The following is a 60,948-nucleotide window of genomic DNA, read 5'->3' as shown; positions in this document are numbered from 1 at the left end:
TTCCATAACTAGCTAGCAATACGTCTTTTGGAGAGTCTCTGTGTGTGTGTGTGTGTTTGCCAGAGTGTGTACAGATGTACAGATGGGTGCAAATAACCTGACTGAGTGCATGATGGACAGAAACCTGAAGCTGCTATTGGTTCCAGTCGATGAGTATTTGCGTATCAGAATGCAGACTACTGGGATCATCCTCTGAAGTCTAAGGTATGAGCTACACCAGGCGCGTAACTGAAGCGTTCCGTTCGCGACGCGTAAAATCCGTTTTAGATTAATGGTCTATTTTTGCCAAACCTGTTTTGACGCCACACCATGACTGGTCTGATGCAGAGATGGATCCCTGTTTTTTTTAACCAATGGCAGACATCTGTCTCTAGCCAGACACAAATATCTTGCCTGATGCCTGAGATGATGGTGGACTTAACATGTTGACTAAATGGGATTTCACAATTTGAGCATTGTTTCACACTGGACTTAAACCTGCAACTCATGCAATTAAGACAGAGGTGCTACTAAGTATGACACAATTCCAAAATATTCCAAATATTTCAAAATATATGTAAATGTATGTTAAGAATGCAACATATTCATGTTTTGGTATTTTAATTGATCCTTGTCATGTGGACATGTGGATCCTTGACATGTGGATCCTTGTCATGTGGACAACAGTCTGATAGTGGTTTCATTATAATCGTTAAGTATCTGTGCTACACTGTAGTTTGGACTTGAATATCACACATGTCCTTTTACACCAGCTGACCAATGACAGGCCAGCATGGACGATGACATTAGTTTGATCTGGGGCATATTTGCAATTGCATATTTTACATTTAGTCTTTAGCACTTTTTACAGAGTGACTTAAAGCAATACCCTTCAATATTGTTAATATTACTGGAGGATAAGATTGTACATGAGTAATGACGTCATCCATAGCAACGAAGACTCACTCTTAGTTTAGGAGTTGTCATTTTTCCTTACTAAGATTGTACATAACTTAAGCATGTGTTTCAGATCTATATCTTGAGAGATAGCTTTTCTTCTCTTCTATGGCCTCGTCCTGACCCCCCCATCCTTTCTTTTGTCGTTTGTTTTGAATTCTTTACATATAATGAATTCTTGGTTTATCCTGTTGGGAGGGGTGTGTCACTGTACAGATGACTGCAAATAACCTGATGGACAGAATGCTGCTAAACATTAAATAGACAGATGACATCAGAGCAGACGTGAGAATCTGCGATCAGGAACATTTATCTTTGCAGAGGGAGTTGTTCTGTTCGTCACTGTTGGCTTGATATTCGTTAGTGCTGGCTGTTCAGGTGGACATTTTCTGTGGATAATTCAGATTACAGAGGGGGACTAAAATCATATAAAGGTAATAAAACATTTATTCACTTTTTTCTTCTTTTCTTTTTGTTTTTCTGTTTTGCTTCTGTGTGAGTCAATATGTTGGCTTTTATTCCTTGACAGTCACAAATGATTGCTGCAGATATTTAGATATGGACCTACTGTAAGCCTTAAGTAGATTTCTTCATCATGCAAAAGAAGTCAGAGTAAATAGGCTCCATGTCCACCAATAGGCTATTATTTTGGATTGCTAAATCAGTAACCTATAATTTAGTTGGACTGGACTGGAATAGCTCAATGCTCCCGGACACAGTAGCTTTAGGTTATTCATCAGACACTTTGCTTGTTGTTTGACTTTACACTTTGCCAGTCATGACACGGAACAGGTAGGCTTTAGGTTCTTCACTTTACACTTTGCCAGTCATGACACGGAACAGGCAGGCTTTAGGTGATTCACTTTACACTTTGCCAGTCATGACACGGAACAGGTAGGCTTTAGGTTCTTCACTTTACACTTTGCCAGTCATGACACGGAACAGGCAGGCTTTAGGTGATTCACTTTACACTTTGCCAGTCATGACACGGAACAGGTAGGCTTTAGGTTCTTCACTTTACACTTTGCCAGTCATGACACGGAACAGGTAGGCTTTAGGTTCTTCACTTTACACTTTGCCAGTCATGACACGGAACAGGTAGGCTTTAGGTTCTTCACTTTACACTTTGCCAGTCATGACACGGAACAGGTAGGCTTTAGGTTCTTCATCAGACACTTTGCCAGTCATGACACGGAACAGGTAGGCTTTAGGTTCTTCACTTTACACTTTGCCAGTCATGACACGGAACAGGTAGGCTTTAGGTTCTTCACTTTACACTTTGCCAGTCATGACACGGAACAGGTAGGCTTTAGGTTCTTCATCAGACACTTTGCCAGTCATGACACGGAACAGGTAGGCTTTAGGTTCTTCACTTTACACTTTGCCAGTCATGACACGGAACAGGTAGGCTTTAGGTTCTTCATCAGACACTTTGCCAGTCATGACACGGAACAGGTAGGCTTTAGGTGATTCACTTTACACTTTGCCAGTCATGACACGGAACAGGTAGGCTTTAGGTTCTTCATCAGACACTTTGCCTTAGTACTCTTTCCGCCCATCCTTTCTGCTGCTATCACCCAGCTATTGTATATGCATTGCTACAGTATTAGAGTTGACATCTAATAGAGAACACACCTATCTTGCCTAGAGTTGGCATCTAATAGAGAACACACCAATCTTGACTAGAGTTGGCATCTAATAGAGAACACACCAATCTTGACTAGAGTTGACATCTAATAGAGAACACACCAATCTATTGTATATTCATTGCTACAGTGCTAGAGTTGGCATCTAATAGAAAACACACCAATCTTGACTAGAGTTGGCATCTAATAGAGAACACACCAATCTATTGTATATGCATTGCTACAGTACTAGAGTTGACATCTAATAGAGAACACTCCAATCTTGACTAGAGTTGACATCTAATAGAGAACACACCAATCTTGACTAGAGTTGTGCGCTTTGTTTTGCTTTGTTTTTTCTTGTTCAGGTGTCCAAGAGCGGAGGCCCCCCCTCTTTGATGTTTTCCTAAAAAAACAGAGCTGGATGCAGATGAGAGTTGGTCAGAGGAGGAGAAGCGGTCCAGTTGCTGAGAAGGGCCTGCGCCAAATCCTGTTCTTGTGTGTCTTGTTCTTGGTCGGTCATTCCATTTGGGGTTTCGCCAGTTGTAGACGTTGTAGATTCAACACTATTGTCATTGTGCAGAGTACAAGTACAAAGACAACTAAATGCAGTTTGTGTCTAACTATTGCTAACACAAAAAAGCAGAAAAGTGCAAAGTAGAGAGAGGTGGTGCATAGACAGGACAGGAAATGTAGACAGTAGTATAGACCCTTTCAAGAGAGTTCCATTATCAGCATCATAGTTGGCCCCACAAGACTTCCTTTTTAACATTCCATATGTTATCTTAATGCAGAGGAAGTAGTTTGGGGCCCAAATAGAATGTTCAAGCATTGTTTTTGTTTACCTTGTTGAAAGGGTCCATACAGTTAGTTTACGCACTGCAAAAAATGAATTCTAACCAAGTGTTATTGATCTTATATTAAGATTAAAAAATCTATTTGGTATTGTTTTTAGTATGAAAAGACTTACCTAGCGCCCTCTCAAAAGATAATTTTGACTTAATTTATGAAGACTTTAACTTATTTTAAGGAGTCTTATCAAGAAAAATCAGACACACACTGGCAGACTATTTGCTTGTTTTTAAGATGAGATGTCTTAAAATAAGTCTTTTTTTTAAAAATTAAGTCAAATGATTTCACAAGAAAGCGCTAAGTCTCTTTATACTGAAAACAATACCAACTAGTTTTTATCTTGATATAAGATTAACACTTGGTTAGATTTTGTTAGATAAGCAGTTTTTGCAGTGCAGAAGATGGTGTACAGTAATATAAATTAAATATAAATATGTGCAGTGTCTTAGCAGTTATCTTAAATACTGGTACTTAATCGGATCAGCTGGATGGACAATGAGGTGGGCATTCTAAACTCACCTCCCCTTCTTCCTACTGGCTTTAAAATGAATGTATACCTTGTTGCAATATGGCAATTCCCAAAACAGTAAAAGTTGGGATGTTGTGTAAAATGTGAATAAAAAAAAAATGTTATAATCTGCAAATCTCATAAACTCATGTTTAGTTGCCAAAAGAACACAGACAACATATCAAATGTTGAAAATGATTTTAGGCTATCATGAGCTAAAACAATTTATTAACAATGTGATTTGAAACAGGTGATGTCAACAGGGGATTGTAGTCATGATTTGGTATAAAACCAGCACCCAGGAAAGGCCTTGTCCTTTAGCAGCGAAGATGGGCTGGGGATCACCAGTTTGCCCATAAAGAAGTGAGAGAATTATGGATTTGAATATTTCATCCTCTACAGCAGTGGTTCAGGGCAGCCGTGGCCTACTGGTTAGCACTTTAGGACCTGTAACTGGAGGGTTCGAACCCCGACCAGTAGGCACAGCTGAAGTGCCCTTGAGCAAGGCACCTAACCCCTCACTGCTCCCCGAGTGCCGCTGTTGTTGCAGGCAGCTCACTGCGCCGGGATTAGTGTGTGCTTCACCTCACTGTGTGTTCACTGTGTGCTGAGTGTGCTTCACTAATTCACGGATTGGGATAAATGCAAAGACCAAATTTCCCTCACGGGATCAAAAGAGTAGATATACTTATACTTACTTACAACCCCAGTATGTTAAATACACTGTTAATGAAATGTGGTTGCCTACTATTTTGAATTACCCAATAATAGTTTCTGATAGGGAAATCCTTAGGGCTCCATCTAGTGGTGAACTCAAGGAATGACCAGAACATGGTCATCCTGCATTCTCATGCGAAACATGCACATCTGGGGGACATACCTGAGTCCTTTCACCCGGTTAATACATGAGCAACAATCATTGTTGTTGGTTCTATTGTCAACACCAAATCATTTCTACCAATCCCAATCATTACCCAACAACAGTGTGAGTGATGATGAAAAACATATATTAATACATTTCTGTAAATTCATGTGCAATAGCAATAGCCCTTTGTCCCAGATTACTCAGTTAACAAATACAAACAACAAACAATAAACCGTGGGTGACGAAAGAACTAAAGGACCTACTAAATGAGAAAAAGAGTGTCTTCGCTTCAGGAAGCTTACAGAACAGAAAAGACACGCAAAGGAAGGTCAATAAAGAGATTTATAAGGCCAGGTGGGAATTCAAGAGCTGCATGGATTGGTATAGAGTTGATGGCAAATGCCCCCTTCAAGACAGGAAAAAAATGACTTCATGGATGACATAGCAGCCCTTGCCCTGGCCAACAACTTAAATGAACATTTTACCCGATTTGAAATAAATGACAGGGACGACATCTCTGCCAACAAACAGATTGTGAGGGACGATGCTGATATGGAGAGCACTTTGATAATAAAGGAGGAGATGGTCCAGCGAGTGTTTTTTTTAATTTTATTTTTTTTAATATATTTTTTGGGGCTTTTTATGCCTTTAATTGGATAGCACAGTGAGTGAGTGGGAGAAAGAGTCGGGGTGGGATCCGGAGAGGACCACAGGGCGGGAATTGAACCTGGGTCACCGGCGTACGGTGCAGGTGCCCCAGCCAGTTGCGCCACGGCATGGGCCAGTCCAGCGAGTGTTTGAGAGGATTGACGTACGGAAGAGCCCGGGGCCGGATAACATTGGAGGCAGAGTGCTGAAGCACTGTGCGGTCCAATTAAGAGGAATTTTCTGTTCCCTCTTCCAACGCTCAATGGACACCCAGGTGGTTCCGCTGCTTTGGAAAACAGCAGTTGTGACCCCCCTTCCCAAAGTCTCCCATCCATCCTCATCCAAGGATTATAGGCCCATCGCCCTCACCTCTCTTTTAGTTATATCACTTGAGTGGATCATTAAATCCCACATCATTAACTCCTGTAGACATGCCTGCAGATTTGGGAGGGACGGACGATGCCATTGTAGTGCTTTTAAATGATCTGTATACACACCTGGAGGGTTGTAAAACACATGCTCGCGTTTTATTTGCAGACATTTCATCAGCATTCAATACAATTCACCCACACATTTTAGCAAACAGACTTAGAGAGAACTTCCAACTAAACTCAACACTAATTAAATTGATCTTGGACTTCTTGAGTGGGCGGCCACAAAGAGTAGGGTGGGGAACACATTATCTGGAGTAGTGGTAGTGTCTTGTCACCAATATTGTTCACTGACTGTTGTCACAGTAGTTACCCTGGACGTCATATAATCAAATTTGCAGATGATACTGCTGTGATTAGTTTACTGGAGCGAGATGAAACTGAACATGGTCCAGTGTTGCAGGAATTTGCTGACTGGTGTGAATGTAATGCAACTGAGCGGAAGTTACCATTAACCAATGTGGGTGTGGCCAAAGAAGCAGAGGCAGTAGTTGAAGATGGACAGAAATGTATTATTCGGTTTGGATCGAACGACTAAGCAGATGAGTCCATAGAAAAATGTACAGAGAAAAAGGTTAACAATAATAATCTTCCAAAATTGCGATATTGAACCAGTATGAAAATTCTGCGTTTAGCCTCTAATCAAAATGCATGGGAGCTGTAACAGAGTCATAGCACTCACAGTACACATCAAGTAGACATCATACTTGACATATACCAGCACCATTTAACATAGACAGGTAAACACTAAACAATCAATTACAGTTTTTTTCAACTGCTTACACACTAAATCTTTGCTTGTCACACAATTTTCTAAACATGTTTTCCAAACATCATAACCCCACACCAAATCTGCAAAACCATACACTAATTCTCAGTGTTTGACTCAGTTTTCAATTTACTGAAACACATTTTGCAAAACACCACACACAATTTTCTACCTAACACAAAAAGTTGACTTTATGTAAAATTTGTCTTTTTATTCTATTTTGTTTGTCCTCATGTTGCAGTACCATTAGCTCAATACATTTTTTTGTGCCTCCAGAAATGCCTTAGGAACGCTTAGGAGTGTTTGTTTCTGCAGTTGAAAGGGTCTATAGGCCTATGAATACATACTGTACACGACCCCCCCCCCCACACACACACACACTTTGGAAAAAGCAAAGCAATTTGATAGTATAGTCAGCCATTTCCGTCTTAGGCAAAATCAGTGTTTTCAAAACTCCATGTACATCTGGGGGTCACTGTATTCTGCTATGCTTTTTTTCCTGTTAGCAGTAAAATATTGTATTCGCAACAGCAAATTATTTGGGAAAAATCACTATTTTTGGTTTCAATATTGCTTGAATTTTTGCTGTATTTCAACTTCTCTTTGTTGATACAGTGACTTTCACTCTTGTATGGAAATACATATAGAAAGCCTAAGACAGAAGAGCTTTAGGTTTTGAGAAACAGTGTGTACATGATGTATCCAAAATGTCAAAAGTGTTTGTAATGTGAGGCGAATGTTTGGTTTGAAGATGTGTTTGCGACATTTTGATTGTTGTGTGTCATTTTGCAGGGGATTTGAGGCATTTTGCATTTTGTGTGAGCAATTGTGGGTTTTGTGTGTGTGTAACTTGCGTTGTGTTTGACTGGTGATACACTCGGAAACGATGATGGTGGATGAAGCAGTTTTATTTGTCTGCATGGGTTAGGAAATACAAAAGTGAGGGAAGACAGAGAGATCTGGTCCGCCTGCAGCAGTTAACTTCCCTTCTGCTCTCAGACACAATCCTATTGCTACACTAAGTATCTAAGCATATGGTTATTTCCTTCTGCTCTCAGACACAATCCTATTACTACACTAAGTATCTAAGCATATGGTTATTTCATTTCAGGTCCAGTATGAGGTGAGGTGTGTCAATAAAATAATACAAAATAAATTCCAAAAGGGAATAATGTGGCATAAAATCATGAGTGTGAATTTGTAAATGTATGTAACTGTATAAGTAAACTACTTATATATCTAATCTGTTGAAATCTGTTATATTTCTAATTAGATCTAATTATATTATTACATGGGGTGATCATCCAGTATGATAAAATAAATATAAACAGTAGAATATGCAAACATTCAATCGAGAGTGAATTCGATGTACCACATAGAAATACAAACACTATTTCATCTATTTTCATTAGTAAACGCGCAAAACAGTGCTCATAAAAAGGTAAACACTCCACTCTTGTGGTGATACAGCGGTACTGCATTTAGAACGCAACCAAGACTTTGATGGCTAGTCATTCTAGCTCGCGAATGCTAGCCATGCTACGAGTGAAACATAAAACATTCACGAAACATAAAATCAAAACAACAAATACAATTGGTTACCTGCATGGGTCAGGAAATACAAAAGTGAGGGAAGATAGAGAGATCCGGTCCGCCTGAACAAAATAAATGTGATATTAAAATTTGCGCTAAAGCCATACTATTGTGCTCAAGGTCAAACGAAAATACAAAACCAAATAAAAGTTACAAGACAATATAAAACATCGCTGAAACGTGAGTTATGTGGATGAACATACATAATGATTTTAACAATAGATATAGGACATATATAATACAATTTATAACACTTTTAATGACTTTTAATGCGGACCCTCATTTGCCCAGCTTACCTGCAGCAGTTAACTTCCCTTCTGCTGCAGGACACCCACAATGCAACTACTGTACAGAATAATTCCAAAATAAAAGTCTTGACCCATTTAGCAGGATTTAACATTAACTATGTGGAGCACTTTATTAACACTGTTACATGTGGAGTTTTGAAAAATAGACACAGAGTTTTGAAAATGTGTGTAAACAGTTGTAAAAAACTGTAACACACAATAGACAAGACAGACCCTGGGCCACAAGCATAAATATATTACATATGTCACTAGCAAAATACATTGTTATAACAGACTCGGTTACATGTGGAAAGACTAATCATGCGGCTTGATCAGGACCGTCTCGAAGCTTCAAGCTTATACGTCTAATTCAGACAAACAATAAACGTGCCACCATAGCTAATAGCTACGTCTTGTGTCGTTTCTTACATATCTTAAAAGTGCTGGCCACATAGCAATGGCCCATGTATGAGTGTAACCTATGTGTTGTGTGTGTGTGCGCAAATAACAGCTGATGCGTAGAGGACGAGTGCCGACCGGTCACCAGTCATGTGCGGTCGTAGCTAGACCGTCACAGTGAAGTCTCCCAGTTGCATTTGAATATGTCCAAGATAATTCGAGCACTGAATCTAAGTCTAATGTAAGTCCTAACTATCTGATCATGTGTGTTAGGATCATGGCAATACATTGACCTGTAAACTCTTGTTCATTCATGGGTTAATGAAATATCAACATATCCCATGTTGCTCCATGTATTCAACCATTAGCCCAATCAGTGGGAAATCAAAGTCAAAGTCAAAGTCTGCTTTATTGTCAATTTCTTCACATGTTCAAGACATACAAAGAGATCGAAATTACGTTTCCCACTATCCCACGGTGGAGACAAGACATTTTACCAATTAGGTCCACAGACAAAAACATAACATTCAAGTAAACAATATAAAAAGTAAAGAGTAAATAAGAAGGCACATACAGTGAAGAAATAAGAGCAGCAAAAAAATAGGTTGAAAAATTGTGCAATTGTGCATACAGTAGACAGTCAATATAATAGTGCAGAAGTCAGGCCAATAAATGGCTGAGGTAGTTATGTTTGACCTAAGTATGCATAGTGGTGCAAGTTATATAAGAGCAGCAGAAGTGTGTTCAGAAGTGTTTTCAGGACACAGGACAACAACAACAAGTTGCAAAGTGTGCAAGTGTACAAGTGGAGTAGTGCAAGTGGAGTACAGGGGCGTCACTAGACCTTATTCACTGGGGCACGTGCCTTAGTAAAAGTCTCTGCAGAGTTCGCAGGTGCTAGGCTAGCGCAAGTCAACGGTATGTGCTAGCCTGCCACTAAAGACAGTCTTACCCACTCCAAAGTACACCCGAGGCAAATTCCAGACAATCGATGTAAATGTCTGTGTTGGTAGAATAGTGTGAGAAATACAACTACCCTCGCATCGCGTTGCAATAGCTATACTTTGGTCCCTGAAGTTGGTAGTAGTCATTTTGCATCTCAGCCGCGGCCTGATATTACCAAGGCTACTACTAGGCATCCCCATTGGAGTGCGCTTTACTGTTTACTTTTCGGCGCAGTACTACTAACCGGAGCAAGTATAATTCCGCCGCTGCTAAGAAACTAGTCCCTCAAAATGTAATGCGATCGTTGAAATGCAAGGATAGAATAACGTTAGAAATAACACTATCAAAACAGACATTTACATCGATAGTCTGGCGTTATAATTTATTTGCCTCGGGTGTACTTTGGAGTGGGTAAGACTGTTTTTAGTGGCAGGCTAGCACATACCGTTGACTTGCGCTAGCCTAGCACCTGCGAACTCTGCAATTAGAAGGACTGGATGAAACGTGTTGAAAACGGTCTCCACTGATAAATATCACACTTGCTTACTTGGAAATGAGGTCCTATGTCCAAAATCCTGAACCACCCCTTTAACATTTATGCTGGTAATAGCCAGTGCTGTGATTTAATCAATGGTTTAATGGCAAACTTAAATAAGTTTGCTGCATTTGCAAATGTAGCCTATAATAATCTACACAGAATCAGAGTAGCCTATAGGTTTATAGATTATTAAAGGCTGCATTTGCAAATTATCACCAAAAGTCAGTATGAAGGCTTTAGTAGGCTACAAAGAACTGCAGCATTGCCAGGATGACTATAGGACCCTTGCCTGGGAGGGAAGTATATCTCTATATGCCTAATTTATCAGTTTATCCATTTATTAATTTCAACAGCAAATAGCCTACATTGGCCTGTAGGCTAGGGCCCATTGGTAATGCTCATAGGTCTTCAAAGCCTCCCAGAACATAGGCTAGAACACGTAGGCCTACTCATAAGTGTCAGGACGCAGCAATGTCTCCCTTTGCATCTAAGGTTCTGATCTCGAGCTGACATTATCAATCGCTTGGCACCTTGATGCAAGCTGAACAGTGTTTGATAGCCCTCTATCTCTACATCCACTGATAAAATGCGATTACCAACACCGCGCGCCAATATGTATCAAAGCACTGCAAAGCGTTACACGGACCAAGTAGGCCTATCATAACCTTAAAATCTAAGAGCTCCCACATAGCAAGAAGCTGATTTGCTACGATCAAATATCGCTTCGGGGAGGGGCTGGTTAAAAGCAAAAGTAAATAGTCCAACTTCGTGGCGTCTGTAACTTTGCCTTGCATCGAGGACACACAATTTGTAGCCTAAGGTAAGAAACCCACTATTTAATATGTTCCTGTTGTCATTCACTTTGAGATTTTGGTATGTGGAATATTTTGAATAAACAAATTAGAATTTCGTTGCATGAAAGAACGTCGTTGTTTAAGAAACGTTGTCGACGGAGATGTCCTACAGAGAGGCTACAGTTAGTAAATGCGGGCATTCTAACATTTAGTAGCCTATAAGCCTAGGCTACTGAATAAGTCATATTTCTTAATTTAACTCCATTGTAACGTAATATAGGGCCTATCGTGTTGGCCTGCTCCTTTGACAAGGTCAGATTATGGAATCAAGCTTAGTCGTCTAGCTAACTTCACCGCGCTACCGGGTAGCTGGATACGGGCGCTAGCCTACAGTATGATCAGCAAGGGCATATTTTTGCATGGATCATAGGTAGGCCTACATGTCCATACCAATAGTTTTGGGAATGGGATATGACAATAGTGTCTTAAACGACATTTTAGCGAAGTCATTGGTATTGTTGTTGTTTTTCTGTGTATCGTTGTGAAGTCGTATTCATTCTGATGTATCATAAGTGTAGTTGTAAATCTCCAGTAGGCTGCAACCAGGGGGTCAAGAGCTTGCAGTTTAGCTTCGGCATGTTCGCATACGCCATTTTCAAGTAAGGCGACGCATGGAGCATTTGGAACCAGCTCTGTGCACGAAAGTCCGTGTTGGGCACGAGCTCTCATGAGCGTACATGTTGGTGGGCGGGTAGGGGAGAGTGGGGTGATTGTTGCCAGTGGGGAAGTTGTGCCACCCCCTATTTCTAGGAAACCATGGAAGAAATTGGTCATGTGACCACACATTTTTGAAGACTCAGCAATTTCAATCATCCTGCAGAGAAGAGAGCCTCATTGCATGAGAGGTAAGCACATTTAAGTTAAAAGAACTGTTTTTTGCCTTTCAAAGTAAAATTTCTATGATCATGTTTTTTTTTATTGTTGTGTCAAAACAGTCCCATACAAAAATGTCATATATGGCAATATATGTAAATCACATATATTATGTATATGTCAATGTATGCCTCACACATAAGTCACATATATACACATACATGTCAAATATATTTCAAAATATAGCAAAACTGGCCGTTTTTATATATGTCACATATATTTTCCCAGATATACACATATATTACAAATATATGTTAATATATGATAAGTTATGTATTTGTACGCATACTAGGGATACCAATATATTGCAAATATATGTTAATGGACATATATTTGCACTCATATTAGGTAAATATATTGCAAAATATATGTAATGTTCTGCTATGTCACATTTATAGAAATATGTCACAATATATGTATATTTCAGAAATATAACATTGTTGATGTTCCAAAGAAAACACACAAAATATTTGTTTAACCTTTTATTAAAGTTTATTTTTTCCACACAAACAGTGAGTAAACCAGGTAGAAACTTTTTTTCTCTGTATGGAAGTGGCACACATTGATTTGGCAGAATGCACTCAGTGTTCTCAGGGCAGCAGTCCTCACAAATCACCACCTGCAAACAGGGAACAGAGAAGATTAATATGCTGTAAAACACACAGAACATGAAAAGACCATCACTAAAGCACTACTACTTTCACATGCATCTTTAATAAACACACGCCTTGGCACAAGTAAGCTTAAATAAGGGCTATGAGATGAAGAACATGTAGCCTAATGATCCATACATAAGAATACTTTGACAAGATTTGGGAAAGATTCTTGAAAGATTGGAGTCTTTTAACTAATGCCCCCCATTCAAGCTTTACTCAAAAGACTTTAAAGAATCTTCCCCAAATCTTGTCAACACTACCCTTCACAAACTAAAGATCCATTTAAGCCTACTACTAGTGTTCACGTTAGCCTGCATGGTTATTAGCAGCCACTTTAAATGTAGCCTAAGTTAAAGCTACCTGATATTTCATTCAAACTAAAACTTATATTCATAACGACATCTCAGACAGGCTTGTTGTTGGATATGATGTTAACTATCATTCTAGATATTCTACATAATGGTAAAGTTAGTTAATGGAAAAGTTAACATTAATAGCTAACATCGCTAACGTTAGCAATATTAGCTCGCTAACGTTATCGATAGCTAATTGATAACATTAACGTTAGCTAATTCTAACATGATGGTTAGACTGTTAACAAACGGATTTGGTTAACATTACACACATTATAAAAACAATAATTTTCTAACTAATTCCCATTTACTAAAGGCCTTCTTACCTTGGATATGATGACAGCAGAGTTTGCACAGCTTACAAAGTCAGATGCATGACAGGACAGAAAAGTGACGGTTGAAGTCACCGTGGTTGGTGTTCAAAAGTCAGTCAAGGGTGGGGGATGGGTATTGCTGTGTGCGCATGCGCATATCAAGATACTACAAGCATCCGTTATATTTAAAGTAGCTTTGGCCTCACACATTTTTGTATGCACATGGTGCAACGCAAACACTCCACACAAAACATTGACACATAAGGCAAAAGATGCCGAGCAGCATAGTCGACACCATACCTGTGACGCCAAGACATAAACAAATATATTCACACTAAGTTCTCCATTTGGAAAATAAGTAGGCTAATGGAATCTAGTGTATGGATATGTATGCCACCATATATGGAGACTACAAATATGTCTGCCACATATTCACACATAAAGTTCTCCATATATTTAGAAAATAAGTAGTGGAATCTAGTGTATGGATATGTATGCCACCATATATGGAGACTACATATAAGTCACATATTCACACATAAACTTCTCCATATATTTGGAAAACAAATAATTGGATCTAGTATATGAAGATAAATAGCATCTTATATGGGAAATTAAAATATTTTGTATGCATGTATGGACATATAGCTTTGAATATATGTTTGACTTAAATATTTGAATCGCATATGTCCATATAAGTAAAATTATAAGTCCCTGTTATTTGACATATATGTTCATATATTGCCATATATCACATTTTTGTATGGGGTTATAGACAAGTTTGAAACATTTCACACATGTTTTAGTGCTTTGGTAAGCTACATTATGAGTATATAGGCCTACAGCTAGCATGATGTTAGCTCAAATCTGATGGATGATGCATTTTTTCCAAAATGGTGGGGTTGGGGTGATTTGTGCCAAAGGGCCTGGGTTAAGTTGTGCCAGTGGCCCCACTTATAAATAATGTTTTAAACATATTATCTTTTGTAATTGTGCATTTTATTCTTACATTTTATCACTAAAACTATGTGACATTCTTAATTTTAGACCAAAAATAGAAATATACCATCATGCCACAGAGTTATAAGAAGAAGACAGGCAGGGCATACTGTATGGAGAAGGAGCTGGCAGAACATATAAAGGCACTAGGAGTAATGTTCCACAGTCTAAGTCCCATTAAATGCTGTGAACTTCACACACACACACACACACACACACACACACACACACACACACACACACACACTGACCAGGAAGCCTGGGAAGGAGAGGGGGAACATCATCAGGTAGCAGTGGCAGAGTTGACATCTACACAACCACATCCAACCACCTAAATCTGCTGTAAACTTCTCTGATCAACAAAACTTTAATCTCATTTCAGGTATGACTTCCCTCCACACAAGATCTACAACATGGATGAAACTGGTGTGACAATGGAAAATGACCTTTGATGTGCTCGTGTGGCGCAATAGGCTTGTAGAAAATTGGCCTTTGATGTTGTAAAATAACTTTAAATAAACCTTAACCCTCTAGGCGCCACGGTCGAGTTTACTCGACAAGATGCGGTACTGAATAAAACGGCCGATTTAGTCAAATAGGGTGTCATATTTCATAGTTCGACCTCCACTCTACTAGATGGCAGACATGTCATACGTCATCCCCGAGTCCAAAAAAGGTCATGCTTTAAACAAAACTTTCAAGCTACAGCGCATTGAATCAGTGCGTGCAATACCGGAACTAGTGTGCGTGTGAGCTACTTTATCAGAGCGATATTGTCAACGTCAGCGAGTATTTGCATTAGATTATCGTCTAATGGCATCAAAAACGTTTACCCGAAATGAAGTGTTTGGTCTTCTATTCGCGGACCCTGATTCTGAAGGGGAATATCTGCCTTCAGAAAATAACGGTGATTCGTTTAGTGAGGCTTCAGATGCGTCCCTGCCTTGCAATGATGCAGCTGGACAAAGTGAGAGTTTAGCTTACACCAAGCACAAACATTGAATCGTTTGCCCAATGTCAGTGGTGGGAATAATGTTTCACAGGGTCGGAGTGTTCATCGGGAAGTAAGCAGGGTGTTAGTGGTGTGGCGAACGAGGCGGGAGGTAATGCCCATGTAGCGCTAGCTTCTGTCTTCTGACCGTGTGCCTCGACAGCGCATTGAATCAGTGCATGCAATACCGGAGCTAGTGTGCGTGTGAGCTACTTTATCAGAGCGATATTGTCAACGTCAGCGAGTATTTGCATTAGATTATCATCTAATATCATCAAAAACGTTTACCCGAAATGAAGTGTTTGGTCTTCTATTCGCGGACCCTGATTCTGAAGGGGAATATCTGCCTTCAGAAAATGACGGTGATTCGTTTAGTGAGGCTTCAGATGCGTCCCTGCCTTGCAATGATGCAGCTGGACAAAGTGAGAATTTAGCTTACACCAAGCACAAACATTGAATCATTTGCCCAATGTCAGTGGTGGGAATAATGTTTCACGGGGTCGGAGTGTTCATCGGGAAGTAAGCAGGGTGTTAGTGGTGTGGCAAACGAGGCAGGAGGTAATGCCATGTAGCGCTAGCTTCTGTCTTCTGACTGTGTGCCTCGACAGTAACGTGGTGGAGCCTTTGTCTAATGCCACTGCATATGTTAGACGAGGTCGAAGTGCTCATAGGACAGTTAGGGGGGAACGTAGAGACAGTGTGGGGAGTCGCAATGAGAATGACAGTAGGCCTAGTCCGAGCTGCGAACATTTTCTCCACTGCTGCTCGCATGGTGGAGCAGGTGGTGACACGGGGCAGGGGAGCCATTAGGCCATGCATAGCCTATCACAAGATGATGGGAATGCCGGCCCTGTATGGATAGGGATAGGGAGTCATTATCTCTACAGCAAAAGGCCTGCTACATAAAAAAAAAATGTCAGCCATTTATTAAGTGTGCTTGCAAAGCAGCACACTTATTGTTCTTCTTAAGTTTTATTATTATTTTTCCCGTCTCCCTAATTTTTTGTCAGCTCTAGCGCCTAGGCCCTTTGAGACAGAGACACCGTTCCAACTTTAAAACGTCCGGTCAGTACCGGTGTTGTTGGTTGCGAAGATGACGTCAGGTGGGCGTGTCGTTCGTCCGCCATATTGGATTGAACAGAAAGCGAAACTAAATTTTCACAGGTCACAAATTTGGTCCGAACGCCACGAAACTTGACGTACATTATCCTTGGACCAAGCCTCACAAAAGTTACCGGAAGGATTTTTGATTTTCGAAAGCGTTTGCCCGTCACAGCCAAACGAAATTGGCGGCGAAGCTCCGAAACAGGAAGTCGTCCATATCTCAGGAACACTGTCACATATCGATACCAAATTTTGTATATGAACTGGGGACTCCAATGTGAGGGTGCATAAGCTAAAAAAAAAAAGAAATATTCCAAAAGTTTCCATCATTTTGCATACCACCCAGAGCTATTTGGTAACTCTCACCATTCACCTTTGCAGCATTCACCTTCTATCACAATGCCTTCCAAGTATGCTCAATGCCACTGGGCAGTCACAATGTCGACGGGCAACCTTGCCCACTCATGAAATCCTTGCTCTGCCATGGGATAGTATAGACTTTCGAACTGAAATAGCAAGGAGAACAGTAGCTATATATAGCTTACATAATAGAGTTGTTTTCACATTGACGGTATTCAAATTAAATTTTTCATTATTGTTAAATATCATGATGGGAGAGTATTATTAAAAATGTTACAAGTATGCAAATGTATATGTTTACGGGCATTTAGGTTTTACTGTGTTGTTTTGTTATAAAGACATGCAAGGCATTCTGGGCCATAATGAACAGTGGTCGGCAGCACTCCATAGGCTACATATTAATATGAATAGGTGTTTCTGTAAACCTAGGGACAATAAGCAGCTATCTCTGTTACAAAAACGAGCTGGTAATCGCTCATTGAAGAGGGAACTATGATAAAAAGATTGTTTTCCTAAAAGCATGGAGTTGACGAAAGAATAAGCAAGCAATGTCACGTTAATGTTAAATAGCCTAACGCTAGGTGGCAACGTTGTATTACATTTCACTGAATATGTGTGAGCTTCACAAGTAAGGAAGGTGCAAATATTATGTAATTTATCATGGGAAATTATTGGAAATGTTATTTCTTGTTTATTCTAATTGTAAACCACACATCCATTCGTAATCACACGTACACTTTTAATACCTTGAAAAGATTCTCATTTCGTTTATTTGATGTTGCCTAGCAATGGAGCGTTCAGAGCAAAGATTCTAGAACAGAGCTTCAGAGAGACACGTTTTGAGTTTGTGGCCAAGTACCTAAAATATCGGTTTCCATGTGTATGTGCTGGATGGCGTGCCTCCTTTATGAAAGTAAGTGTTTTATAGAGTTACAGACATAATGAGTCATGTTGTAGTGGTCAACATAAATGTGCCCCTTCTGTTATTAGAATGCTAAGTGGAGATTTAAAATCATTCATTTCTTGTGTGGCTAGAAGCTAGCTAGCTAGCTATGTCAGGGAGGAGATTTTGCTGTAACGTTATGGGATTTATGTTGCTTAGCGTAATGCATTTGATATGAGATGCTTGTACTCGTAACTTCGCCACTCGTAACTTTAGGACTCCTATTTTTTTTTACTAAGAGTAATTCATGAAGCATTTTAGCCCTAAAAGTAGCGCCTGAGTCTGTGACAGCTTAAGCGAGGACTCCTAATAAGACCGATTCACAAACAATGTTTTGTGGTGGCATTTCACGTCGCGATGTTTTGAAATGCGTCTAACAATCACGAGGGAACAATTTTGTATTGTAGGCATAACTAAGGGATGCAGTAACACCACCAACAACAACCAAAACTAGCCTACTCATTGTTTACATGTACATTAAATGTAACGTTTTGTGAATCAAATTAAAAGATTCTTCTCTTTGCAAACGTTGGCATAGGCATATGGTGACAGATTAATTTAATAATGTTGCTGCGTGAATCACGGTAAGCGTGAATGAAGTGGCCACTTCTTAATGGGACTCACTGTATGGAAGTAGGCTACGTAAAATAAAGATGTTTAAAATAAGATAAAGTTAGGATATGCCCGCTTGACAACGGCAGAGATACATGGCCTTTGGCCATAGCAACCATCCATTTAGAACGACTGGCCTTCATAGCAACCAAGGATCTTAGCTGTGATTCATGTAGCTACAGTATGCATGCAATGTGATGCAAAGTATAGAAAGATGATGAAATATACAGAGACAGGTCAAGAAATATAGTGCAATGTAGACAGTAGTATACAGTTGATTTACAGAAGGTGGTTTAGAGTAATATGAATTAAATATAAATATGTGCAGTGTATTAGCAGTTATCTCATACAATAAGTAGAATAATGATTATAATAGTAGAAATAATAAGATAGATATATGCAGTGTATTAACAGAATATAATAAAACAGAATAAATATGGATATTCAATATGACAAATATATAACAGATATGTACATAACATACAGCTATGTGCAGTGTGGAAACAGTGTCATTGTAGTGCAGAAACAACATAAGAGTAGTAAGAATAAGTCTATGTGCAGGATGAATAGTATAAAGATCAGTAGAATAACTATGTATAAATGTAATTACAGTAGGTCTATGTACATTTGTAAATAAATAGAAAACTATGGGTGAGAGGGATACATTAATTTTATTTAATCGTAAAAGTAAATTGCATTCAATTAAATTGCAATTAAAAATCTTTCCAGTAGGCTTTAATGTCACGCAAAAAGTACAACCAAAGCTGAGCTTGATCACCTAGAACGTCTAAAGAACCAGAACTTGAGTGTAGTTTTTTGCTGGGTCCCAGGCCATGTTGGTCTGAGGGGAAATGAGAAAGCAGACAGTGCTGCTAAGCAAGCCCTCAATGAAGAAGTCACAGAATGTCAAATCCCTGCCCCAGACCTTAAACCTATACTGAACTCTTACATCTCAGATAAGTGGCAATCTGAATGGGATTAATGTACCAACAACAAGCAAGGAATGTGAATTTTGGCTCATTTTCATGATCCACTGGGTCGTTATGGGCCACACAAAATACGGTGTTGCTAAAATTACTCCTATTGTGGCTATTAGAGACATGCGTTCATGAGTATCCAGCTACATTCAATGAGTTAAGTAAAATACATTCACACACAAAAAAAAACTCCATCACTAATGTTGTGGACATTCCTTTATTCTGAGATACATCAATAGGCTCTCAAAACAATCCCAAACAGACATAAGGTCTTTATAGAGCAAATCCCTATAGATTATTTGTCAAATAAACCAGTAAGACAGAATTAGGGGATGGAATATATAACATTCACACTCATAGCTCATATTTCTAAAATAAATCAGTGAAAAAGTATCCTGACAAACAAGCAGCATTTTAATGCCTTAGTCATATTTCATAATTTCAAATTTTTCTCTATGTTACCTGATAGCCCAGTTTGAGAGGTGCAAGACGCGTGACATTATTTATTTTTGCAGCCAATCACTGCTGTTGTTTTATTTTATTGATTTGATTTTAGTCATAGAAGCTAAATTCGAAGGCAGGCCACAGGTAAAAGCCAACGAACCGCATTCACCCCGCAAGGCAATAGTTGAATAGAGCTTTTGAGGTATTGCCACTGCTCCAACACTGAAAGGCACTGTTAGAATGCTTGGATCAAGCCAGGTTCAGCATAGCGTATGTCACTGTCTGCTCACGTTGGTGACCGGACCAGGGCAAGCACACTTTCGCAGTTCCCGCCGGAAATGCAGTCTAGTTAGTAATGATTTACACTGTTGATTTGCTATCTGTTTCCCTGACCATTTAGGATATACACTATGCGTTCTTTTTTGTGTTCTTGATCTTGTGATGTGTGTCTTTGTCAGCTAAGAAAAAAACGACAACAAAAAAAACATTAACAAAAACAACAAAAAGAAAAAAAATACTAACATTGTCTCTTGTCTTGTCTCGTCCTCTCACTCCTGATCTGTGCCTTGCCGTGGCAAGTGAGCTTTTGAACTAAACAGGTCTTGTCTACTTGTGTTTGTGTGTCATCTGAATAATATATATGTGCCCTATACATGGAATCAGAGTGCCTACTGTATGTAGAAAATGGAAAATCTCTACAGCAAAAGGCCAGCCTACCGCTACATGCATTTGGTTTGTTTCTGCCATTTATTAGTTATGATTTACACAGTTTGTTTACTAACTATTTACCTGAGCATTCAGTATTGTGCAATATAGCATACAGAAGGTGAGGGACATTTTGGGGGGAAAGAAGTGGTGCATTTTATCATTCAAACATGCAACTTTTCATGAAAATTCTATAATCCAATATAATATGCAAATTAGATATAAACATTTAATCTCTACATAAACTTTGGGTCATCCTTAATATTTCTCTAATTTACAGAAAGTCTCTAAAAACTGGCACAACTCACCCCACTCTCCCCTACCTATCCAGTGGCTACAGCCAAACGTTATTCAGTGCGTATTTCTTGAGGAGCCTATGAGAAGACGTGTATATTATGGTTATTTATGCATCAAATGACAAATAAAGAAAATTGTATTGATCTTATTTCGTTGTTGTTTGTCCCGAACAAAAATAGCCTAAACATGATTAAAGACCCCTCGTTACACCATGGGTCTCCAACACATTGCTCTAAAACAGGTTGCAGCTATATATTTGCCGAAACAATTACAGTGTTGTGTTGACCGTTTGCACAAACGAGGAGCTGAGAACCTGCATTCCATGATTCACCGCTGAACTACGTTGTAGGCTACCGGAAATGCGACTGAACGAACGAACGAACAATTCAGAACGAATCATCTTGGCAAACTGAACTACGCGAACTGTGTCATGAGAACGAACGACAAAATCCCCCTCTACCGAGAACGCAAGTGAGGCCACAGGACACCGGCTTTATTCCGACGGCAATTAACATGGAGCCACGCCCCTCATTAGCCACCGGAGCTCTCCAGCTCCTCCTGCAGGTCAAAATGCAATATGACATATACAGCAACATGCCTAGTGCTCAAGAGCACCATAGAAGAAGAGGCGTAACGCTTCACAGCGCAGCAAAGCTGGGGCGTCACACTAGTTAGACTATACAAAAAAACGACGATCAAAAATCAAATGTGTGGCACAGCAGAAGGCCAAGAGCTCGTCCCTCGAAACGGATCATCCGTTGTTCGAAAATATTTCGGATTTCAGGCAAGTGAAGTTAACCAAAAACATAATCAAAGCAGGGCTCTCAATTCATACCGTGAAACACATCACATGACGTAAACCACACATGCCTTTTTTATCACGTTAAAGGCACACTATGCAGGTTTTTTAGCTTAATATGCAAGTTTTTTTTCACTTTTCACTTTACCTTCATTTAACAGCTTCAGGGTCATTGGAATGGTTATATGACTTTTTTTCGGGTTGAATGGTGGCTGTCTCGCTTCCCCCTAGCGCCTGTGAGCGGAAAAAACACCCTTGCAACTGTGGGTCGGCGGGCCGACGGCCTCAGTGTCAGGAAGTATAACGAGTGGAACGAATTGCTTTACTGCATTCAAATACACATACACGCCAGGCACTGGCTAGAAAAAGGTAGCGATGGAGTTTCTCAGACATTCGTCATGACAAAGCCAGCGAAAAAGAAGCAAAAACCGAGAAAACAGTAAGGAAATTGCCAATACTGCATAGTTTACCTTTAACTTTTAGTCCTTGTCTGCTTCCTCCGATATAGCCTATAATAAGAGTTGAGCTAACAACGGGATCCGTGAATATTATTAATGTATTTTATAAGCTACATGTGCAACCTACAATGCATATGCGTTTCGAGACACAGCCTACTCAAAACGAGTGAACAATAATGAAAATGTAGCCTACACGTCAGTGTTTTACATATCAACGAATGACTAAACCAGTGTCCAAACTACGGCCTGCCACGCACTTCAATCCGGCCTGCTGAGCATTTATTTAGGTTATCATTGGCCAATAGCTATTTTTTCCAGCGATAGACGACGTTGTGGTTAACTTTAAGCTACTGCAAACTAGGGCTGCACGATATTAGGAAAACATGCGATATGCGATAACATTGTGAGTGAGTACTGTGATAACGATATAACTTGCGATATTTAAATATAAGGGAACACAACCCTTTCCAGTTAAGAAACTGGAATCCATGCATAATAATTCCGTGGAAATGCATGGATTCCAGTTAAGAAACATTTCCACAGAATTATTATTCTGTTATCATACCTGTTCATTCTTACTCGTCGCTCGACTTATCGTGACTAAATTCTAAACTTTGTGAAGATACTGTCTGTATAAATCGTCTTGTAAGTAAACTACCAGTGCTTTTTCAAAGTTCTCAATGTCTCGTTTTAAATGTCAGGGCCCTCGGAAGTCTACCAATGAAGTGTAGAGATACATTGAGCCTCGTAAATGGTGTAAAACAGTGATTTATTTGCATGGCTAGGCCGATGCCGAAGCACCACCATTGAAAAAGCTGTTGGTAGCATCGGCTAACTAGCGCCAGATTTTGGAATGCAGGGGACAAGCCGAGATGGGCTATGAGACATACGTTCACACTTGGTATCATGTTTCAACACATGTTAGGTCAATATCACACCGGAATTCTGCTTTAACACAGAGGAGAAGGACGCATTTGGCGCTCGCTGTAGCCTCTCAAAAATATTTGAGCGCTAGAATGTCCTAGTCATAGCCTAACAATAACAATTCAATAGCACTATTTTCTGCTAAAACATTAGGCTACATATTTTACGTCCAATGTAGACTATATGCCTGTGAGACATATAGGCTACAAAAAGACAATTACACATTCACGTCACAGTCAGGAATTATTTGAATAAGACAGTAGACTAATAAGTCTTTTATTTTACAAGACGGTAGACTAATACGACTAATAACTGTTTGGCTGACAGCCTTTAAAGTAGGCTTAATTTCATTTCCAGGGAAAGGTTTTTTTATGTTTTAGCCTGTTACAGCAGGAATTAGTGACTGTGGGGGCGTGGCATCACGATGGTTGCTTCCCATCGTGATGCCACGCCCCCACAGTCTGTCAACCATCACGATGGACGATGATATCCACCCCCTAACACACATGATATCGTCCATTGGCACAACCCTACTTTCCACCCCCTAACACACACACACACAGATAGACAAACAGACACACAAACACACACACACACACACACACATATAGACAAACAGACACACACACACACACACACACACACAAACAGACACACAAACACACACACACACACACACAAACAGATAGACAAACTGACACACACACACACACACACACACACACACAGATAGACACACACACACACATACAATCTAAACAGTTGCGACTGTGTTTTTATTCTAGCAGGAGAAAATGGGAGTTGTTTGGTCTTATTTCTTTCCAAATCCATCACCTCCACCTGATCCAGTACCTCTTTGTAAGTCCCCTTCCAAATATATTCACCAACGTGCACACACATACATCTACTGTAGATACAACTCAAACCCTGTTCCAACTGATTTTTTGTTGTCTCTTTTAGTGATGGAAACTGCGTGGTATAACATGAGATGGAAGTAAGTGTAGTGTATCATCTTCACTGTCTATTAACTTGTGATGCATACCATTATGTTATTGTTGAGAAATTTAGCACTAAAAGCACTGTGCAGCACTCAAACGTATTCTGACACCTGAATTACATTTTCAAATACACCTTGATTAAATTGTACAAATGTGTTTGTAGTCAAAACCAGGCGTTGAAGGAGAAATTGAGCACACTTCACCCTAAGCACCCTGCTGTTCAGCATCTCCGCATCCTGGTGTCTGGTCCTATCGGAGCCGGAAAGTCCAGCTTCATCTATTCTATAGACAGCATCCTCCAGAATAAGAAACTGAATGCAGCTGAGAGAGTGACAACTGGTAACTTCAGTGGTACTAAGACAGTGAGTAGAAAGTTTCTATTTATTATGACCGCCGCACAGAGAACCCCAAAAATTGAGGGTAGGGCGGACACAGCTTTTTGTGAATATCATGACAACCGTAGGGCCTAGGATGACCAATTGTTTTGTGTCTTAGCCTTCAGGGGTCATGTCAACCCATCACATATCCACTCATTTGCTGTATAGCGCCTACTAGTTAAAAATGAAAGAGCAAAAACGGTGTATTGTAATAGCAGGTGTAGGATCATTATGACACCCTCTGAATGCATGCCAAGTTTTGTAAAAAATCCTTTCATGGGGGACCATACAATAAATTAATATATGTGTACATTTAGTGATTGTGCACTACACATGCACACACAGGCACTCATGAACACACACAAACACACACACACAAACACACTAGCATGCATGCAGACACATAAAGACACACACACACATTAGACATGCAGGCATACACACGCACATGCACACACACAGGCACGCACACACTGACTCACATGCAGGCACACACACACACACACACACACACACACACACATAAGCACAGACACAGGTACGCACACACAAGCACACACACACACACCACACACACACACACACACACACACACACACACACACACACACACTCATAAAGACACAAAGCACATACACCCAGTGCAGGCATATGCACTCACAGACTCACATGCAGACACACACATGCATAAAAACACACATGTAGGCTAGCAGGCACACGCATACACACACACACACACACACACACACACACACACCATTACCACCACACACACACACTCAAGGGAAAACTCACACACATAGAAGCACACATATACACAAAAGCAAACTCACACATGCACACACTCATTTACATACACAAAAGTTGCCAGTAGCGGATGGAGTAGGAGATGGAGACAAATTGACAAGTGTGATTTATTTTCGCGGAGAAACTGTGCAGGACGGAGGCACGGTCATATTTTGTACCGCTCTGCGGTACATCTAGTTTATTTAGCATCGTTCAGTATGCATGAAACAGTGTTGTATTGATGTTATACTTTTTGGGGGGCAGCCGTGGCCTACTGGTTAGCGCTTCAGACTTGTAACCGGAGGGTTGCCGGTTCAAACCCGAACTAGTAGGCACGGCTCCCCGAGCGCCGCTGTTGTTGCAGGCAGCTCACTGTGCCGGGATTAGTGTGTGCTTTACCTCACTGTGTTCACTGTGTGCCGAGTCTTTCACTAATTCACAGATTGGGATAAATGCAGAGACCAAATTTCCCTCACGGGATCAAAAGAGTATATATTCTTATACTTACTTATACTTATACTTTAGTTAAATGGGGGCTAGTAATCAATATTATGTATCAGGAGTTAGCAAAATACACATCTGCCCTGCAAATTATTATAATGACTTTCAATGTGTTTCTTGATATTATCAGTTTACAACTTCCAAATTTAAAGATGAAAAGGCACATCCTCTATCATTTGTCATTGGTGACGTCATGGGCCTGGAAAGTGCAGATGATTCTGGAGTGAAGACTAAGGACCTTGTCAGTATTTTAAAAGGTCACATCAAAGACAACTATAAGGTACAACAACAGGGTACACAACACAACACACACACACACACACACAAGGACAGACACTTACTTTAAAAAACAAAACAAATATTTACATCATATTAACAGGCATTTTAATGATACAGTACATTTCCTCTCTCTCCCCCCCCCCCTGTATATATCTCTCTCTCTCTCTCTCTCTCTCTGTAGTTTAATCCTATAAGTGCATGCTCAGGAGAAGACATAAGATACAACAGCTGCCCAACTCTAAATGACAAGGCTCACTGCTTGGTGTTAGTCATTCCAGCAGACAGCTTCACAGCTAGTGGACATGAAGCAGAGAAGACAAATATCCTTCTGGACACTGACAGCATCAAGAAGATACAAAACATCAGACGAAAAGCTTTAGATTTGAGTGAGAGGCTATTAAGATAATTAGCTAAATATATCTAAATGATTAACCATATTGTTTTGTGTGAAATGCAATCCTTAGTGTATGTCTGTTACATGCCTTGTTTTAGCTTGCCCTGTTATTTTACTTCAGGGATCCCTCACGTGGTCATCTTGACAAAAGTGGACCTGGCTTGTCCTCATGTGAAGGAGGACATCAAACATGTCTACAGTAGCAGGACCATCCACCAAAAGGTGATTTATTTATTTATTTCAGGGACTTAGTGCTCTGTCTATACTGTCTCACTCACACACTTTAAAGAACAATAATGTCCATAAAATAATTTCTCCACAACGGCGAGTTCACTGCCATATAGTTCATTCAATCATATTGTTCATTAAATCCCAAGCAATTTGTCTGTTGTGTTTATCCAACCAGACCATCCATCAAAAGGTGAATCATTTGACAGATTTTGAACTTTGCCTATACTGTCTCACTGACTGGCTTGTTGACACCCTTTAAAGATAACAATAATTTGAAGGTGTGTGTGTGTGTGCTTGTCTGTCTTTCTGTGTGTGTGTGTGTGTGTGTCTTAGATGCAAGCATGTAGTAATGCCTTGGGAATTCCTACGAGCGACATCTTCCCAGTGAGTAACTACCACGGGGACAACGAGCCTGGGAAGAACCCTGATAAGGATGCAGTGCTGCTGTCCACACTGACCCAGATCCTGGACTACGCCAATGACTCTCTGGAGAAGATGAAGGAGTCTGAAGATGCTGAGGACGGGTTTGCCAGGGGCCCCAGGAGGAGAAGGAGCATGGAATCTAACCCTGACTTTGCAGAGAGTGATACAAAACAATGACACATTCTATTCGCTGTGGATTTGGGACCTCACATCCGGCGCATTGTAACACGAGACACAAATCAAGTGACCTTGCTAGAGCAGTAGCATCCCTTGAGTGTGTGTGTGTGTGGTGGTAATTGTGTGTGTGTGTGTGTGTGTGTTTATGTGTGTGTATGTGTGTGTATGTGTGTGCCTGCTAGCCTACATGTGTGTTTTTATGCATGTGTGTGTCTGCATGTGAGTCTGTGAGTGCATATGCCTGCAGTGGGTGTATAGTGTCTTTATCATTTATCATTATTCTTCAGGCAAATCAACCAGTGCAATGGCTGCGTATTGAGTGCACAAGTTGAACGTAGTTCAGGAGGGTTTTGAAGATAAAGAGGGATATGCCCCTGCTCTGGTAGAAACTGGTAGAGTGTTTCAGCAATGGAGAACAACAGACGAGAGTTTGGCAGAGCCAGGTAGCAGGCAGTATGAGAGTTACATTATATTCATTATGTGTACATTGTGTAACACATTGTGAGGAGAGTTGTGAATTATCGGCTCTAGAATACAAGGTTTACAGAGATAGATAGATAGATACTTTATTAATCCCCAAGGGGAAATTCAACGTCTCAGTAGCATACAGACATCACAAACATCCACTTACAGCATAAATGGTAATGGTAAGTATAAACATATAACAAAACTCCACTGTACAATAGAGACAGTAGAAGATAAGACAAACTAACAAAACTAAATACTACCTAACAAAAAAGTCATTACCTAACCCTTTGTTAATATTTGTAAATTGTTACTAAAATATCTATTTGCCACAAATGAATAGTGTTTTCATCGTTAATTAGGTATTAGTTGTTTGCATAAAATATGTATGTTAATGTTTTAACAAATAGAAAACAATGTATTATTGAGTTGTGAATTATCGGCTCTAGAATACAAGGTTTACAGAGATAGATAGATAGATACTTTATTAATCCCCAAGGGGAAATTCAACGTCTCAGTAGCATACAGACATCACAAACATCCACTTACAGCATAAATGGTAATGGTAAGTATAAACATATAACAAAACTCCACTGTACAATAGAGACAGTAGAAGATAAGACAAACTAACAAAACTAAATACTACCTAACAAAAAAGTCATTACCTAACCCTTTGTTAATATTTGTAAATTGTTACTAAAATATCTATTTGCCACAAATGAATAGTGTTTTCATCGTTAATTAGGTATTAGTTGTTTGCATAAAATATGTATGTTAATGTTTTAACAAATAGAAAACAATGTATTATTGCATTAATATTTGTTAATTGTTAACTAAATGACTTTTGGCACTAATTAACAGTTATTTCTTACATCATTTAAATGTTAAATGTTTATTTACAAACTATATGTAAATATAAAAGTTAGTGCTGTCAAACGATTACAATTTTTAATCACGATTAATCGCTGAATTCCTATAGTTAATCACGATTAATCGCATATTTTATCATATGATTAAAATTCTATTATTTTGCATTTGTGAACTTTCCAGGAGTCCATATTAACAATAAAGCAATTATTGTTTATCTTGATTGGGATTCAAATGAAAGCAAAGCAAGTTACTTTATTAACCGAACTTTAAGACATAGGTCTATTTGATTATTTCAAATCAAATTTCAAAAGATGTGCAGCAGACCTGAGGCAAAACAATATATTCTTCAGAAATATAGCTGATATAAACTGAAATAAATGCTACTGCAGAAGTGCATGCACAAAATGTAGACCTACACACATTATAAAGGGCATAACAAACAGAAAATATTATATTCATACTATGTTATTATGACCGCCGCGCAGCGAAGCGGCGGTCATATAGGTTTAGTCAGAATTTTTTTGTTTTTGTTTTTTTTCTTTTTCGCATGCCCAAATTTCCGTCAATGAGTCCCGGGACACTGAAAGACCGGGGTACACGAAACTTGGTGGGCATGTAACCCCACATGGATAGCATGGAACCATCGTTTTTCGTTTTGATCTGTAGCCTCCCCGCTGGACTGGACTCCCCGAAAGGAGGGTAGAGCAGACACAGTTTTCTGTGAATATCTCGAAAACCGTAGGGTTTAGTAGGACCATTTTTTTTTTGTATGTTGATCTCAAGGGGCCATGTCAACCCATTCCATAACCACTCATTTCATGTATAGCGCCAAAAAAGTAAAAATGAGGTGTTGTAATCACAGGTATCTGTGACCTAACATAGTCAAAACTGCACGAAATTGGAAGTGTAGGATCATTATGACACCCTCTGTATGCACGCCAAATTTTGTGGAATTCCGTTCATGGGGGGCCACACAATAAATTAATTTATGTTACTATACACCAACTGGCCTGTAGGTGGCCGGAGACAGTTTTCTGTGAATATCTCGAGAACCGTAGGGCCTAGGAGGTCCACCTTTTTTATGTATATTAGTCTTAAGGGGGCATGTCAACCCATCCCATTACCACTTATTTCATGTATAGCGCCACCTAGTTAAAAATTAAAAAGCAAAAAATTAGGTGTTTTCATCACAATATCTCTGGCTGACAAGGTCAAAACTGCACGAAATTAAAAGTGTAGGATCATTATGACACCCTCCGAATACATGCAAAGTTTTGTGTACTTTCGTTCATGGGGGGCCTTTCAATAAAATAATTTATGTGTTCATTTAGTGACGTACACCAACAAGGATTCCCGGGACACTGAAAGACCGGGGTACACAAAACTTGGTGGGCATGTACCCCCACATGGATAGCATTCCGTATGTTTGCCTCCAGGGGTCATGTTAACCCATTTCATGTGCACACATGTGCACAAACAGATACACACACACATACATTCACAGTAATCATACGTATGACACATACTCACACAGTAGACATATGTACGCTTGCATGCACAGGCACATACGCAGGCACACACACAAGCACGCACACACACACACACACACACACACACACACACTCACACACACACACACCCACACACATAACATAAACATAACACAAACAATCAAGAATTTCTCAGAATTATGAACAGGCAAGATGGAGGTGGGGTTGTATAAAATTAATTTTACATGTGAAATCTATGAACTAATCATGTTTTGGCACTTGTTGTCTAGCAGATACCAAGAATTGAGTGTGGATAATGCAATTTAGTGAGACAGTTAGAATCATATAGGCCTTTCAGTAGGGCTGGGCGATAAAACGATAGTGATATGTATCGCAATAGACATGTAATCGATATTAATAAAAATGCGTTCGATAGAACATTCAATAATTAAAAGCAACACACACCTCCCGCCTTACGTTGTCCATAAATAAATAGGCTATATCTTGCATTGTAGCTAGCTAGTATGTGCAACTCTACCAGAGTAGACGATAGAAGTCGGCCTACCTCAACACGGACTCAATGAGTCCTTGCCCCGTGCGCGCACTCTCTCTCTCTCTCTCTCTCTCTCTCTCTCTAGGTGCATCCCTCCTCAGCAAGCGCATGTAATCCAAACACTCACAATCGTGCAAGACGACTGAATTGCTATTAAATCTGGTTAGCATCATTAGCACGCTCCACGAATTTGTTCAAAACTGTTGCATTCAAATTGACTGCTAACTTCTAATCAACTCAATCCCGATGCAAATGGAAAAGTATTTTCCAAGACTCAAACGGGCCTGTCCCAAGGAGAAAAAGTATTCATTTGAAACTTAAACACATGTGGGGAAACTAAACAGTCTAACCAGTAGACTTACAATGATAAACTAGCAAATTACTTTGTTTACAATATTTCCAGGCTTCAACCAGTGCTGCTCATTCAGACTTATGTGCACAATTATTTATTTGAGTGTTTTTCATGATTGTGTTGCTATTTCTTTTCCCTGTTTGCTTTGATTGATAACTGAGGTGATTCAAATCAGAGGAAGGTTCAGTTTAAAATAAAAGTGTTTAAATTGAATTTTTTTCCCCCTTCTGGTCCTCATCTGAAATAGATTTAAAAAAAATCAATAATTATCGATATCGACCGATATGAAATACTTATATCGTGATACAGTTTTCAGCCATATCGCCCAGCCCTACCTTTCAGCGTGATTTCTTTTTGTGGAAAAAATGTGCTGGACTGGGCGGCGGTCATATTTTGTACCGCTCTGCGGTACATCTAGTTATCTTTGAGTTCAGTTGAAAATAAGGAACTTTTCAACATGAGTGCATTGCCATTTTATAGGCCTACAGTCTATGGTGCACTGTCACTTGCCACACACATCAACGCCGAAGTTTTTAACAGGCAAGCACTGGATGAACAATGGATTTTATGGAGCAGCAACCAAGTATATAACTGAATCGTGATTTACACAGCTGCAAAGTGCGATGCTGGTGTGCGGAGTTGTATTGAAAAGAATGGAATCTAATGTAAATGAATGTCGAAAGCAGAGTGCATCGCAAATAGTAGCAGCCAAAGAGGAATGTTGATAACAGAACAAGTGACGGGGAAAAAATCTTTGGCGGCACACAACTAATGCGTCAGCCTAGGCTACTACTCTTTGGCCGGCTCGTTAGCCCAACCAAGTGTGTGCAGCATGCCTTTACGTAGCCTACTAACGGCGCATCATCATAAAGATACATTTGATCTGCATCACGCCCCATTTTAGCGGAAAACATGTTAACATTATATCATTATATCTATTGACAGCTAGTAATCACACGTTGACGTTACATCTAGTTATTAATTCACAGGACATTCAATCATTTTACTAACACGGCAGTTATGAAGAATTGTGTTTATGTAACTTAGGCCTACTCATGTCGAAATGATGTACATTAACAACATTCGTTTGCAATTCCCCGATGTATTATACAAATTTAGCATGTACACTTACCATAATATCCCATGCAAAACGGTTAGCTTGCTAGCTAGCTAACTGTGGAACTTCAGTATAACATAGCCAATTATCTCACCTAGTTGTAGGAAATAGGCTACGTTCATATTACAAGTGATAGAATGAATGGTTAGATAGCATCTCACTGCAAACCACACACTGTGGATTGGGGCAGTCTGTCTCCCAATCCACGTGAAGCCTAGCCTGACGTAGTCATACTCAATTCTAGTCAGAATATGAGTCTAATACTGCTCCATTGGGACATAATTATGGGGCGTGTTTCAACCGATACGGGGGGGGGGGGAAATGACTCTGCACTCAATTGGATAGACCTAACCAATCAGAGCAACGAAATAGCTTACCGTGAGGTGTAGGAAGAAAACACACAAACCATCCTTCTTCTCCACAAATGCCTTAACATTGTTTTCTGGTCTTTTGTAAAAGTTAGTGCCGTCAATAACTCCTAGCCTACAACACTCATTAGCGAAATCTAAGAGATAGGTAGTAGGGTAGGCTATTAGGAAAAAACTGATAGCCTATATCCCCTCCGTTTTTAAAAATAATTCTGTTTAACACTGTTATGCTACAAACATGTTAAACAGCTGGGAAAGGCTGTCGCAAATCCCTCAAACAGGTGGTCAATCAGAGATTTCAAACGAACGAGGGAACATGTCGCAATGCAACAGCGATGTTTTCCCTTGATGAAAGTGAAACCACGAGTTTTCCCACATCTCAACTTTGGCCAAAGTTTTCAGAAATAATCGTTTTCAGTGATAAAACCTCATTTAATAATATGCATTTTCCATATGGGGTCTTAACCCATGTATCCTTCTAGCCACAGCGTTTTTGTTACAAACATAAGCCTAATCTAAGCGTGCTCAGGCGCTGTTGCTCATCTGTCCATCATCGTAAAGCCCGATTTGATTGGTCCGCCCAATCTAGGGCGAGCACACTTGCTCCACAATGGAGCAATGCCAGACCGAACTTCCCGACCTCAAATGTTGTGGGCGGTCCCGATATTTAGCAGTATAATCAAACAGTAAGTTTGATATGCTAAACAATTACTGCTATATTTTAAATAGTACAATTATTTGTATCTGTGTTAGTATTTTGATTCAACTTGGGCTTGTTCCTGAATTTTATTCAAACTTATGCTGATACACGTTTTAAACTCATTTAGCAAATAACTACTCTAATGATTAAATGTTGGATCTGACATCTGATATATGTGATATGGTGTGATTTCATGCAGAAATAGCCCAAAGTTGGTTGAGCCACTTGAAACATTAATCTTATTTTGTAAGTAGGCCATTTAGTAGGCAAAATGTTAACAAAACACATACCGGTGATGGTTGCACAATGTTTGCATATTATCATCACCTTCTGAACTGCAGGTCAAAACTCCTTAAATCTACATTGTGTAATCTCATGGGTTAATTCTTCCACTGGATCAGATGTTTTTCTTTTTCCACTGGATCAGATGTTTTGCTTTTTACCATGTACAATTTTGCTCTCATAGCAGGTCTTTAGGAATTCACTGCATACTGAGGCCATACCAGTGACAGTCTGTGGTTTTTGTGCTTACAAGCACAGTATTTAGCATCACTTTAATATTATTAAATAATAATGTTATTATTGAACCAGTTATTAGGAGTTTGGCCCATTATAATATCTGTATGTGTTTGTACATCAACATTATTAATGTACACAAAGGACCACCATCAAATTGTCACTAGCTAATAAGCTTCAGATGAACCATACTCTTGTTATTTATATTATTGTTGCCATGTCAACCATGTTCACCTAGAGAAGTGTGGCAATAAACATTTCCTGACGTCATAACTGGGCGGTGATACTCTGGTAGACATATCTTTGGTTGGTAGGCTAACATGCACATATTCCATAGTACACAAGGGCCATAAATTGAGATATGAGCTACGATAATGAGATCATGATAAGAGACTACGCTCTCATCCAGGTGGCAGTCAGTGACAGGAAAGATAATAACCAGGGTGATATGAGGACATAGGAGATACACACTCGTAGGCACACACACACACACACACCACCCATCAATAAGGAAAGAAAGAGAGAGAGTGGGAGAGTGAGAAGGTACATCAGAAAAAGGAGCAAGTGAGGGATCAAGCGAAAGTGCCCCAAGAGAAGAACATCACCTCCCAGGCACCCGGACCTTCTCACAGGTATGAGAGAAAACACATGAAATATGGTTGACTGAGATCCTGTTCAGAGCTGTAGTACCGACTGTAACTATCAGAACTGTAGCCAGGACCGCCTTCCACAGTCTTCATTTACTTATCTCATTCTGCAGTATAACTCATCAAAATAAGAATAACTCATCTCGTCAAGATAAATCAATGATTTCATGTTGCTACAGTATCTCGCTCTCTCTATCTATCTCTCTGTTTCTCTGTGGTTGCCTTTCTGTGTGAATTAGGGTTATTTTGTGTTTGGGAATGAGAAAGAGAGACATTTCATTTGTGGACATATCCTCTAAGATCTAAGCTATATGAACATAATAGTGATATACAGGGACGGATCTAGAGATTTTTTCCTGGTGGCGAAGGGGTGGCATGAGGTTCCAGGAGGGGGGCCATGGACATTCAAAACTTAAAATTCTAGATGGATAGACAGATAGATAGATACTTTATTGATCCCCAAGGGGAAATTCAAGAAATTGTATTCTATGGATTTCATTGAATATGTTTTGTTCTCTACACTACATTACACGAGGTGGGAGGCAAATCGGAGATGTAGCTGGCGTTTTGGATAGTGTGGGTCTTAATATGTGATTTTCTTTCTCTGTGTAATCAATATAGTCTGTGTAGTCTGTACTTAAACTAGATGTACCGCAGAGCGGTACAAAATATGACCGCCGCCCAGTCCAGCACATTTTTTCCACAAAAAGAAATCACGCTGAAAGGCCTATATGATTCTAACTGTCTCACTAAATTGCATTATCCACACTCAATTCTCACTGGTATCTGCTAGACAACAAGTACCAAAACATGATTAGTTCATAGATTTCACATGTAAAATTCATTTTATACAACCCCACCTCCATCTTGCCTGTTCATAATTATGAGAAATTCTTGATTGTTTGTGTTATGTTTATGTTATGTGTGTGTGTGTGTGTGTGTGTGTGTGTGTGTGTGCGTGCCTGCGTATGTGCCTGTGCATGGAAGCGTACATATGTCTACTGTGTGAGTATGTGTCATACGCAGTGCCGGCCCAAGCCTTTTGGGGGCCCTAAGCAGAATTTGATTTGGGGGCCCCCTCCCACAACGCAGTCACCTGTGCTTGGCGATAATTGACAACTTCACACTATAATGTCATATTATAAATTAATACAGTGAGGTTATGTATTAATACAGCGACTGATTATGAACTACTGTCCCCCTGGACACAGATGCATAAGGACCCTCTCCCCCTACCCTGTTTGTGCAAATGTGGGTACAAACGGGTGGGTGTGTGTGTGTGTGTGTGGGGGGGGGGGGTTAGATGTGATTTCCTGTATTCTGGTGCATTTTTGGGATGGTCAGCTGGAGAAGGGCAGTACCTAAATTTGTTCAGATTCATAGCCTTTTGCTTTTTGACTTATTGGTAGTGAATTCACACAACTACTTGGGGTTCAGGGTCCCTTGACCTCTTGGGCTCGGTACGCTCATTCAGTAATCCATCCTTGCTCACATGCCAAAAATGTTTTGGGGCTCCAATCTAGACTTCTGGCCCCATGTGCTTGGTAAACCAATGTATTAATATAGTTGTTATTTACACCAACCCTGTCACCTTTTAATCTTAGAGGGTACTAAAATCACAGATTTATTTGAAACATTCATATTCAAAGTGAAGCACTAAGGGTGGTTTACTGAAGTTGAATTGACAAATAACAAAATACAACAGCATTTGTATTTGTTGTAAACAAGTACATCAGTTTAATGACTTGTTTTTCAACAGATTTGCTGAACAAATCCGCAAATGTGCATTAAATGAGCAATTTTCAACTACAAAATAAAAACAAAATAGACAAACATTAATAATCAAAAATAAAATGTCCCAAAAAATAGATAATTATTCCTACTTCGTTCCTGGTTTTTAGGCATCTGCAACTCTGCAGTGGACGAACCTGCAATGATTAAATAAATACATAAATAAATAAAAAAAAAAAACGATGTTAAATGTGTCGTGTCATATTAACAGGCTATGTAACCATTTGCCATCAAGAAAACCTCACCTTCTGGTAGGTAGAGTTAGGTAGAGGTAGAGATGTGCTCCAAAGGACTTCAACAGTGTCTCTGAAAAAAAGAAATATTGCATAAGTGCATAGTTGATCGAGCAGAATGAGTTTATTTTGCTATCATTACTTCACTCAAATAACAAGCAATTCCACATGTAACAATTCATATTCTATTGGTAAATGAGGCATAATCAAAAGAGTATACTTAATTGCAGTATGGTGAACGCTTAACATGGTGATCTACTGCAGCCTAAATATTAGGGTAGCACCGCTACATCACTTGCCACTATCTTAATCAAATGTAAGTTTATTTTCATCACAGAAGTCTCCCCACCCAACATGGTATATTTTCTCAAACACTACCATCTCTCTCCAAAGATCTTAGAGCAGAGCGCACTGCTGTTCCATCTTTGCCTATGAAGCTGGAACGTTACCGATGCCCAGAGTCGCGTTAGTCAGTGGGTTGGGTTGGGACTGGGAGCCTGGGCTTAGTCTGTTGTTGCTATCAGACTTACCACTATGTCACATATTATAGAGCAGTAATAAACTATCAACACTTTCAGGTACGAAATCAGAAACAATCCCTCTGTGGTAAATTTGCCTTCAGCTACGTTTTCATGTAGCTACTGTAGTGCTAATGCCCACTTCAGTCAGCTAGCTAACTTTAATTTACGACATAATAAGCCCACCTAGAGCAAGGGTACATGCTTGATTGAACATCCAAAACAATCCCAATATCCTTGACATCTGAAATACATCTAGATAAATATATATTAATGGGAGACATTTCTCTGTTGATGGCGGAGATTTAGCTCTGGTGATGGCTTATATTAGATCATGTAAGCTAGCTAGCTACCTCAAGCACAAAACATACTGTAAATAATCATGCAAAACATACCTGTATCTTGCTCGTTTTTCTCCTCCTCTGTCATTTTCTTCGTTCTGTTTTCGGCACCAGAGAGATACGTCCTTTTTTGTGACTTGTCTTAACATTACCGTCTCTTCCGATTGTTGAACTTGATGCAGTGTCTGCACGAATTGTATATGCACCTGAGGTGTCTAGCACTTTATGCGCGTGACTCAAAGGCTGGCAGACACAGTAGCAGTAGGCAGGCATATTGATCATGAAATCATAATTTTCTTGATTTGAATGATAATTGTTTCATTTATTCATTCATTGATGTCACTTGTTTACGTTATTTATTATGTAAAAAAAAAAAAAAAGAAACTCGATTAGGGGCCCCCTGGTGGCCAGGAGGCCCCAAGCAGCCGCTTAGTTCGCTTATGCCTCGGGCCGGCCCTGGTCATACGTATGATTACTGTGAATGTGTGTGTGTGTGTGTATCTGTTTGTGCACATGTGTGCACATGAACTGGGTTAACATGACCCCTGGAGGCAAATATACGGAAGAAATGGTCATCCTAGGCCCTACAGTTCTCAAGATATTCACAGAGAACTGTGTCTGGCCTACCCTCCTTTCGGGGGGTCCAGTCCAGCGGGGGGGGGGCTACAGATCAAAACGAAAAATGACAGTTCCATGCTATCCATGTGGGGGTACATGCCCACCAAGTTTTGTGTACCCCGGTCTTTCAGTGTCCCGGGAATCCTTGTTGGTGTACGTCACTAAATGTACACATAAATTGTTTTATTGTAAGGCCCCCCATGAACGAAAGTACACAAAACTTGGCATGCATTCGGAGGGTGTCATAATGATCCTACACTTTCAATTTCGTGCAGTTTTGACCATGTCAGCCAGAGATATTGTGATGAAAACACCTAATTTTTTGCTTTTTAATTTTTAACTAGGTGGCGCTATACATGAAATAAGTGGTAATGGGATGGGTTGACATGGCCCCTTGAGATCAACATACAAAAAAAAGGTGGACCTCCTAGGCCCTACGGTTCTCTCGATATAGTCACAGAAAACTGTCTCCGGCCACCTACAGGCCAGTTGGTGTATAGTAACATAAATTAATTTATTGTGTGGCCCCCCATGAACGGAATTCCACGAAACTTGGCGTGCATTCAGAGGGTGTCATAATGATCCTACACTTCCAATTTCGTGCAGTTTTGACTATGTTAGGTCACAGATACCTGCGATTACAACACCTCATTTTTACTTTTTTGTGTTTAACTAGGTGGCGCTATACATGAAATGAGTGGTTATGGAATGGGTTGACATGGCCCCTTGAGATCAACATACAAAAAAAAAATGGTCCTCCTAAACCTTACGGTTCTCGAGATATTCACAGAAAACTGTGTCTGCCCTACCCTCCTTTCGGGGGGTGCAGTCCAGCGGGGGGGCTACAGATCAAAACGAAAAACGATGGTTCCATGCTATCCATATGGGGTTACATGCCCACCAAGTTTCGTCTACCCCGGTCTTTCAGTGTCCCGGGAATCATTGACAGAAATTTGGACATGCGAAAAAGAAAAAAAAAATAAATAAATATTGACTAAACCTATATGACCGCCGCTTCGCTGCGCGGCGGTCATAATTATACAGTGTCAAAAAGCAATTCTGGGGGGGTTTGGAGGTATGTTCCCCCAGAGAATTTTTTAAAAAGATGACCCTTCAAATTATTTCTTCTAGTTAGTTTTGAGGGAATATGCACACATTTATAAAATAAGCCATCAATAGATTTAGGTTATCTGGATTGAAACAAGATTCCGGTGATTTGGGGGTATGTTCCCCTGGAGACATTTTTTTTAAACATGACCCCTCAAATGATGTCTTCTAGTGAGTTTTAAGGGAATATGGACATACAGTATTTAGTCATACAAACATTAGTATAATTTGTATTTTAGTATATTTAGTATATTCTTTATCTTCTACTGTCCTTATTGCTTAGTTTTTTAAATTATATACTGTGTTTTTATATATATACTTTCAGGGGTGAAAGTAAGCCGGTATGGGGTACCACTAAAATATTTGGAGAGGGTACGCCGTACCGGAAAGAAAACTATACTGTCTCTGAAAAATATTGCACTTTCAGCATGACAACACAACTGCTAACGTCAAATTACCAGAAGCAACACGTTTCCCCCAAAATATATTTCATATACATCGTTCTGAACTGTATCTGAATTGTGTCTAAACCTCCCGTGCAGCTGGACAGACAACGAGCAAGCTATAGCGCGCGTACAGTAGCCTACAGTAATTGCGCCAACGTGCACTGGTATCCAAAGTGTTTTAGCAGACGGACGTTTCTTGGAAAGTCTCCCAAATAAACGAGAGACAAGAGACAGACAGCGCGTGTACGGCTTAACCAGATCTTGTGCAGCAATAATGAAAGTGTTTTAGCGGACAGAAGTATGTTGCAGTCTCCCAAATAAAAAGGCATGACTCAAAGAAACGTCTTTCATGATATACAGTAGCCTATATAACGATTGGAAGTGGGAGCGAGCAGAGTAACTAGGCTAAATAAATAAATAAATGTTGAAATTAAGTGTTTGCTATTTATTCATAATCAAAAAGATACAGGTGGGTTAAAGAGTGATACTATAAGAAGTCCTAGTGTGTGCTGTGCGCGCATTATAACTCTATCAGAGTACCACCAAGAAATAAAAACTACTTTCACCCCTGCAGTCTCATCATACTATACTTGTCCAAATTGACCTACAGTATATATATATATATATATATATATATATATATATATATATAAGTATAAGTTTAAGTATATATAATCTTTTGATCCCGTGAGGGAAATTTGGTCTCTGCATTTATCCCAATCCGTGAATTAGTGAAACACACTCAGCACACAGTGTACACACAGTGAGGTGAAGCACACACTAATCCCGGCGCAGTGAGCTGCCTGCCTTATCTGTGCTTGTGGAACGTTGGTAAACCTCACTCCCCGACGCGTCAAGAGTGCTGCTGGCATGTGAGCCAGTAGCCTGGCCTATTGGCTCAATTGTTAGTGCGCTCGCCTCCCGATCCGAGGTGCTGCTGTTCGCGGGTTCGAGTCCGGGCGTGTGCAGGGCTGAATCGCGCAGGTTCAACACAACGCAGGTTACACGTGGATAAGTTGTCAAAATAAAGTGTAATTTGATCTGGGGTTTGTATAATTTGACTTTTTATTGTTATTGTGATAGCCTTTCAAACACGTAAACTATTGTGAGTGACATCCACTTGAGACACTTAATAAGACTCAGATTAATCATGAACATGATATGGCCTCCTAGCATACAGTAATATAACTGGACCTTGGGTTACTGCCCAGCTGAACCAAATAAGGATATATAGATAGATAGATAGATAGATAGATAGATAGATAGATAGATAGATAGATAGATACTTTATTGATCCCCAAGGGGAAATTCAAGGTCTCAGTAGCATACAGACAACACACACGACATGTACTTACGGCAGAAAAAGTAAAATAAGTATAGAGATACAAAATATAAAAAAACCCACTGAACAATAAACGATAGACAGTAGAAGATAAAAAATACTAAATATACTAAATAATATATCCACATAGTGTGCCTATATGTGACCTTGTGATATGACCTTGTGACCTCAGCACATCTCTCTCTCTCTCACACACACACAAACACACACCCACACACAAACTCGTCAACTAATTTGTAAACTAAATGTTGTAAATTGCAGTTTCTGACCGTAAATGAATCGCCTATCTATGTGAGGGCAGGTATCCAGCTCACCTTGATAACACCGGTCCACCTTTTCCACATTCCCCACTCAGAGGAATTTTTATGGCAGGAGTACAGGATGTGTGTCTCAATGCTAGAACTACCACACATTTCAAAGCTATAACTAGATTAACCGTTGGAATTTAAACTCAAACATTTAAAGGGACACCAGGCAAGCCTGATGCTTTTTCTCTACGAAACTCCCCCTCGCTCGGTCTGAAGCTCTTTTCCTTTTCTTTGCGTCTTCCGTCAAGGGTTTTCGCTGCTTCTTTGCCGGCTCTGCCATTATACACACGTTTGCAACAATCTCTAGCGTTTCGTTAGCCTGCCTCTGTGCTGTAAACTGATCCTGCTTCGGTCGACGGGTAGGATACACCGAACTTGCAAGTGGGATATTCTTCCTACAGGCAGTAGGGGCGGGCGAGAGAGCCTTCATTCGCCCCGTAATGAGTCATTTAACCATATACCGACTTACGAAGATGATTAATTAACACGAAAACGTTGCCTGGTGTCCCTTTAACCAGCAGAACAATATATTTAGAGATAATATATTAGAGAATATGAGTGAGTGAGACAGAGGGGGTGGAGGTGGAGAGATAGAAAGAGGAGGATATAGAGAAGAGGGAGTGAGAGAGTGAGTGAAAGAGAACAGGAAGAGGGAGAGAGTGGGAAAGGAAGGTCAAGAGAAAGAGGAGATAGACGGAGAGAAGGAGAGGAAGAGAGGGCCTAAAGGACTCAAATACACAGAACAAAGAACACAGAACACAGGTAAGACATACCAACTGGAGACACAGATTACAATAGGCTTAGGGCGTGGAAATAAATTGTTGAAATATACTTGAGGACATGATGATTTTGTCCTATGATTATTTTTTGTGATGATTTTACCTGTGTGTTTGTGCATAATATACTCTCATTCTTAGTTCCAAACTCACACGATTAAAAATCAGAAGTATGGATCCTTCCTGCCTTTTACCTTCTGTGACATCATGGGTCTGGAAGCTGGGCATTCCGAAGGGGTGGAACCTCAAGATCTTGCCAATGTCCTGAAGGGCCTCCTCAAAGATGGATACACGGTATAGACGCACTCTCACTTAACCTCAATTAAAATAGATATCTTTCAATCCCACATGCTGCATGGGAGCTGGCACATTTGTTTTCTTCTGTTATGGACGGGAACATACTGTACAGCTTGGCGTTGTGACATGGCAATCTAATCCGTCTCTCTCCCCTATTCCTCCATTCATCTCTCTCTCCATTCATCTCTATCTTTATCCATCTCTCTCTCTCTCTATCATCTCCCTCTCTCTCCCTCTAGTTTAACCCTACAAGTCCATGTTCAGAAAATCACCCTGATTACAACCTCAGTCCTAGGCTGAGTGATAGAATCCACTGTCTGGTCAGTGTCATCCCAGCCAAATATGATCTCCATGATGGAGGAAGCCGTCATAGACAAGATGAAGGACGTCAGAGTGATAGAATCCACTGTCTGGTGAGTGAGTTAAAGACAACACTACAACACGAGCTTCTGAGTGAGTTAAAAAGAGAGAGAGAGAGAGTGGGGTTGTTAGAGTGATTATACAAACAGCAATATTGTGTTTTTAAGCATATGTCAGCCCGGCACAAAACACTACTGATTCATCACAAGTTCTGCCAACGCTCCTGATTGTCAGTGACTGTAATGTCTTATTTTATTGTTTTAGGCTGTAGCCCATATCATGTTTCAGTTTGCTATGTTTGCATGGAGGTACAGAGTTCATTTCTGCTGAATATGTTTAATGAACTGCATTACTGAAGTATATTGTTTGTGTTTTGCTGCTGTTTAAATGTATAGGCAACTGTAATGTGTTTTCAGTATGTCTTGTATTCTGGATTAACAGACATTTTGTCTTGCTTAACCTCTGGCATGTGTGTGTGTTTGTGTGTGTGTGTGTGTGTGTGTGTGTGTGTGTGTGTGTGTTTGTGTGTGTGTGTGTATGTTTGTGTGTGTGTGTGTGTTCTCTCTATTGCTGTTGTAGGGATTCCTCAGGTGGTGGTTCTGACTAAAGTGGACCAGACATGTCCCAAAGTGGCGGAGGACACCAAACTCATCTACAGTACAAGAGCAGGAAGATCAAAGACCAGGTGACACATCTCTCTCTCTCTCTCTCTCTCTCTCTCTCTCTCTCTCTCTCTCTCTCTCTCTCTCTCTCTCTCTCTCTCTCTCTTTGTGTGTGTGTGTGTGTTAGTGTTTTGCTGACTGTGTTTGCCATGGCTATTATGCATACATTTGTGTGTGTGTGTGTGTGTGTGTGTGTGTGTGTGTGTGTTTAGATGCAGAAGTGCAGCAACAGTCTGGGAGTCACCATGAACTGCATCTTCCCAGTGAAGTGCTACCATGAGGAGATCCAGCTGAATGCTGAAGTGGACTTGCTACTGCTGTCTGCATTGACCTTCATCCTGAACTTCGCCAATGACCACGTGGCAGTAATGGCGCCCCCTGCAGCCAACATGAGCGGCAGACATTATGTGACAGCAATCAGCAACAAGACTCTCCACCTCCCCGTTAACTGTCATCTTAGAGTGTGGATATGGTGTTTCTTCCGTCTAATTTCAGCTATTTCTTTGTGCCCACTGGAGTGACAGTTTTGTGTTTGTGACTTTTGGCAAATTGTGGAGTTTGCAAACGAGTCATGACTGCAGCTAGAAAACAACCTGATTTGCGCTGCCATGTAGGCTACTCAGCCGACCATATATGGAATGTTGTTTGCATCTCCTCACACATCCACATTTGTCCATGTTTCACGTTATTAGGACGAATTGTGCATACCATTTAATTAGGAAGTGAATAGGAAACGAAATCCCTCAATTTACTTACGATCCAGTGATTTTAACTCTCATAATTCCCCTGAGTTCGTCAGATGGTGCTGAACAAGACCACCTCTTTTTGGAGGTTTCGGACTGATCAATTTGGTGTGCACCTGAGTGTGATTGTTGCATTCCGACCGGCACAAACTAACCAAAACCAAAGGGCTCAAACACACTAGAGTTTGATTCAAACAAACTAAAGGCTGTCGTTGTGGAAACGCCCTTACACTCTTCAGATGCCCTTCTCCTAACCCCCCCCCCCCCCTTCAGAAAACATTATGGTTAGCTGTCAACCAAAGTTCAGTTTTATTTCTGTGAGCTGGGGAGTCATAATCTACTTAAGAGTTATGAAACTGATTCATTCATATTTGGTTTTACTAAAATGTACTAGAGGAAACCTAAACACTTGAAACAATGAAATCTAAAGATTTGTCGTACACATCACAATAATCTGTGACTTTTATTTTGAAATGATTTCTTATAGGAATATCAATCAATCAATTAAGCAAACAAATCAATGAACCAATCAACTGATCAATAATCAAAAATAAGAACTATATATAAACACTTGAAGCAATGGTGTTGAATTCTAAAGACTGGAATATGAAACAGATGGATTAAAACAGATTTTAGAACTATGAATTATTCTGCCAGTGGCAGAATAATCTACCAATCTACCATTTAAATGAATTTTCATAAATATTTTTTTTACATTTTGTTTTTCAAGTAATTTCAGTAGAATTGTAATTGGGTATTGTTATTGGATTTATCTTTACTCAATCCAATCAACACAGCGGTTGATATTACCTGAAATACACAATTAAATAGCCTGACTTTTTAATGTTTTTTAAAATGGACATATAGCGTTTTGGAACAAAACTTTCATTTAAAAATACACATTTCCTAAACAATCAGTAACAACTTATCTAAAACATGACTATTGATTGATAAGAAGAATTGACGATATTGTGTTGAGTAGAGCAGTGGAGGTAGTGTATCTGAACTCACTGTCGGGATGGTGGTCAGGGGCAGCATAGAGCTCAGTGCAGTAAACAGAGGAGGAGCTCAGGTGGGCTGAAAGAGGGAAGTCGGAGAGGCTGAAGCATTTGGGACTGGAGGAATGAGCAGTGTGGGCAGGTGAGGAAGATGAAGATGCAAAATGAGGAGGAAGAGTTATACTGGAGGAACGTCTGGTGACATCGGGTGAGGATGAACCCGAAGAGGGAGTGGGCGAAACAGGAGCAGAAATATTAAGGGAAGAAAGTGGCCTGCTTTAGAAACCAAGAAGCATTGTGGTCAACACTGGCCTGCTTTAGAAACCAAGAAGCATTGTGGTCAACACTGGCCTGCATTAGAAACCAAGAAGCATTGTGGTCAAGAAGAGCTGTCTGTGGCTTACTGCTCACATGGTACATTGCCTTTTTGCCTCATGGTACATTGACATATTTTCCCCAGATTTGCCTACCAGCAGATGGAATGTCACATTTACCAGGGTTGTACACAATTTAAATTTAAATTCTGCTTCCTGTTTGCTACCTCCTGTTTGTGGTTTACTGCTCACATAGTACATTGCCTTTTTGCCTCATGGTACATTGACATATTTTCCCCAGATTTGCCTACCAGCAGATACAATGTTACATTTACGTTTACATTTAATAATTTAGCTGACGCTTTTATCAGATATGCCACTATTGTCTACAGATAGAACATCATGACTGTTTTTGTGTGTGAGTAGGCCTACAATCTAAATATTGCTAACAAGGAGCATAGACATCAATTTTGCCATTGTGTTCCTTTACAAGAATGTTTTTATTTAAGAGAGGAAGTGGACAAGACCAAAATGTAAGCTTTTAATGACCGTACCTTTTTCTTCTTTCTAAACATGATTTCTTTGATGACCTGAACACAAATTAAAAGATACGTGCAGTCACAAATTCAGTATTTCTGTTCTAAGCCAGTCTAAACCAGTCATCAGCAGTAGTATAAAATAAAGACACAAAATGTGTTATGCCAAAACACACTGATGTTCACACATACACACATAATACACACTCACACACATAAACAGCACACACACTCACATACACACACATAACACATACACACAAACAAACACCACACACTCTCACACAAAGAGCAAGAGTTTAAGAAATTATAACAAGTATATAAGTATAAGTATATATACTTTTTTGATCCCGTGAGGGAAATTTGGTCTCTGCATTTTACCCAATCGGTGAATTAGTGAAACACAAACAGCACACACAGTGAGGTGAAGCACACACTAATCCCGGCGCAGTGAGCTGCCTGCTACAGCGGCACTTGGGGAGCAGTGAGGGGTTAGGTGCCTTGCTCAAGGGCACTTCAGCCGCAGCCCACTGGTCGGGGCTCGAACCTGCAACCCTCCGGTTACAAGTCCAGAGTGCTAACCAGTGGGCCACGGCTGCCCAAACACATTGCTTTTTTTCTGCTTTTTTTGCACTTCTGGTTAGACACAAACTGCATTTCATTGTCTCTGTACTTGTACTCTGCACAATGACAATAAAGTTAAATCTAATCTAATATAATCTAAAATACATTGTAATATGGTAGATTCAAATGAGACACACAGCTCCGAACAGGATCTCAACCTTTTGTTCTGACATTCATTATATCTATCATATATATCTATTATATACCTTGATATCAACCGTATTTCCAGTTATTTTATGTCTTACCTGTGCGAGCGATCTGGAGTCCTGAGTCTACAGGAGTGTGGTGGTCCGGTATGGTGTGTGTGTGTGTGTGTGTGCGTGTGCGTGCGTTTTTTCAAGACATTCTTGTAGTCACATCGAGCTGGGGACGTCTTTTCCCGTACATGGGTGTGTTCTCTTATCAAGCGTCAGGGCAACTTCTGATCCAGGGCCTCATAAAAAATAGAATCAGTGGGAGAACAATGAACACACACACACACACACACACATACACACACACACACACACACACACACACAAACTCACACGCGCATATACACACACATACGCACATACACGCACACTCACACAACACACACACACACAAACACTCACAGACACACACACATGCACATACACACACACACACACACAAACACGCACACAAACACACACACGCACACACACACACACACACACACACACGTACACAGACACACAAACACACACGCACACACACACACACGCACATACACACACACAGAAACACACACACACACTGATATCAGAAGATGGTCATCTGACACCCCTACAGCTTCTCTTCCCAGGGTTATCGAACAAATCTCTGATTGGTTGTCGCTTGCATCTGATTGGTTCTCGTTGGCCTGAAAAGGCATCTGATTGGTTCTCGTTGGCCTGAAAAGGCATCTGACTGTTTTTTTGTTGGACTGACATGCAAACGTTTGATTGGCTGTACTAGGGATGTAACGATTACCGGTATAATGATAAACCGTGATAAAAATGTTGACGATAACAATTACCGTTTTCTTTTGAAATATCATAATTATCACGGTTGATTATCACGGTGTTGAAACCGTGTGTTTAATCCTTCCCAGCTTCATCCGAGCCTGCTTTTGACATACAGTAGGCCTGGTACAATGAAGCAAAATTGGTAACCTACTGATTCTGTTGTCTAATTGATGGTTTTAACTGCGAATTGGATTAGGCTACACCTGATTTTAAAAGGCGGAACATTTTCACCGCAAAACTTGCACTGTATCATTTGCACTCTGCGTCTTTTTATGTTCGCGTGCACATTAAATCCATTCCACTCACGTTATCAGAAGAACACAGTAGCCTAAAGTTTTATTTCGAACACTTACTTTGGTCTCACTCAGGGTAGGAATTTCACGGAGGCCACGTTTTTGCCCCTTGCGTTGTCCATGATGTCCCTTTGAAAATCAGAGGTTTACAGGCCACGGTGCCCTTGGTGCCCTTCTTTCAATATTCTGCTTTGCATCCTACTAATAGCGAATTTTATTTAGCCTATGGCCTGTCAAAATAATCTTAGTATTCACAGCGCAAATTAATTTCTTTTACGCAGTGGAGAAAGTGACAGCGCAAGAAAGAAAGTGCGTCTAAATTCACCTATTCTTCTCAGTTGAACTACTCGCCAAGTAGCCTACTCATCACACAGACATCACAAGTATCACATGAAAGAGCTTTTTCTCAGCTTTTAAACGATGTTAGCCGCGAATTGCTGTGGTGAACGGTTCGCGAGAAACGTAATATAATTACATTTAATCATAAATTCTACTGAAGGTTTTCGTCCATCTCCCTACCCATTCCTCTCGGTGCAATACTTCACGAACCTTTCGTTTAACACATGACAAACCATATATCAGAATAAACAGCAGACCTTACCGAACATAAAGGTGTAAAGCAGTCCCCTGTACAGTTAGCCGTTCCAGAGTAATCCACTTTTGAATTTGCAGTACATTTCGACATGCATGGATGTCTCCAAATTTGGGCTTTAAGTTTTACAATGTGTTTAAATTGTTCCACATGATTTCATAACGAGCCAAATACAAAATAAATGTTACAAATATCGCCTATATATCGGTAAATCAGAGGACAGCTGACTAAGAGTTTGTGAAAGTACATCACAAAATGCTAAGCATGCATCTAGGCTATTTGAGTTTCTTAAAGCTGAACTGTGCTTAAATTGTTCAATACATGATTTCATAACAGGCCAAATATAAAATAAATGTTAAATATAGCCTAGATATCTGTAAATATTAGATGTTCAGATGATTTGCAGTTCTATATAATATGTCATGTTTCATGTTTTTGTAATGTTTCATACAGTGATGCAGGTCTACTGCAGTGAATAGGCTATACAACTTTGATATTTTTTATAGCCTATGTGGCCTTTGTGCCCTCCACCAAATATGCCCAACTGAAGGCCAAGTGGCCTTGCCCCCAGAATGGTGAAATTCCAAGCCTGGTCTCACTCATTGGATCCAAATAACAGTAATAGCAACCTCCAAGTCATGGTAGGGTAAGTTAAGCGATAAGCACATAGCCAATTAAACATGTAAAACTGAACGGGACACTTTTTGAAACTATTTCAGCTTGTGTAGGCCTATCAGTGCTTTCTGAACATATTGAACACACTTTTAAAAATACCGTGATAATACCGAAAACCGTGATAATTTTGGTCACTATAACCGTGAGGTTAAATTTTCATACCGTTACATCTCTAGGCTGTACTTGGTTGGACTAATATACTGATCTCCTTTACAGGGAAGCGCCTGGTTGGTTTTCAGTGGACTGTGGACAGCTGTAATGTGATGTCTGCAGTAGGCGTGTAGTGTAACCTCCCGTAGTTTATTGCTACACTGCTGTAATGTGATGTCTGCAGTAGGCCTGTAGTGTAACCTCCCGTAGGGGATTTTATAGTTTATTTACACTGCTGTAATGTGATGTCTGCAGTAGGCCTGTAGCGTAACCTCCCGTAGGGGATTTTATAGTTTATTTACACTGCTGTAATGTACATGACGGACAGCAGGTCAATAATGGTGGAACTACACTGAACGACAGACAAGGTGTATAGAGAGGGAGAGAGAGAGAGAGAGAGAGAGACTTGTCTGTTACACCATCTCTCCTTTTAGGCTGTGTGCATTGTAGTATTGTCAACTCAAGTATCCCACTTCTAATAACAACCAGGACTGTTAGACTGTATTCATTGTTTTACCATCTACATTAAATTCATCTAATCACCGATCCTGATATCCAACCGTCCTTATTGGGAATCATCTTCAATACTGACCTAAAACACAACACAACCTGGAAAAACCAGAGAATCAAACAGCATGCGTGATTGTGTGTGTGTGTGTGTGTGTATGTTTTATATATATACAGTCATAAAACAAAATCTGTGAGTATATACATATATGCTGTTAAGTTAAAGGAGTCCAGAGTTGTTGATGAAACCATCTCACTGGTAGAAAACTGTGTGTGTGTGTGTGTGTGTGTTTTCATCATTCCACTGTAAGTAGGCAGTTAACGGGGTTTATATGGTGGAGCAGGCCGCCGATGCTGCTGCTTGTAGTTGTCAGGGTACTTGTAATGGCTGCTCCTCCTCCTCATGTTGGCAGGAGGGGGCGCCATCTTAGCCACGTGGTCGTTGGAAAAGTTCACAATGTTTTTCAGCGCAGACAGCAGCAGCACGTCCACTTCTGCATTTGGATCCATCTCCTCATGGTAGCACTTCACTGGGAAGATGCAGTTCATGGGAACTCCCAGTCTGTTACTGCACTCTTGCATCTAAACACACACACACACATACATACACACACACAAACATGTAATCTGCATTGTGTTGAAGCACTCGCTCACCCACTCGATTGGTAGTTGGGCGTGTTAACAATCGAGGTAAATGCCCAGGCTGCTAACTCTCGCATGACTCTTACGTGAAGTTTACAAATCGTGAGGTTTACATATTGTGAAGTTTACAAATCGTGAGGTTTAAAAATCGTGAGGTTTACACATTGTGAAGTTTACAAATCGTGAGGTTTACACATTGTGAAGTTTACAAATCGAGAGGTTTAAAAATCGTGAGGTTTACACATTGTGAGGTTTACAAATCGTGAGGTTTACACATTGTGAGATGTACACATACTGCACAGCTATTGTACGTGCCAGTATGCTACCGGTACACACATGTACTTCTCATTTACTGCATTTTCCAGTATACAGTTTTATACAATTGCTAAAACACAGTTTTTGAAACCTTCCACCCTTTTCTTAAAACTGTAAACACAAACCCCCATTCTCAATACTTCATGCTTACTGGATTTAGCCTAAAGTAAATGTTGAATCCACTGAATTATTGATTGATCTTGTTGCTTTGTTTGGTTTTGTTTTTCTTATGTTTTCTATTGTTGATGTACTGTCTAAGGACTGCTCAGTAGTGTTTTCATTTGGACTGCTTTGGGAGATGATCTGAAGACAGTGTTTGGTTTCGAGCACAGGTACAACTGTTTTGAAGCACTTTTGCCGTTTTGCAGAGGTTGACAAAGGTTTTAGAAATGTAGTTTGATATTTGGGATTTGAGTGTACCATTTTAAGAAAAGGGTGGCAGGTTTAAAAAAAATGTGTTTTACCAATTGTGAAAAACTGTACTATTTTGCTCCTAGACAAAACACTAGTACACATAGAGAGTGAAAGAGAGAGATGGGGGGTCATCTTCTCTTTTGTCTTTTTGAACCTGTACAAAACACTAATACACACACACACACACACATACAGTGAGAGAGAGAGAGGCAGAGAGAGAGAGAGAGGCAGAGAGAGAGAGGTCACCTTCTCTTTGATCTTCCTGCTCCTATAGACGAGCCTGATATCCTCCGCCACTCGTCGATTTTAGTCAGGACCACCACCTGAGGAATCCCTGCGTCATACAAACACACAAACAAATAAAAAAATACAAAATAAATATATGAATGTATATATTTACACACACACACACACAGAGACCCTCATATATTGCCAAAAAACAAACTCTTCAACATAGTGGCCACTTGTTTGGGACAACTCGGTGAAAAAAACATGGACAACTAAAGTGAATTTTAAAAGATTCTTCTATAAAGAATTTTTTTTCTATAAGTGAGTTTGGCGGTTTGCAAGAGCACATAATCTAGCTGATGTCAACTTCAGACTGTAACGCTTTTGCTGCTCTAACTAGCTCATCAGAATAGTTCAATACATTTTCAATAAACAAACACAACCATGTGTTTTTGTTCTCACTAAGCCCATAGCATGCAATTTATGTCCAGAGTAAATAAAGATATGTGATGTCAAATTTGAAGGAAATTATTTTACAGTGATGTTGAGAATTTAAAATAAATGACAATACAGCGATGTTGAGAATTTAAAAAAAAAAAAACGACTCTTCAGCAATGTCGAGGATTTGTAAGAAATAACAATATGGCAAAGTGGAGAATTTTAAAAATTAGAAATAACATGATGCCTGATTTATAGCCTACCACAACATTTCAATAGCCTACTAATTCGAAAATTATTATGAGCTAATAGCTTAACTTAGTAGGCTCAATGTTATATAGGTTCATGAGGAAAGGCTGTCAAATTAGTAGCAAAGCTAACTTGTGAAACACATCACACTCAGTTTCAGAAACTGTCACAGAGGGTGATGCAGCAGCAGCAGACCTCTCACCATCTGATGTGGACTTGACTTAATGTATAGATAGCTGTTCTCTCAGCCAAAAGTGTTCAATTTGTATAGATAGCTGTTCTCTCAGCCAAAAGTGTTTTCATTCATTTCATGTTCTAGCTTTTAAACATTCTTCAAATAAAACAGAAATTCAGTGAAGTCTTGGGTAATAAGATTATTTTCTGTTATACAGTATATATAAGAGTTGTTAGATTAATTCAATGTGTGATTAGATAGTAGTTAGTTGTGAACCTCATGCTTCATGCTTACAGCCGGTGGTTGGTTGGTTGGTTGGTTGGGGGGGGGGCATGGCAACCACTTGTGCATAGGGCCCAGAATTTGGTGCTACGCCCCTGTGTGTGTGTGTGTGTGTCTGCTGTATGTGTGTATGGGCTTTATATGTGTATGTGAGAGAGTGTGTGAGAGTGTGTGTGTGAGTGTAAGTGTGTGTGTCTGTGTGAGTGTTTCAAAAACCTACAGCCTCTTATCTTGATATCATATTACTGGTAAGGAAGACAAATCTCACCATCTTCTTGTATGTAAGTTTGCATGCGTCACCAAAACCTCCCTGGTATCTTCAATATCTTCCACTTTTCTGAGAAATGAATTCTGCCTTCATCTCCTCCTCTCCTTCAACCACACACACACACATACACACACACACACACATACACACACACACACACACACACATATACACACACACACACACACACATATACGCACGCAGACGCACACAGACGAACACACACCCACACAAACAGGCCCACGCATGCACACAAGCGCACACAGGCACACACATACACACACACACTCACACACACACAAACACACAGCGTAAATGCTCTTAACCCTTTAGCCGCCAGGGTTTAAAAAGAATAAATTGGATTTGTACATAAAAATTTCAAAAGGCCATGGCTTGCAAGTGGTCAGAGATAAAGTCCTACTGTAAATGTGAAAATCATTTAGTATGAACAGAAGTTTATGAAGGGGATACATTTACTCATCTAATTTGCATATTATGACGTCACTGGATGGTAACCACTGTGAATTATGCACATTTCAGTAAATACTAGATGTTGAACGTATTTGAGCAGTTTTTCTTTCTTTTTTTGTCATTTCACCGACATAACAAATGAACAGGAATACAGTCACATGTAAACCAACAATAGTAAACTATTACTATAATCACAAACCCTATGCTACTATACAATGAAGTAGCCTGGTCAAATCAGTTCCATATCGCGGGTGACTTTGTAGTTCTTCAAAGCCCTATTTTTACAACCCCTGCTGTCTATACCACGTCCATTACGGACACTATTGCCACTGGCACATCCAGCTATGTTGGGCAGAGGGTCGAAATCGGTCGAAATAAGCATGGTATGCTTAGTGGACACTGTCGCAAAGATGTACCTCCATTCACAGACGCACCGTGACTATCAGTCAATAGACGATCGATCATATTCTCCAAAAGGCAGATATTCTCCTTCAGAATCATAATAGGTGAATAACAGATCCAAGACTTCATCACACGTGAATTTTTTTTTCAACATTTGGTGTATTTCTGCTTCAATTTGTGCAAAACTATGGCCCGCATCGCTTCCGCGTTATGGAGGAAATGCACATCTTCTTCGTGTGTTTCTCGCGTGTTTTCGCATGCTTCCTGAAAACTTTGAAAAAAAGGTTGAGCTTGAATAGAAGCTCTGGGTGTCTGCCAACTAGTGGTCAAGAGTACAAATGAGATTTTACACTGTACTCGCGTCTATCGTCTGTTTTATTCAGTAATGACGCTTGTCGCAATATTGCGACATGGGCGGTTAGAGGGTTAACATGAACATGGCCTATACAGTAAGTTCATATGTGGATATTTCTGCAGTGTTAAACAGGCCTCAGTTCATATGTGGATGTACATGGACACTGCAGTGTTAAAAATGCCTCAGTTCATAGTACATGGACACTGCAGTGTTAAACAGGCCTCAGTTCATATGTGTCTGTATGGACACTGCAGTGTTAAACAGGCCTCAGTTCATATGTACATGGACACTGCAGTGTTAAACAGGCCTCAGTTCATATTTGTCTGTATGGACACTGCAGTGTTAAACAGGCCTCAGTTCATATGTACATGTACACTGCAGTGTTAAACAGGCCTCAGTTCATATGTACATGTACACTGCAGTGTTAAACAGGCCTCAATTCATATGTGGATGTACATGGACACTGCAGTGTTAAACAGGCCTCAGTTCATATGTACATGGACACTGCAGTGTTAAACAGGCTTCAGTTCATATGTACATGGACACTGCAGTGTTAAACAGGCTTCAGTTCATATCTGTCTGTATGGACACTGCAGTGTTAAACAGGACTCAGTTCATATGTACATGATCACTGCAGTGTTAAACAGGCCTCAGTTCATATGTGTCTGTATGGACACTGCAGTGTTAAACAGGCCTCAGTTCATATGTGTCTATATGGACACTGCAGTGTTAAACCGGCCTCAGTTCATATGTGGATGTACATGGACATTGCAGTGTTAAACAGGCCTCAGTTCATATGTACATGGACACTGCACTGTTAAACAGGCCTCAGTTCATATGTTTCTGTATGGACACTGCAGTGTTAAACAGGCCTCAGTTCATATGTGTCTGTATGGACACTGCAGTGTTAAACAGGCCTCAGTTCATATGTGTATGTATGGACACTGCAGTGTTAAACAGGCTTCAGTTCATATGTACATGGTCACTGCAGTGTTAAACAGGCTTCAGTTCATATGTGTCTGTATGGACACTGCAGTGTTAAACAGGCCTCAGTTCATATGTACATGGACACTGCAGTGTTAAACAGGCCTCAGTTCATATGTACATGGACATTGCAGTGTTAAACAGGCCTCAGTTCATATGTACATGGACACTGCAGTTTTAAACAGGCTTCAGTTCATATGTACATGGACACTGCAGTGTTAAACAGGCCTCAGTTCATATGTGTCTGTATGGACACTGCAGTGTTAAACAGGCCTCAGTTCATATGTGTCTGTATGGACACTGCAGTGTTAAACCGGCCTCAGTTCATATGTGGATGTACATGGACATTGCAGTGTTAAACAGGCCTCAGTTCATATGTACATGGACACTGCAGTGTTAAACAGGCTTCAGTTCATATGTACATGGACACTGCAGTGTTAAACAGGCCTCAGTTCATATGTGTCTGTATGGACACTGCAGTGTTAAACAGGCCTCAGTTCATATGTGTCTGTATGGACACTGCAGTGTTAAACAGGCCTCAGTTCATATGTGTCTGTATGGACACTGCAGTGTTAAACAGGCTTCAGTTCATATGTACATGGACACTGCAGTGTTAAACAGGCTTCAGTTCATATGTGTCTGTATGGACACTGCAGTGTTAAACAGGCCTCAGTTCATATGTGTCTGTATGGACACTGCAGTGTTAAACAGGCCTCAGTTCATATGTACATGGACACTGCAGTGTTAAACAGGCCTCAGTTCATATTTGTCTGTATGGACACTGCAGTGTTAAACAGGCCTCAGTTCATATGTACATGGACACTGCAGTGTTAAACAGGCTTCAGTTCATATGTACATGGACACTGCAGTGTTAAACAGGCCTCAGTTCATATGTGTCTGTATGGACACTGCAGTGTTAAACAGGCCTCAGTTCATATGTGTCTGTATGGACACTGCAGTGTTAAACCGGCCTCAGTTCATATGTGGATGCACATGGACATTGCAGTGTTAAATAGGCCTCAGTTCATATGTACATGGACACTGCAGTGTTAAACAGGCTTCAGTTCATATGTACATGGACACTGCAGTTTTAAACAGGCTTCAGTTCATATGTACATGGACACTGCAGTGTTAAACAGGCCTCAGTTCATATGTGTCTGTATGGACACTGCAGTGTTAAACAGGCCTCAGTTCATATGTGTCTGTATGGACACTGCAGTGTTAAACAGGCCTCAGTTCATATGTGGATGTACATGGACATTGCAGTGTTAAACAGGCCTCAGTTCATATGTACATGGACACTGCAGTGTTAAACAGGCTTCAGTTCATATGTGTCTGTATGGACACTGCAGTCTTAAACAGGCCTCAGTTCATATGTGTCTCTATGGACACTGCAGTGTTAAACAGGACTCAGTTCATATGTGTCTGTATGGACACTGCAGTGTTAAACAGGCCTCAGTTCATATGTACATGGACACTGCAGTGTTAAACAGGCCTCAGTTCATATTTGTCTGTATGGACACTGCAGTTTTAAACAGGCCTCAGTTCATATGTACATGGACACTGCAGTGTTAAACAGGCTTCAGTTCATATGTACATGGACACACACTGCAGTGTTAAACAGGCCTCAGTTCATATGTGTCTGTATGGACACTGCAGTGTTAAACAGGCTTCAGTTCATATGTACATGGACACTGCAGTGTTAAGGCGAGACACTACAGGTGAATAGGGTAAAATTTTTAACAAGCAGATATCACTATGAAACTTACCCAGTTGATTACTTACATTAATATGAGAAAAAAATGTATTACAAGTTTTCTGTAATATAATGTTTACATATGCAAATTAGGCATTATCTCATTAAATATGCGCTAATTTGCATACATTTTAAAACAAGAAACCTGAGCATTGGATACAGCCAGGTTCAAAATTATGTTTTCATTGTGTTCAGATAATAGATGTTGAAAAAATTACAGAGGGATTAATGAATATCTACTTTAGTTATCCTGTAAATCAGAATATAATGTCAATAGCCCTAAAAAATCGATTTTTGCCATGTTTTTAGGCATAAAATGTCATGTAAGTCAGGCTAGGAATAATATATCAACAAACCCCTCTGTAAATATCTTCGAAATATAGTTAGGCATAAGTCTAGAAAGTTTGGTGTATGTAAGTGCTTCTGAAGTGGAGTTTCCTTGCTCAGAGTGGGAGCGGAAACTCGTTTTGAGAAAACAGCCTTGAAAGACAGCCAATGAGATTCCGTTCTCAGCCTAGACTCGTCTTTGAACTTTCGCGATTGGTTGCTGATACAAAGGAAGTGTCCATATATGGATCACATAGCGTGATACAGGAAAAACAGAGCTTTCCAACGGTACTACACACGATATGTTTTGGGTCACAGTCGCGGGAGTGCATGCAAGGTTAGAATGCTAACTTTTGCTGAATTTAGGATAAATATACAGGCGCGAGTAGACACAATATAATGAAATAAACACCTAAATGTGTAAATCGGACTTTTTTGTTGTAGTAGTGTGATAGAATACATGCTAAGGTAACAGACTAGCTCAAAATCTCGAAATTGACCAGTGCATGAAAAAACGATGTTTTCACCTGCCGTGTCTCGCCTTAAACAGGCCTCAGTTCATATGTGTCTGTATGGACACTGCAGTGTTAAACAGGCCTCAGTTCATATGTGTCTGTATGGACACTGCAGCGTTAAACAGGCCTCAGTTCATATGTGTCTCTATGGACACTGCAGTGTTAAACAGGCCTCAGTTCATATGTGTCCATATGGACACTGCAGTGTTAAACAGGCCTCAGTTCATATGTACATGGACACTGCAGTGTTAAACAGGCCTCAGTTCATATGTGTCTGTATGGACACTGCAGTGTTAAACAGGCTTCAGTTCATATGTACATGGACACTGCAGTGTTAAACAGGCTTCAGTTCATATGTACATGGACACTGCAGTGTTAAACAGGCCTCAGTTCATATGTACATGGACACTGCAGTGTTAATCAAAATGCAAAATCATCAGCGCTACAGACACTCGAACTTTTCTCAACCTTCAAATCGCTACTCAACCCTCAGCTACCTCCTGCTCCATCCAGCCTTACTGCGGACACCCTCGCCTCATTTTTTACAAACAAAGTGGCGGCAATCCGCAGTCAATTCTCTACATGCCCACACAACGCATCCGACTCGGATACCGCACTCCTACAACCTCTAGGGGCTGCTGAAACATCTTTTTCAGCATTCGCGCCTCTCTCCGAGAGTGAAGTATCTAGACTCCTGACATGCAGCCGTCCTACCACATGCTCGCTGGACCCTATACCTACGAGCCTACTTCAGTCCATCAGCCCGACCATCGCACCAGCAATCACACATGTGATCAATGCCTCGCTAACCTCCGGCACATTTCCAACAGCGTTCAAAATGGCCCGGGTAACACCGTTACCAACCTTCTCTCAATCCTGCTCAAGTCGAGAACTACCACCCTGTCTCACTCCTGCCTTTCCTATCCAAAGGCATTGAAGAAGCCAGGGCGACCGCTCGGTCATCAGTACTCATTCTGCTTGACTTATCGGCTGCCTTTGACACGGTTAATCACCGCATCCTTCTCTCTATACTCGCTAACATGGGAATCTCCGGTTCTGCTCTCTCCTGGTTTGAATCCTACCTCACAGGACGCTCGTTTAACGTATCATGGCTTGGTCAGCTATCTGCACCTCACCATCTCACCACAGGGGTCCCCCAGGGCTCAGTGCTGGGCCCCCTTCTCTTTGCTATCTACACTACCTCCTTGGGACAGATTATCCGTTCACATGGCTTCTCATACCACTGCTATGCAGACGACACACACCTCTATCTGTCCTTTCCACCTGATGACCCCTTGGTTTAGGCACGGATCTCGGACTGCCTCTCAGACATAGCTACATGGATGAAGGCACACCACCTCCAGCTGAACCTCTCAAAGACTGAACTGCTGGTCCTCCCAGCTAAACCTACCATACACCACGACATCAACATCAAATTTGACTCCCTGTCTCTTTCACCTACCAGGACTGCAAAAAATCTAGGAGTTGTTCTCGACAACCAACTAAACTTCTCAGATCATGTTGCCTCAGTCGCCCGGTCATGCCGTTTCGCACTCTACAACATACGGAAAATCAGGACTTACTTGACTCAAGATGCTACCCAACTCCTGGTTCAGGCGATAGTCATCTCACGACTCGACTACTGCAACGCCCTCCTGACAGGTCTCCCAGCCTGCGCAGTGAAACCCCTTCAGATGATCCAGAACGCGGCGGCGCGCCTGGTCTACAACCAACCCAAAAGGGCACATGTTACCCCACTGCTCATCCAGCTACACTGGCTACCTATGGCGGCCCGCATCAAATTCAAGGCTCTAACCCTTGCCTACAAAGTAGTCTCCGGTTCTGCTCCCACCTACTTGAATGCCCTCATACAGACATACACTACCACCAGACAGCTGCGCTCCTCAGATGAACGACGTCTAGCTCTACCACCGGTACGCTCAGGCCAAACCAAACTGTTCTCATCTGTTGTTCCTCGCTGGTGGAACACACTGCCAGTTCCTACAAGGGCAGGGACATCCTTCTCCATTTTCAAAAAACTCCTGAAGACCCAGCTCTTTAGAGAACATCTCCTCTCATAGCACCACTCACAACAAGTCTTGCTGATCCTAGCACTCACCAGCCGTCTTTAACTGAGACGTAACAGCACTCACCAATGCACTTATTCTCACTGTACTCTACTGTTTTTAAACTGTTCTTTAAATTGTCCTAAAATTGTTGAGAATCGCTTTAAAACTTAAAATTGTTACCATGTTGTAAGTCGCTTTGGCTAAAAATGTGTCAGCCAAATGTAATGTAATGTAATGTAATCAGGCCTCAGTTCATATGTGGATGTATGTGGTGGATGTTTTATCATGTTTGTCTCTTTTAAGATGGTAGAACATCATCCTCATCTTTTTGTTTATGATTCAATTCGGTACATAATGTCCTCTTTTAAATTGTCTTTATTTATATATGTTTAAAAGTTACAAATCTTTCAGAAAAAAATATATTTAGAGTATAGTAATAATGCCGGTATTTTAAAACATTTGATGGGTTCAAAACAAAAGACCCTGTCTGCCACAACCAAACAGCAACAATGAAATACAATATGTATCAACAGGACAGCTGAGATGCTATAAATGGACATTTTAGCTGCATCTTCTGAAGCTACAGTAGAGAGAAGTCTGTTGAAGTCTGCTAACTTCAGGAGCTACAGCAGACACAGGAGAGAGTAGCGTGTTGTGAGTTCAGATGTGTTCAGCAGCTACAGCAGACATAGGAGAGAGAAGTGTGTTGAGTTCAGGTGTTGAGTTCAGCAGCTACAGCAGACACAGGAGAGAGAAGCGTGTTGTGAGTTCAGATGTGTTCAGGAGCTACAGCAGACACAGGAGAGAAGCGTGTTGAGTTCAGGTGTTGAGTTCAGCAGCTACAGCAGACACAGGAGAGAGAAGCGTGTTGAGTTCAGGTGTGTTCAGCAGCTACAGCAGACACAGGAGAGAGAAGCGTGTTGAGTTCAGATGTTGAGTTCAGCCATCTCCACGTCATCATAGAGGTCTTCATCTCCACTCTGCTGACCCTCTCTGCTCTGACGTCCAGAGGTCTGCTCTCCTCTTCTGCTCCTCAGCCTGAACCAGATCACAGCAGTGACCAGCCCCAGCAGCACACAGCCTATCAGTGGAGCGTACGCTCTGTAGAAAGGAGAGTGCACCCCAAACGGATCCCTGTACACAAGCCGGAAGGTGCCCTCAGAACAAACATAGTTCAAATTCCCTAATGTCCCCTTACGTCCATACACCCTCCATGTGTACAGCCTGCTGTCCTCTGCTGTGAGGTTGGAGATGGTCAGAGTGGAATTAGAACGTAAATTGGACACAGTCACTCGGCCCCTCAGATCTTCAGGTAGAGGCACAGGGTTTGTTTTATAAGTATTATGGAAGTCTACAATCAGAACCTGTGGCTGGAACACTTTCTGATGGTACCACTGGATCCCATATGGAATGAAAGACTTATTCAAGTGTTCAGTAATATCCAGAAGGACACTTTCACCATGAGAGAACACCACATCCAAAAGAGAGAATTTCATACCAACAAAGAGGACAAC

At 40.4% G+C, this 60,948-nt stretch overlaps 1 protein-coding gene and 1 long non-coding RNA gene across 3 annotated transcripts; both read left to right on the top strand.

The window, feature by feature from the left end:
• Window positions 1-710: 710 nt before the first annotated feature.
• Window positions 711-4,057, top strand: LOC143137714 (uncharacterized). Its single transcript, XR_012990074.1, has 2 exons — window positions 711-1,370; window positions 2,930-4,057. It is a non-coding gene; the product is annotated as an uncharacterized LOC143137714 (long non-coding RNA).
• A 7,077-nt stretch (window positions 4,058-11,134) lies between these two features.
• On the top strand, window positions 11,135-28,780 carry LOC143136946 (interferon-induced protein 44-like). 2 transcript variants are annotated; one of them, XM_076297548.1, is made up of 8 exons: window positions 11,135-11,216; window positions 23,845-23,917; window positions 24,020-24,053; window positions 24,221-24,419; window positions 25,852-26,001; window positions 26,182-26,386; window positions 26,516-26,616; window positions 26,959-28,780. In XM_076297548.1, exons 2-8 carry the CDS (start codon window positions 23,854-23,856, stop codon window positions 27,223-27,225), a joined length of 1,020 nt encoding a protein of 339 aa, XP_076153663.1. In that variant the 5' UTR covers window positions 11,135-11,216; window positions 23,845-23,853; the 3' UTR covers window positions 27,226-28,780. The 2 variants fall into 2 exon arrangements, with proteins under 2 accessions (XP_076153663.1, XP_076153664.1); XM_076297549.1 differs by having other exon boundaries at window positions 11,150-11,216; window positions 23,848-23,917.
• The last annotated feature ends 32,168 nt before the right edge of the window (window positions 28,781-60,948 follow it).

This window comes from Alosa pseudoharengus, unplaced genomic scaffold (assembly GCF_046254945.1).
Source record: "Alosa pseudoharengus isolate Yale_2024_CS ecotype anadromous, Long Island Sound unplaced genomic scaffold, YU_APseudo_1.1 YU_APseudo_1.1_scf_1, whole genome shotgun sequence".
In the NCBI taxonomy this organism is placed as follows: domain Eukaryota; kingdom Metazoa; phylum Chordata; class Actinopteri; order Clupeiformes; family Clupeidae; genus Alosa; species Alosa pseudoharengus.
The sequence above is the reverse complement of the archived record's forward strand: the minus strand, read 5'-3'. Positions and strand labels throughout refer to the sequence as shown.

Excerpts from the sequence above, each read along its gene's own strand:
- LOC143136946 (XM_076297548.1), top strand. The coding sequence starts at position 23,854 with ATGGGAGTTGTTTGGTCTTATTTCTTTCCAAATCCATCACCTCCACCT. Across the intron at positions 24,054-24,220 it reads TGGTATAACATGAGATGGAA|TCAAAACCAGGCGTTGAAGG; the intron begins GTAAGTGTAGTG and ends ATGTGTTTGTAG. Across the intron at positions 26,387-26,515 it reads ACGAAAAGCTTTAGATTTGA|GGATCCCTCACGTGGTCATC; the intron begins GTGAGAGGCTAT and ends ATTTTACTTCAG.